This window comes from Salvia miltiorrhiza, chromosome 7 (assembly GCF_028751815.1).
Source record: "Salvia miltiorrhiza cultivar Shanhuang (shh) chromosome 7, IMPLAD_Smil_shh, whole genome shotgun sequence".
NCBI classification, from domain to species: Eukaryota; Viridiplantae; Streptophyta; class Magnoliopsida; order Lamiales; family Lamiaceae; genus Salvia; species Salvia miltiorrhiza.
In genome coordinates this window covers 2,018,106-2,090,194 of record NC_080393.1, presented here as the reverse complement: position 1 = coordinate 2,090,194, position 72,089 = coordinate 2,018,106, and the positions used below count along the sequence as shown (strand labels likewise).

Sequence of the window (72,089 nt, the reverse complement as noted above, 5' to 3'; positions counted from 1 at the left end):
AAATAAAGTTTTAGCGGTTATTTTTTTCATCAGTTATTTATTTTTTTATTTTTTTCATCAGTTATTTAGTCCCTTTTTTTTCCACTGTAACAAGTAAGAACTCCTAATTTTCTATTGACCGATTTTGACTTTCTCTCCTTCAACCAATTAATTTGTCTAAATAACATTTTTCTATTTCTTTTTGTCCTTTTTCTCTTCTTTCTAAAAATTGTATGTTTAGACTAATACATATACATATTAAATTAAAAAAACATGACTAAAGCTTTATTGTGGTATTTATTATGTAAAAATGGATTCAAAATACAAAAGTCAAAAGTTTCAAGCTAAATTTCAATTCGCTTATCATCTCTCTATCTTTTGGATTTAGTATTTTATTTTCTAATTCTTTTTAATATTTAAAATTTTCTCTATTTGTTTTTGGTGTTTCAAAATTTAGTTTCTACATTTCTCTCTCTTTTCTTCACTTTCACCTGAATTTACTATTTTTTAAAATTCGTCAAATTTGATTCATGAAATAATATTCAATATGCATCTTGATAAAAAAAAATTTAATTTGATGTAAAATATATAAAAAATAAATTCAAAATAAATAAGTTATGTTCTAATGTTCATTTAAAATTTCTAAGTAAAACTTTTTTTCCTCCATAAATGCTTATTTTTCTGCCACTCAATTCTTTCTATTATTGCTACATTCAATATTTAGAAGAAGAAAAAAACATGCTACACAAAACCTGCAATCGTAAGAATTAAAAAATATATATATCTCGTGATTGACTAAATAAAAGTTGATTAATTCGACTGGTCAAAGATTTTACCATTTTAAAATCTAAAAATTGATTTATTGCTACGAAGGCAAAGGTTGCTGCGACACGTGCAATTGGTTTTTTGTGAGGATATTAGCGTGGAATCTTCAACATGTGTGGACACGTGACTATATTTTCAAACGTGAAGTCAGCATATATCTCCAAAATGTTTATTTATAAATATAAATATTAATATTGTATATATGCAAATCAATTTTCAATTTTTGTAGTTTTATACACTTTGATATCTTCGATGCACTATTCCTTTAGCACACTTCAGAAATTAAATTCCACAGCCTTACACTGCCAAAACTATTCATGTCATAATATTCTTATTTGTGGCATTTTGCATATAAATGCACGATTTATTTAAAGATATTATAAAGATAAAAAAATAGATACTAAGAAAAAAAAGGGAAATATATTAAATAATCACTCTTATAATTTTACCTTTATTATTATAATAATTTATAATTATGAAAAAATCTATTCGTGAATTTACCATATTTTACTTATAAATCACACCAATGAAACTTCTTGATCGTGAATTAAGGTTAATTAACATGAATTAAGAGCAAAACAAATACTTTATATTATCTTTGGGATTATTTTTATATTGGTTATTAGCGCCCAAATACACCAACTTTGAAGGTAGTTTGCTTTGTACATGAACTTTAATGTCGTAGAAATTTTATCACAAATTTAAATATTAGATATTCAAACTCCATAAAAATCTTACGATTTACGGGTGCATAGATATCTTATATGATATCTTCTAGAGATGTCCTATACGATGTCACAAATTCATATTTTTGCTCAAATTAAAGCTGATATGGCAAGTTGAAATATCGACGTGTATTCATCGTACGTTTTAAAAAATGACATCATATCGTATAGGATATCTCTAAACCTGTAAATCGTAATATTTTTATAGAGTTCGAATACCTAATATTTTAATTTGTGATAAAAATTGTTACAATATTCAAAGTTTATGTGCAAAACTAAATTACCTCCAAAGTTGGTGTATTTAGGTGCCAATAACCCTTTTTATATTAATAATAGCAAGATGGATATGTTGATGTATTAACTCTAATAAATAAGTGATTAAATAATTTAGACTAACTTCCTCATCCATCAAATTAAGGATATTTTCAAGACTATTAGCAAACGTTGGTTACGAAATGCAACTTTTAGACGTTATATTGTTAAAACTTTAAATAAATGTTTGGATATTTTGGACTATAACTCGAAGTTGGACTAATATTTTTGAAAATGAAATACAACAGCATGTCATCATCTAAATAATAAATAAACAGTTATTTTCAGTTAAATGACCCAACACTTTTCATATGCCTAATGAAAAGTGTAGCAAATTAGCAATACTACTTTATTTATTTATTTATTTTTATTTTTTTGAGAGAAAGTGTAGCAATAATACTTGTTCCCGTAACAAATAGTAGTATAATTCGATAGCTACCTTTTTTTATTTTTTATTTTTTTTGTCATTTAGTGTAAATTGATTTGAATAACGAAATTTAATAAACTATTTGAATATTTTTGTCCTTCTTTCTTTAGTTTATTTCATTTTTTGTTTTTTTTGTAGGTAGGATTAATAACTAGCTATGCTTTGTCGGTCAATGTTATGTTTGAATGAGGCAGTGCACAAACTACAATCAAAATTGATCAAATTTGACATTTATTTGCAAATTAATGGTCAAACAAACTTTTATAGGGGCTTCTAAATTGTGAGAAATCAAAAGCAAAAGAGTAACTCCAATTAAGGATTAAAAAAATAGTTTATTTTGTAGGATAAATTTAATTAATGCAATGCTTGAACATTTAATCAGTGGGTATATTTTCAAATACTAGATACTCAAAGTTAGAAGAGAAAATAATACTAATAGATAAGTCCAAATAATAACAATTAAATTTGATCACAGTGATGGGAGGTGGAAAGTCATTCTTAATTAATGATGGATAAGAAAATTAGTAATACCTATTAAATGTCATAAATAAGGAAGATTAGGAATTCTAAGAAGACTTTTCATATACACTAATTAACTATTCAATATTGTTTATTCTTTCGTATACTCAATTTAAAAACTGATTGCGCCGAATTAAAGTAGCTACAAACCCAAATCGGACCATACGAATTATAACTAACAAATAAGGTAACTTCTTTGAAAAATAATTTGGTGAAAATGAGAGTTAATTATTGATGATTAGGATAAAATCTGTATTTTGTGCTCTTAATTATATATTCTTGTGAAAGATATTGATCAATCTTTTATGTTTTATGTAACTTATCTCATGAAATTTAAAGAAAGTGATTTGGATGACTTGGGATTTAAATGGTGGATTCTAATATTTTAGGAGCCATTTTTCACTATTTATTAGCATTCAAAGAGGAAAGACAATATTTTTTTTTATTTATCTCGTGAGTACAGATTTTTAACACTATTTGACAATGTTTTTGTTGAAGCATTTGAAAAGGTAGAAATGATGTTATTTTCAAATGGCTCTGATCAGACGTGAATAAAATTATGGCAGGAATCAAAATTTGATCATAGAAGTGGATTAATTCAATCTTTTTTTATTTTCTTGTTTTATTTATTTAATTTATAACTATTTTCTGTTTGCGTGTACCTGTATATATATCCTCAAATGAGGTGACTTTAAATTTTGATCTGCCGTATAAGGGTTTGAGTATCTCTTGTACTCGTATTTACGAATAATACTTGACATTTAACTTTAATTCAAATTTTTATCCACCCAAATTTTTTTGGGCAAATAAAATCACGATTATGCTATTTCCAAATTAGCAAAATTGAATCAATTACTATTATTTATACAAAATAAATTAAATAAAATGTTAATTTAAAACTTTCTATACTACTGGCACCAGCCCTCTAAACTATCTCAAGTAATAAACAAGTAACAATTATAAATTCAAGATATATATGCCTAAAATAAATGAAGTTATATATAACGTTAACTACTATAGATTATATTTCTGCCGACATCCCCAGATTTAATTATAGAGTAAATACATATCAAGGCCCAGAATAAACAAGATCCAAAATTTATATCAAGACTTTTCCAAAAAATTGCTTGTAATAAATGCCTTATATTTGATTGCCATATACTCCCTCCGTCCACGAAATGAGTACCCATTTGGGGGTGGCACGGGTTTTAAGAAATTGATTAAGTGTGTGTAAGTGGAATAAGGGACCCACTTTTATTGTGAGTGGGATGTGTGGGGTACACTTACCAAAAAAGGAAATGGGTACTCATTTGGTGGACGGACCAAAAAGGAAATATGGGTACTCATTTCGTGGACGGAGGGAGTAATAAATACCAAATGAAGAGTAATAAATTAGTAATATAAAATGGTCCATGTTTTTTTTATTTTTTTATTTGAGTACGTACATGTCAGCCATCATATGTCCAAAACTTCAATAACAGTGACTAATTTACAATGATATGGATCTTGACTAGTGATATTTTTTTTTTTAAATATATAGTAATATTAAGTTTTTGTTTCATAGCACACTTGACGAGTGACATGTATATACCACATAAAATCTAAAAGTTTAGTATATTTAATTTTTTCGAAGCTACTATATCAAGTACACGTATGCATATATTACGCAACCCATTAATGTATTTTTTGTTTTATTAATAGAATACTCACATAGTCACATTCGATAACAGGTAACAAACTCAAAAAATTAGCAATATTTGAATTATCATTGCAAACGCTAAATACTCACAAATGATGCTCATATTGTATGTAGGGTAATATTCATCTACCTATAACTATTTAAAATTTAACTATCTTACATGAAATATTAATTGTTGGGTCCAAACTTAACCACCAACTTTTGGAATATTAATTATTTGGTCAAGAATCAAGCTCACCATATATTTTCGGTCGGCCCCTTAAATTGAGAAATCCATATTATGAAATTATTTTTAGATATATTATACATTTTGTTGATTGTTTAATTATACTTTATTTCTCGTGTTCGCGTGGTATTCTAATCGTACGTATGTAATAAACACACAACATACACTGATAAAAAAAAATAGTAATATAATTCTTAAAAAAGAATAAATTATGGACGTCTAGCTATCCTAGTTGGCTTCTAAATTTGATTCTTCATGATTTAATATAAGCTCCATTTCTTTCTAAAAAAAAAAAGAATAAATTATATAAATATAAAGTAAAAATATTTAAATTGGTCGCATCATTTTATAAGATGACATACTTTTCTTCTTTATACTTTTTCTTATACAAAGGGAATTCAATTCACCCATTTGGTGGGGCCGATTGGGCACTTTTGTAAAGTCACCAAGTTTGATAACTAAGGGTGCCTCCAATGGTGTTTTTCTAGTTTCTTAAACTTGGAACTACCATTGGAAAAATTGAGAACCAGTTTCTACACAGAAATCGAGGAAACTAGGTGCAAATTTGCACCCAGCTTCAAACTGATACATGCGGCCCCTCTTTTACCTTTTCCCATTTTATTTTCTTTTTCCTTTTCTTTTTTGCGACTTCAAACTGATAATAGCGCATAACTCATATTATTATGTTATTCACATCAAATTATGATTAGAAATTCTCCAATGGGACATCAAGCGGTGCGACCTATTTGTATGTGAACAGTGAGGTCTCGGGTTCAAACCCCACTACTCTCCCTCTCCAACTCCCCTAAAAAAAATCGAATATATGCAAGCAAAAAAAGGAGAAGATGAAAAGAAATAAAAGTATTCTCATGTGTTAAAAGAAAAAATTATTAGTGCAATAAAAGAGTTTTAATGTATTTTCAGTGTGACTGATTTGTAATAACCTGATCATTTGGATCTTTTGAAACAATGAAATTTATTTGAGCATTAAAAAAAGAGCTCTAATGTATTTGTGTAATTATATTTTATTATTATTAAAAATGACACACAATTTTAGGAGTTTAGATGGTATTTAGTTCTTTTTAGGGGGAAACTAGTAATAATATTAATTCAAAACTGTATACGTGCGAGATTGAATGTAACTAACTGTAAACAAACCAAGCCGCTCGCGAACTATTCGGAGCTCGGCTCGAAAAAAGTTCGTTCAAGTTCGTTTAGAGAAGCTCGATAAATAAACAAACCAAACTTGAGCTTAGTAGTATTCGGCTCGTTAGCTCGTGAACATGTTCGTCAAATGATTCAGCTTGAAAAATATAAATTATTAGTAGATACAACTTATATTTATCCACTAAAATTAATAATAATTGTATTAAATCTCTAATTAATTTTGAAAATAATTAATATATTTATTATTTTGAATAAAATAATTTATTTTTAAAATAAAATAATCAATATTTTGAATATAAATATAAATTTAGAAAGTTTGTATAGGCTCGTGAGCCTCAAAGTATTCGGCAAGTAAAGTTCGGGATTCGATTCGATACTAAGCAAACCAAACTTGAGCACACTACTATTTGATTCGGCTCGGTTCGATTACACTCCTAAATGTAAGACCTCTCACAAAACTGCAAATGTTAGTTTTTAAGCGCGTCAACTTTATCACTTGAACTAGATTTTATTGGCGCATGCACGAAAACATTAAATAGTTCCATAAAGTATGAAATGAATTTGAATAACGGCAGAATTTAAGTTGTGAGTCTTGTGACGGGCGCCAAATTTGGACCAATTTAAGCAGTCCAAAGCAGGAATATAAAATTAAAAGAAAAAAGCATAATCCATTAATTAATTAATGGATTTGGATAGGATTGGATAAAAAGTTAATTTGAACACAATAATCACGTGCACGCAGCATGATCCATCAGCTAATGCGCTCTTTCCTTTCTCACTTTTTCTTAGACGAAAATTCAAAGATACAGTATTCTACAATTTGTAATTACGATTTACTTTTTCGTTTTAAGCAATAATTATTTAATAGGAAAAAAAATATTAACTACTCTGCTTATAGCTAATAGTAGTGGTAGTTTTTATTTATTTATTTTGTATATATATTACTATTAATCTTGGTATTTCTTTTCAGAAATGAGATTTCAAAATTTAATATTTATTCATAAGTTTTTGTTTTTATCATTTAGAAGTCCCTGATTTTTTATTTTTATTTTTGTACTTCCACGGTTGTCTTACTTTACTAAATAATAAAAAAAATAATGGCCTTAATATTTGGGTTCGACAAAAATATTAATGAAATTAATTGAGCCCATTAAAGAAAATTTACCCATAAGCCCATTTTTGTTTCCTTTCTGGTATTTTTTTCAAAATTTTCTCTCAATTATCTTCTCAACTTAATGTAGGAAGCCAAGTCAAAAAAAAAAAAATGTAGGATGCATCTGTTCTGGTTGATGAATAAGATTTGCATGGAATTAAAATCGACACGATCGACATTTTTGAACATGATCTCTACGGTCTATTCATCAATGTTAGTCAACAATAACGTATCGTTTTTATTTGAAAATGTATCTTGTTTTTTCATTTACTTTTTTTTCATAATTTTAGCATGGGTTGAATTCACAAATTTAAATATTTGAGAGATCAATTAAATAAAAAACCTTGTATAATATCATAAACTTTATTTTCATTTTCTTTAAAACATATTTTAAATGGCATGATATTGGGCTTGCATATGATCATACGGCCCAAATAGGATTCTTCTTAATTAGACACTCTACTTTAACTGGGCCTATTTTTTCTTCAGCATGAACCTAAATAGGGAATATATAGTATGAGGAAAATTGTGATTTACATAACATAGCCATAAGATAATAGCAACTGATCGAATTTAAATTAATCATGAATTGCCATGAAAAATTGGATCAATAGAAAATGTGAAATTCCAATTAAACCTGCAACCTATTTTTCATTTCCCCAAAAATCATGCATATGGTGAATATTAGCGCATTAATTAATAGATTTCCTTAAAATATGTTTAGATAAAATGTCCATTCTTCATTGGCATTACTATGGTTCAGTTCAAAATATTATTTTTACTTATCGATAACTTATTTTAATTGACTCGACTGAACTCAGTCATTTAATTGATCATTTTGTATATGTAGTGATTTAATTAGTACATGAGTGTTATAATTTATTAAGATCGATTTAGCCCTTGCAAGACATTGCTCACATCTTAAATACTTCATCAATATTGGTTGCGGGGATACATCCAACAATCACGGAATACGACGTCGGAGTCGTTATGGACGATGGACATTAGCCATTTAACACATTAAAAATGTTTTAATACATACTCTCTAGCTTACATATACAAGTGAAACAAACTATATCTAAAAAAAATAATATACCAATGATTATTAAGGTTTCGAAACGATCCTTCTACATCTAATGTTTTAATACATACCGACAGAAATATATTAACTCATAATTAAGTCCATTTGCTTTTTACAAATTTCCAATTTAATAAATTATGAACTATTAAAAATAGGAATGGGCTGATGCCTACCAATAAAAAGCCCATTATTAGGAGAAACCTAGACTAGACTCCTCTTTTATTAATTTCACTAATTAAAGAACCCTATATATTTTTCAAATACGTCTGGCCGAATAAATAAATTCTTGGAAACAATAAATATTTGATTAGTATTTTGTCCAAAACCATATAAGCTTGGGATCTGATGACTAAAAAATGCAAAATAATTATGTCTTTATCCCCACCTAATTTTTTTTAATAATAATACGTTACAGCAAGCCTGATTGTCTGGTTCCACTATCAAAGTAATATTATTCTAATCTGGTATTTTAAGTAAGTAAGGTCAAAATGATACAGATTTCAACAGAATCTATAAAATAAAAGCAGATAGTACAATATTATTTAATTGGTATGTGTATTTTAATCAAATAAATAATCAATTTAAGCATTCCCAGATGGAAGTGGAGATGGGACCTAGATCAGTCTAAGGCTAGTGCCCAATTTTTTTATACATAGGATAAATATTGGAATATTAAAACTTAATTTTTGATTAAAATAGTGAAGCTTGGTGTTAAAGTCGCTGTATCACATAACACGCTTGTCGCACTTCATGCCCATTTTTATATTACTATTTGTACACACTTTACAATATGTGAGAGGCGAATATTAATTTAATTATGTATGTGAATATTAATACTATAATATGTCGACTACAATACTAAAATTTCATTCAATCTCGACGTAACAAAAAGGAAGAGCTAAAGACGTGTTACTCTTTCATGTTTGGAGATTTTATAAGATTTGTAACTAGTCATTCTTACTTTAGTGTTTTTTTTTTTTTGTATATTATTCAAATAGTTAATTCAACGCATAATGTTAATAAATTAAAATAGATTATTTGTTAGTGCAGAATCAAATGTGGGTCGTGATTGGTATTGGAGATTAGGGCGACCTTCAATCTTATAAAATATTGAAATCTAGTGCAATTCTTTGTGTACAATGTATAATTATTTTAGTATTTTGTTTGAACAAAAAGTTCTAAAGTTAATGTATTTTTTATTATATTTTAAAGTATGGCCCCTTTTGCCTCAACTCAAGTAGTTTTTAGGTGCTAGTAGTAATACTTACATTTTTACTAATAAATGAAATAATTAAAAAGTTAAGCAAATAAAGTAATCTGATATTTTGAAATAAATATTAATTAAGTGAACGTGACGGGAAAACGTAATGATCCGGACAGCCATAATCCTAATTTATTGTAATGCCATTTTTTTAAATGTATTATTTAATAAGACATAGATTTACATCTTCTAATACTCAAATACAAAAACAAACTATTTATGAGAGTTTATGGTTGTATTTCTTTTAAGGCCATGAATGAAAATATATTTAGGCCTAATAATACATGGCCTAGATGTTTGATTATTCTAATTTGTAATTAAGACAGTAATTATACGTGCAGAAAATTAATAAAATTATGAATTCACTATTTTAATTTAGTCTCAAATATAAGTATATGTTATATGAATCATACACATTTTTCTCAATTATGTATATTTGACTAAAAAGTAAAGGAAATGCAATAGTTGGCAATTTATTAGGTCATGTTTATTCTGAGAATTAAAATTAATTTGTTGATATATAATTAAGTGGAAATTAGGTTTGATATACTAAAATTTATTAATATATCCTATTTATATATACTCTGTTGTACTAAAAAAGAAGTTATGGATTGATCATATTTGGAATCAGAATTGAATAAGATCATATAATATCTTATAGATCGATCTTGATCGAGAAAACATAGCCTTCCCTAATTTTACGATTGTAATTTTATTAGTACTCATCATAATATACATTCAAAACTATTTGATTAGGAATAGTTTCAAATAATTAGTCAATAATCAAACAATCAAACTAATACAAACTACATTAATTATATTGACCGACGTTGAGTTCCACCGTATAAAGGGGTTTTCAGGCTGGATGAATGTCTCAATTTACATCGAGAGTAATATGACTGGTGTTGGGTTTATTGTTCGAGATTATGCCGGAGTGGTGATTGTTGCGGGTGCGTGCCACCACTTTGATGGGAGAGCAAGATATTAGTCTAATTGCGGTATTTTCGAATTCTCTTTTAATGGTGCATGTTGTTAATGAGGAGCAGATAGGGGGCATGGACTCACTTTGCGATGATCTTTTTGAAGCTTTTGTTCATGCAAAGCAACACGTTATTCTTGACTTTTGTCATGTTTGGCAGCCAATCAGGTCACTTTCTTTAGCGAATTTCGTTGTTTGATTAGGAATAGCTATTCCTTTTTAGTTTTCAAAAAAACAAAAACAAAAATTAACTATTTAGTTATATGTAGATTTGGATATGATTAGTGTTTTATAAAAATTGATGTATGAGAGGATTGAACATAATTTGGATCAATCCACCATATCCAACCAAGCCGACAAGGCCTCAAGTGTCACCACCCTTTTTAACGCTAGTTCTTTTATTCAAATAATTAAATTTGATCTTTGAGATTCTGTCCCATTTAAATCCATATCCATTATCCTCTCACTCTTATAAAAGATAATTGGGAAAATCTTAATATATCAAATTATAATGAAATAGTAAAACCTCAATAATTGACCTGTCAAAACAAATTATGAAATGCATTCTAAAAAGATGAACAAGTCAACATGCTAAATAAGATCGAATCTCTCCTACAGAAAACCCATTTATAGAAGAGGTGTAAATTGAATGGAATATAATACTCAATTTGGCATATTGCCCTATTTCATCTCTAAATTAAAAGGCTGTAAATAAAGCCATTGTATTACTATTACCGACATTAACAAAAAGGAGTTAAAAGGTCAACCTCTTCATATTTTTTTTATATAAATTTTATTTTATCTCACCTAATTAATTCATAAATAAAATATGAGATAACTGATCCAAGTATAATTTATTTTTGCGGGTTTCTTGTTACTTAAAATCTCATCCAATATGAAACAATTAATTAAATTTTGTAGTAATTAATTTAATTAATTTGAGGATGACCTATTGGGCGTGTTGATGCACACAAACACCCAATTAAATAATTAATCAAGATGATGAAAGTGATCAAATGATAGAAATAAAATAATATAAAGTCCAACTCCCACAAAAACTTGCTTGCCAGCCATGTATACTGCTTCATGCAAAAAGGGAGCATCATCTCATCTTCTCTAGATTGTTTCCAAACTCCATTAATTAAAAAAAAAAAGGAAATTGGAGTATACAATTATGATCATATTATATTACTCCTTCTCATGAATAAAGTAATGCATCACTTTCAAGATACATTTTTTAATTAGCTAAAGCAAAAGATTGCCAAAGAACCCCACATATTCTTCAATATACTCGAGACAAATTGCACTAGTTTAATAAGTATATTGATCATCATTTTTTAAAGTAATTATGGGGTTGGCTAAGTTTAATCAAACAATTTAATGTGAATGAGGACAATCACCCTCGTTATTCTCGAATTCGAAATAAAATTTGAATGCTTCTCACCACTTTTTTATATAAATTCAAATCTTAATTCTCTTACGTAATTTATTTATTGTGGGAAATGTTGGACATGCATCTGCAGTCAACAAATTGAAATAAAATAAAATAAAGGGTAGTTTAATTTATAATACGAACTTTTAGCTGATTTCAATTTATAGTTTCAATTTTAATTTATTTTTTATATATAATTTAAAATTTAAAAATTATTTAATTATAATCATAATTGCGCCAAATTATGTCACTAATTAACCTATGTGTTTACACGAAAATAAATTATTTAATGATAATTAGCACATCATCACCAGACTAGCAATATAGTCGAAATCATCCATAAAAGTTAGTGCAATTTCAGATGTAATTCCAATTTTACTGGTGGTCCGATGACGATGGGCTATCTATCGTTGATAATTTCTTTTAATGTATAACACATTAGGTTTTGATTTCATGGAATCGGTCAATTTCATTATAATTTCGGTAAAGAATATATTGTCACGATTTCCGTGTAATTGTGACTATAATTAAATAATTTTTCAAATTCTGACTACATAGAAAATAAATTAAAGATGAAATTATAAATAAATTTTTTTAAAAAGTTAAGACTATAAACTATACTCAATAAATGAGACTTTGTGAGTCGTGACACGTATATCGATTTAAAGAGCACAAAGCCATCTACTCTATATCCAACCATCTTGAAATGTTATGTCATGTACTAAATTAGTTTGCTATATCATTATACTCATATTTGTTTTATAAAAAAGTAGTATCATATTTCATCCGTCCCATAAAAAATTATCACTTTCATTTTAAGATATGATTTTACTCTCTATTTTTAATCACAATCACTTATTTCTATATAATATCACAATTAATTCAATCACAATCACTCCTTTCACTCAATAAATTATCCATTATTTTTTTTCTTACTTATGTCATTTTGAAGTGATACATACACTCATGTGGGGGATGAAAGGAGTATTATAGAACTTGTATATGTATATGTATATTTGTATGTGTATGTATATATGTATATGTATATTTGTATGTGTATGTGTTATTTTTAGTTACCTTTTTTGTCTTAATGAAAAGTTAACTTTGATTTTTATTGCAATGCAGGCACACACACGGTTAGAGGAGCTGCCACGTTGGAGGAGACGACGTCACAATTGGTGGACACGTGGCGTATCGCGGGTGATTTTGAGATGATAAAAAGTTTCGCAAGCGACAAAAATAAAAGCATGGTGGGCCCGACAGTTCCGACGTGGCAGAAACAGTCTCATAAATAATGGTATAATTTTTTAAGCGGTTTTATTAATGTGACATGTTCTGCTGTATAAAATTACCTAACTCATATTTAGAAACAGTAGAAAATAGATATGGGTGTGGGCCCCCACAACCCCCAAGAGTTGGCCCCATCATTTCTATAAAGGTAGCTACATCTTTTCAATGGTTAATGAGCCACTTATTATTTTAAAAAAAATTAAATTAAAAGTGAGCCACTTATAATAAAATAAAAGGAAAAAAAAGGAATATATAAGCTTGTGACTAATTAAAATTACTTGTGACTAATTAAAATTAAAATTTGGACTATAAATGCAAAGCACAACTTATTTCATTTAATCTCATATTCGATTTTCGTTAAATGTGTTTAAGAATCATGACAAAATGTAGTTTAATTTCTAAAATAATTATTAGACTACAAAGATAGAGTCATCTAGCATGCATAATTATGCGTGCGTGGATAGAAAAAATATTACAAATGATTTCATTATTTTAATTTCAAAATTAAAAATGATTAAGAAAAATAAAATTTTTGTTGCTCGTGTATTGTGTGCTATAAATCTTGTTATGAAAAAGGGAAACAAATGTCTCGGCCTAGAGGCAGATTGCCAACTATACCCAGAAAAATCAGGTTTAGTGAAGGTTCGAATTTGAGACATTATATTCCAAAACCACCTACTTCACTTATAGGTCATTTCTAACCTCTAAAAAATACAACATGTTCAACAATGATCAATATTAAATAAAAATAATTAAATATACATCAGTATTTTTTTTAGTTATAACTCACATAGACTCAGACTCGTTGGATATTGAATCAAATTCCCAATCTACTTATTGGAGGGAAGCCTCTTATGATGAGTTGCATTTATTTATCCGATTCCTTTTGAGTTAGCATTTACAATTTTCAAACGATTTTTATTTTATTTTATCATTTTCATTTTTGACATGTCCAATATATATGTTACACCTGCAAGAAATTTTAAAAAAATACGCCACAATGTCTTAAAATTATATAAAAATTAACTTCATGAATAACATATTATTTCCAACTATTAGACCACTATTTTTCTACACATACTTTTTTTTTTTGAGGAAAGAAATGAGTTTATAAATTAGAATATGAGGAAACAATATATATCCAGCAGTCAGGCCGGAAAAGCCGACTTCCAGGAGAGTACATCATCAGAGGAAAAAGCAAAGCGAGAGAGCTCGTGAGCCGCAAGATTGGCCTCACGGTGGACATGATAAAAGTCTAAAACGATAAGACGTCTAGCGTGATTGAAAGTTTCCCACAGCTCGTCAGCGAGCGAATCCAACCCTTTGAAAGTGTCGTATATTTTTCTACACATACTTGATAGCTCAACTAAATCATAAAACTGAAACTTAGGCAAAAAAAAATCATAAATTTGAAACAGGAATATTTCTGTATAAACTAGTTGTTCCACACAACTAAACTAAAAATGGCCTTGCACGTGCGCTCTCATTGTCTGTCACGTAATGAGGCGGGTGACACTATCATTTCCCTAGGCAAGGTAAGATATTTCTGGGGCTAAAGATAAGCGGTGAGAGATTCACAAGAAAGAGAAAAAAGTTGCAGCCAATAGCATGATCCAAATGCTATCGAGTAGTACAATACCCTCTTTCTTTCTTTTCTTCTCTTTTCTTTTTTCCAAAAAAAAAAAAGGATTTAAAGCAAATTTAAAAGGGGGGAAAAGAAAGCATAGGATAATAGTGATATCTTGTACACGTGTCTGAGGAGAAAGTGGCCACGTAAGGGAACTGGCCGCGCCACGTAGGATAACATGCACTAAATGCGACGTTGATGGGGCCCACGAGCGGGAGAGAATAAAAGTTTTGGTAAAAAATAGAAATCGGATTTTTCTGTTTTCTTTTTAGTTTCTTACTTTTGCTTTTTAAGGTAATTTTGAATTCCTGAAAAATATGCTCGTGGAAATTAATTTCCCGTCTGTTTTGTTGTTGCGGGTCGTGGCTTGACAAAAATGGGATGTTATTTTTCTTAAATTTAGAAAGTATTTACTATTATTATAATTATAATTATAACTTGTTGGCATATGCTATTAAACATTTTTTTAATTAGCGTTATTAAACATTTTCACATTTTTGCAAAGGTCATCAAATTAGATTGTGTTGTCATATTAATGATGCGGTAATGTTTTTGAACGGATAGATTTTTAGAACATTCAGCCTTCTTTTCGAACATTTAAAGCATATATGAGCAATAAATATGGAAAATAATTGAAGACTTTAGGGGTTGAAGAATCAAGTCACTAAAAACCTATTTATGGTCTCGGTTGATTCTTAAAGGGAAAACTAATTGTAGTTAATTTAATTACTTGTCCTTTTTGATACTAAGTTCGATCAATTAGATTGATTGTAGTATGATAATTTATAATATATATATATATATGTGTGTGTGTGTGTGTAAGCTAGAAAATAAACATTCCCTATATAACATGGATTGTGGCAAGAGAAAGGTAACATTACGTACGTTTGCTGGTCTAGTGGTAGGTGATTAATGCTCCAGGCATGAGGTTTTCTGTTCGAGTTCACTGTCGTGTAATTTTTAAATTTTTTTATTTATTTATGTACAAGAGTTCATGATTTTTCAATACATAAACAATATATTCTTTATCTAAGCAAAAAAATAATAATAATAATCAATTTTTAGTAATTACCATTCATTCCTATATAAATTTATACCTCTCCTTGTTTGAGCTTAAAATTCAACTTTTAGTAATACTTATTACGTATATGTAGTGAGCTTTTTGCGTGGTGGAAAAAGTAAATGATAATACTTTCTACACGAGAAAATTGAATCTGATGGGAGTGCGTTCGATGGTCTGACACGAGTATTTTGTTTTATTTTAAATATATTCATACTATTTTTTTTTTAAAAATGTATCATGCATGGTGGCACCTTTCACTTTATGATGCAAATGTGGAATGATTTAGTATGGTTACTAGTAAAAAGTAGTTATATTATCCGATTGCTTCTTATCTATGGACATGAAAAGGGATAGTATATGTGGGGAAAATGGCAATTATCATGTATAGTTGAATTTTGTCTTGTTAATTGAATAGACATACGAAAGTGGGCAATACCCTAAAGCCTAGTGCTACACTCTAAAATGCACCGAGGTGAGTGTGGGTGTACCCACCACATGTAGACCTCCATTCGCTTAAAGTTCAACATTTTCCAAACTTGGAAATTAATTATAACTATTTAATGCTATACGATTCTTCACTTATTTTAATTATGTATTTAGTAGTGTATTTGTGTTTTATATAGGACTTATGGTCGAAAAAAAGCTAATCTTTGTCAATTTTCCAGTTTATATCACAATCCTTTTTTTTTCTAGAAAATACATGAATTTAAGATTGACTCTGAATCGATTTCACAGACGATAATTTTGCCGAAATCCAATTCGAATAATCCACTGATTAAAGGTTTAAACAATGCCACATACCAATAATAGGGCGGAATAGAGTAATTTCGTCCAAATCCAATCTAAATAGTCTCATGACTTGCAATTTCTCACTACGGCATCAGATTGAATTTGAACGAAATTGTCTATCCTCAAACGATTCAGAATCAATTTTAAGTTCATATATTATGATATAATATTTGATCATGTTTTCGTGAATAGTGGAACAAAAATAAGGTGAATAGTGACGAAATCCGAGAATGACGCAAGAGGGTGTGAACCCAATTCGGTCACTACTTGACACCAAAATTGAGTTATGAATTGAACTCAAATGTCCCCTCAAATTTTAGTTAGACACGTCCTCCAAGCTACACCCACTCCACTTAAAATTTCTCATGGAATCATATTTTACAACATCCTTTTAAAGTGTTTAGAGAGTGTTTGGCTATAAATTATTTAGTTTTGGTATTTTATAAATCTAAGATTAAATAAAATATTAGTAAAGATAATGTTATGTCTTAAAGATGGAGTAGATCAATTTATTTAACAACAAGTCAAGTCTTAACCCACTAGATTGAGACAGAGGGAGTATCAATATGCAAGAATCAATGAAATTGTGTCGAATAGTTTTTAACTTGTATATATAAATAGAGAGTTTCATGCACAGAACGAGGGATGGGGAAATTATCCATTGTTTATTGAGTCAAAATAGAAATATTCTCTTTGCATATTCAATGTTATTCAAATTCTTCATTAAGTTTTTAATTGTTCTTGCTCGATTTTATCCATTTCTAAAAATTTATTGTTGAAATTCAAATTCGACTCAAATGCTTTAATTGAAACACAAAAAAACACTTCTATAGTTCTATGCACCCCTTTCATATATAGTGAACGAAAGATGTTCGCATTAGAGTAACACTTCTCGCTAAATAACATTTCTAAGAACTTTTATATCTACACGGTCCAATATAAATTTACACCCTTAATCATAACTGTTTTTTATTTGATCTGCATTTTCTTTCATTATTCTTCTACACTTCGACTAATCAAAACAAAATATATAACCTCATACAATTGAGTTTATGCTAAAAGTAGCATTATACTTGTGAATAATCACAACATAAAGATTTTATATTTGAGGATTGATAAAGTCGTTTACCTTTTATGAACATCTTTCATACTTAGCATCACTGATTTTTATTTTTTACCTTAAAAAAAATTAATGTATTGATCTGCAAATTACGGATGTCGTAAATAACAAACCAATCAAATCTTATGCGACCGAGAAAAATTATTCAAATATAATTTTGAAAAGCAATTACGTTTCTACAGAATTATATAATTAAATATTTTTGAAAAATAGCAATTTTATTTTATAGAAAAATATGAAGTAGCAGTAGATATGAATTTATAAGACGCAGGAAGCAAGTTCTTAGTACTATTTTATTAGTATTTTTTGAACCCTTTATTTAGTATATTTTATTAGTATTATTTATTATTATTAGTATTACTTAAGAACCTAAATTAAGTATTTGGGCTCTTAATTTTCTCCCTTTGGCGGGTGCATCTCACGTACCCATCAACGGCCTGGATCAGCGCGTATCAAAACTCTCCCTCTTCGCGCGTGGATTAGTAAGAAGGCGGGGTCCTATGTTGCTTTTTCTCTTTCCTTTTATTTTATCTTTTCTTTCGTTCTTTTTTCCTTTCCATTTCGTTTTATTACAATTAAATAGTAGTATAAACTTTTTTCCGTCGAATATCAAATAAACAATAAATAAAAATATTTTATTTTTTCGCTGCCACTATTTCTTTTTTTCTTTTTTTTTTCCTGGTTCCTTTTCTATTCCATTAATACAATTTTAATAGGCCCACGTTTTAAAATAAAAAAAATCAATATAATAATAAATACCGTCATATAACTAATTATTATTATAGTAAAATTTATTATGACTTACAAATATTTTTTTTCTTTTTTACTTAAAAAAATATCTTCATTTATTTCTCATTTTTTTTACAAATATACCGTGAAAAATATATTTTCTCTCTCATGTTAAACAACTTTGATTAATTTTATGAAAGAAACATGTTAATTACTTAATTAATAAGGTGCATATTTAATTATATATGCACAAAATATTAAAAGTAGTGCATTGAAAATTTTTGAAGTTTATTCGATAGCGAAACTATGGATAAGAAGCACTTTCTAAAAAATTGTCCATACAAAATTATCCATGGGTTTCACTATTAAATAATCTTAAATATTTTTTAATGCATGCACTACTTTTAATATTTTTTTTTTGTCATAGGAATTTAGACCATCTGCGTGCTGATAAACGAAAACCATTTCGATTGGATTAGAGTAAACAATAATGTCGAATCAGGCCGTTCGTTACCTTGAAAGAATTCATACGCGGCCGCCAACTTTCCCAAAATAAGGGAAGACCTGGTTGTATTGCAAAATATCATTTAGACCACCTGCGTGCTGATAAACGAAAATCATTTCGATTGGATTAGAGTAAACAACAATGACGAATCAGGCTGTTTGTTACCTTGAAAGAATTCATACGCGACCGCCAATTTTCCCAAAATAAGGGAAGACCTGTTTGTATTGCAAAATATAGTCTCTTACAATTACTTCAAATCAAGTGCAAAAATTATGAATTCAACAATTAGATTGAGCATTATACAGATTGTGCTAAATTACAACAATTCACCCCTTTCTAAATAATTGAAAATTTTCTATGAGCAATAATACAATTTTCTCAACACATTGATGCTGTACTAAATCATTGTAATTCATTAGCAATTTTAAAACGTCGTCTATATAAGTGGATCATCTTTCCCCAACCATTTTGCTCATATTTTCTTATGTGCATAAGACAAATTCACCATTTATAGAAGTTTTTCACAAAATTACAACCATCTCATCTGTCACCTTAATTCCAGATCGATTCCTAATTTCACATTATGATTTGGTTATCATTCGATCACTTTTCCATATAAATATATATAGCATTAATTGTATTAGTTTATTAACACTCACAAATGACCAAACAATGAAGTTATTATTTCATTTTTGTTGTAAAATTAATCTATCTGCAATTTCATTCTCATCCTTACACAAAGTAATCATTTGCATATATATATAAACACATTTTTAAGAGTATGTAATTACATTATACTTGCATAAGATTATATGATATTATTGGATGAATAATTTCAAATTTGTGAAAATCTATTAATTATAACCGTCGAATTAAATGGGACAAAGGTGATTATGAATTCTTGATTATAATTAAAGATATACTATATCACATTTGACCGAGGTCCTATACATGGATGTCTCCATTTCCATTTGAGAGAATTACTTTAATCCACATATATGAACCTTTTTATGCCAATTTATAATTAAATATTTAAATCTATAATTGTTCACTTTCTCCTTCTTCTCATGATCGGAATTCTCTTGTATGAATATATACTTAGATTGCGGGAGAAATCTACATTTCTTCAATTTTTTTTAAAGTTCAAGACAATGGCATTATTTATCTGAGTGGAATAAATATTTTTCACCTCATATCATATGTAAGAATCCAACATATGAACTCGTCAAATATTTTTTGAAAAAAAATCTTAATGACCGAACCAAAATATGGTATTTGGCAATTCAAGTAAAATTTTAATGAGTGGATTTTGAAAATGGCCACTTTCATATTGTAAAATTAAAATCTAGCCTATGAAATAAAAACATAAAAAAATGGCCACTGTTACCAAAATACCCTTCCACATTAAAAATTAAAAAAATGGCCACTTTACATCACCCCTTTAAAAAATCCCGCAATTCACAACCAGTATGAATTCACAACCAAAATTTTTTGGTTGTGAATTCACACTGGTTGTGAATTGAGAATTCACAACCAGTCGAATTCACAACCATAATTTTTTGTTTGTGAATTCACAACTAGTCGAATTCACAGCCAAATTTTAATTCACAACCAGTTGAATTCACAACAAAATTTAATTCACAACCAGATTTATGTTGGTTGTGAATTCATAATTAGTCAAATTCACAACCTTAATTTAATTAACAACTAGAATTTATTTTGGTTGTGAATTCAAGTAGTTGTGAATTTGAGTTTTTAAAGTTTGAATTCACAATTAAAACTGTAATTTATTTTGATTGTGAATTTATAGATATGGTTGTAAATTCAAGAATATTAAGTTGTGAATTCATCGAGCTAGTTGTGAATTCAAGAACATTAAGTTGTGAATTCATCGACCTGGTTGTGAATTCTTAAATCTAGTTGTGAATTATTACGATTGTGAATTCACAACTGAACTGAAACACTAAATTCACAACTGAACTGAAACATTAAATTCACAACTAAACTGAAACCCTAAACCTAAACCCTAGTTGTGAATTGTTACGATTGTGAATTCACAACTGAACTGAAACTTAACTGAAACTGAACTGAATTGAACTGAAACATTAAATTCACAACTGAACTGAAACCCTAAACACTAAACCCTAAACCCTAAACCTAAACCCTAGTTGTGAATTCACAACTGAACTGAAACTGAACTGAACCCTAAACCCTAAAAACTAAACCCTATAAACCCAATCTAAACCCTAAACCTAAACCCTAGTTGTGAATTGTTACGATTGTGAATTCACAACTGAACTGAAACACTAAACTCTAAACTTAAACCCTAGTTGTGAATTCACAACTGAACTGAAACTGAACTGAACTGAACCCTAAACCCTAAAAACTAAACCCTAAACCCTAAAAACTAAACCCTAAACCCTAGTTGTGAATTGTTACGATTGTGAATTCACAACTGAACTGAACTGAAACACTAAACCTAAACCTAAACCCTAGTTGTGAATTCACAACTGAACTGAAATTGAAACTGAAACTGAACCCTAAACCCTAAAAACTAAACCCTAAACTCTAAAACCTAAACCCTAAACCCAAAACCCTAAACAGTCGAATTCACAACAATAATTTTTTGATTGGGAATTCACAACCAGTAAAATTCACAATCAGAATTTAATTCACAACTAGAATTTATTTTGGTTGTGAATTCAAGTAGTTGTGAATTTGAGTTTTTAAAGTTTGAATTCACAATTAAAACTGTAATTTATTTTGATTGTGAATTTATAGATTTGGTTGTGAATTCATAAATGTGGTCGTGAATTCAAGAACATTAAATTGTGAATTCATAAATTTGATCGTGAATTTAAGAACATTAACCAAAATATTTCAATTAATTAATTATCAATTATGTGTGGAGAGAGAGAGAGACTTCAATTCTACACAAACACAAAATTGTGAACTTAAGAGAAGCAAAATTTGGCAAAGCAACTGCGTCACTTCGAATCAATTAATCAACTTCAATGAAGCAAACTTTCAATTATCACATAGAACTTCGAAACAACTATGAAGCAAACTTTCAATCACACAAACAAAAAATGGCAGCTATTTAATTCAAATAATAATATACAGAAACAGAGGAAAATCTATCAATTTTCCATCCAAAACTCAAGTTTGGAATCTAGTAATTAAGTTAAAAACAAAGATGCCTGAAATTGGAAAAATAAAAAGGAGAATTATCACGAACCCCCCCCCCCCCCCCTCGCTCTACCCTATCTCTCCTATCAAATCCAGTACCCCCAGACGGTTACTTATTTTCACCCCAATCATCAGTCTCTTCAGCCCTAGAAGGCTCTAATTCACGACCAGATTCCCGATTGAAGCTCCCCTGACGCACCGGCTGCTCGTCTCTGGAACCGCCGCCGAGCTTATTCCGGTGGAGCTCCTCGGCGGACCGCTCGCGGGGGTCCTGGTTCTCTCTGCGGTGGCGTAGCCGGTGGAGATGCGGAGTGAGCTCCGGAGAGTGCGCGACGAAGAAGATGAACCTTACGTGACGGCGGCAGTGCGCGACGACGATTTGCAACCGGAGGGGCGGCGCGATGAGACGACGACGAAGAAGACGCTGGAGAGAGAGAGAGAGAGAGAGAGAGAGAGTCGAAATCGAAATTGTGAGATTGTGAAGCTTGGGAGAGATAGAGAGGAAAGTGGCTATTTTTTTAAATTTTAATGTAAGAGGCAATTTTGTACTTTTACACAAAAAATGGCCAATTTTTAATATTTTTATTTCATAGGCCAAATTTTAATTTTACTATATGAAAGTGGCCATATTTATATATTAACTCAATTTTAATTCTATAGGTGCTTCAATGATACTAAAATCGTCTCGCGGAGTTAATTTCAATTATTAATATAAAAACTTTAAATGGTAATGGATTATGACTAATCACTTCTTCGAAATTAAAGTCATAACTTTCAATGAACTTTATTTATTAGGTAACGTACACATACTTTAAGATTCAATCGAAAAGTTATCAGCATACAAATATTGCATCGACACAATTCAATAAAATATGTTCGTATACGGGAAATTAATTTGCTTTATATATGAAAGATACATTATTTATTTATTGTATTCTATTACATTTTAAAATATTTGAGTTGTCGTATGTAAAAGTGTCTATAATAATATCTCAAATATCAAAAAATAATATTAAATTTTATTTCATATTGACTAGGTGCAAGGAAGCGGCGGTGGCATGAAAGAGCGTATTTTTAGACTTTAGTGGGACTCAATTACTCTTAAAAAGTTATTTCCAATTTTTCCACCGCAACGTGACAATTAAGCATAAAAGTTAAGTTAAATAAAAAATAAAACGTAAAAAAAAAAAATGAAAAAAATACAAATTAAACAAAGAAAAAAAAAGAAAAAAAGAAAAAAGAAAAAGACAACTCGGCGGGCCCACTCACTTCTCGGAAGTTCCGTGACCGCGACTTCAGTTTTATTTTCCCGGTCTCGAATCTGAGCCGTCGGATCTCCCGAAAGGAAACGGACGGCCCAGATGAGTTCGAGGCCCTCCACTCCCAACTAAATCTGTCCGCATCCATGTGCCAGCTAGGACATATTTAATTGCCGAAACCGCCACGTCGGCGGGGGATCGGACGGCCGAGATAATTCGCACATCCATCCGCCAACCGAATCGCAGCCGTTGAGGATGGGACCCACGTGTCACTTCTGCCAAAAAGTAACTACTAGCTGCTAACATACGCCTGGTCCAACCCCAGCTAATTAATTACACCTAAATATTGAAATCTGAGACAATAACTTAGTATACTATTTACTTGCATTATAAAAATGAGGAATTGCATTATTTTAGTACTTTTTTATTTGGACGAAGTTTTTTGTTTTTTAAATTATTATTATTTACACCTAATCGCTCTGGGCCGTAATTATTGGGACCTTCAATTTGTTTTACTTTTTATTTTTTTTAATGGATAGGGATTTTATATTATATTGAATAAGAAAAAAAAAGATTATATTAATGTGAAACCGAAAAATAATGAAATTTGACCGGGGCTTTAGCGATATTTCTCTGCGGTCACACCTAGATTCCTTATGATCGTCATATTGCTTTTACCAAGGTGTAGTCGCAACCGGATATAGCCGGTCACTCCACCATCCCACTTAAGCATGTATTAAGGCTTTGTTTGGTTTGGTCCATTTGTAAAAAAAAAAGAATAACCTACGCTACTAACTACCATTCTTGGGGTTTGATTTTATCTTGAAGTACATATTTTTAGAATTTGATTCGTTATATACACGTGTTAAATGTAATTAAATTTGTGGAAGGATGACAAATTCATTTCCGTTGGGTTTGATTTTGTATCATTTATTTTTTGATGTAGACAATCTCGTGCGTATTCTTTGTTGGGTTCAGTGGCACAAAGATCAATTATAAAATCGAGACTTAAAAATTTGTTTGGGTCAATGAAGTTTCGTTAATAAGCTATTGATATTAGGCTTAATTGATAGACAATAATATAAGTGATTGACATTATCAAATTTTTGCTTACTCTACAAGCTTTCACTAATTTTTTATGTTCTTAGGTCAATTTGTTCTTGAACCCATTAATTTTTTATGTACTATATAGTCTCTATTATATACGATTGCTACATATATTATTATTTTTTTGTGTAATCCATGAAAAAATTGGTACCAAAATGACATTAAATTCTAGTTACATTCCTATTCATGCGCATTTTCTTAATTTGCTAGAGACGTAAGCAAAATGGCTTTCCAATATATTCAAAATCCGAAAAAAATGGCAGCTTGAATCCAAAGAGAGAAAACCGACACGTAGCGGTGGGATTCCCGATTTCACAGTGGTGTGGATTTGTTCATCTAAGGGCAGAGAATACCGCCACGCTGGCAGCTGGCGATTGTGGGGCGTCCGATCAAACGGATCTCAACGGCTGAGATCGATTCGCGTGACAAAGCAAGCTCATCTGATGTTTCCACGAGGGCTTTTGTAGATGTGAAATACCCCCTCCCAACAAATGAATAGATGATGAGATTGAGACAGCAGGATAAAAAAAAGCTTCATTTATAGGGGTAGAGAGAGAGAGAGAAGTAGAGAAAGAGAGAGAGAGAGAGCTGAATTAGGGGATTTGTGGAAGAGGAGGAGCCCATTTGGAGAGAAAAAGATATTAGGAGAAAAAAGATTGTTGTTTTATCCGCCGAATTCATTCTGAATCTTGATTTTCCGGCGAGACTCATCTCCTTCTCCGGCGAATTATGCTATAGCGACCTCTGATGAGATATCTGATTGGATTTCTTCATCTGGGTCAAGCTGAAATTCTGATTCAAGAGGGGGGAGATTTCAGTGATGGACAGAAACAGAGAAGCCAGAAGAGCTAGTATCGTCGGCTCTAATGGCTTCAACCGCCGCCGCCACCGAACCAACAGTCTCAGAGACTCTCCAGGTTGGGTTTTCTCATTTTTTATCAACAGATCTGTTTTTGCCTCCCCATTTTTTTTCACTAAAGATTCGAGCTTTTTTTTTGGGTGCTGTTTGCAGATGAAGATGGGGGGCCGGAGTTGCAGGAATCCGTGAGGTTAAGAGATAGAGTGAAGAAAGATCGGGATCGAGAAAGGGAGAGGGATAGAGAGAGGGAGCGGGAGAGAGAGAGGGAAAGGGAGAGGGAGAGAGAAAGAGATTTGAGAGAAAGGTCTAGCCGGAGTAAGAGGAGAAGAGGCGGAGACGAAACTTCAGAAGAGAGCGTCAATGATGAAGAAGACGAAGAAGATGAAGAAAACGCCGCCGCCGCCGCCGCCGCCGCAGCCGGAGGCGTGAGGTTGTTGACGCAGGCGGTGGGTTCCGTCCCCAACCACCACCACGGCCACCTCAGCAGCCACCACCACGGCGGCCATAGCAGTAGTTTTAGTCAACCGCAACACAACAGCAATATTAATACTAGTAATACTGTAAGTAGCAATCACCATCTCCAACACAGAAAAAGCTTCCCTCCGACTTCTTCAACGGCGGCGAAGATTTCACGAGCGCCGCCGGTTTGGAAATCCGGCGACGAAATGATCAGCGCCCCCGTTCCCAGAAAGGCTCGTTCCGGTGAGAGACGGAAAGACTCGCCTCATTTATCCGATTTCTAATTCTTGATGATTTTTTTAGGTCAAACTTTTGATTTCTGATGATTTCTTCTTATTTTCTTGAAGCATCCACGAAGAGGTCTCACGATTGGATTTCAATCAGCAGCAACAACAACAGCGGCGGAGTCTCCGGTGGAGAGCCGAATCTTGGGAGCTCTCCGGCGAGACAAGTCGTCGGCGTCGGGGCGGGAGCGACGCCTATGCCGCCGGCGGCTCCGATGTCTCCGTCTTCTTCCAACGTTTCCGTGAGGAAGAAGCTTGTTAGTGTCTGAAATCGGTCATTAATTTTTTCGAAACTTCAAAGATTTCTTCGATTCTTAATTCTCGACTTTTTCAATCTGCAGAAGCAGACTGTGAACAACTCCGGGCTAAAGCTGAAGCCGCCGAAAGTCGCGGCGGCGGCTGCGTCGAAGCCGAGCTCATCGAATCCGGAGGAGTTGGAGATTGAAATCGCGGAGGTGTTGTACGGCTTGATGACTCAGTCGCAAGCCCCTTCATCGAAGAAGGAGGAGTCGAGAGAAATCAACAGATTGGGCAGCGATGCGAAATCGCATAATTCGTCGCCGATTTCGAATTCTCCTTCGGCCAATAATCCCAATTTGGGATCCAATTCTGGGCCCCTTTCAGCTGTCGGTAAGTGTTAAATCACGCTGTGCTCGGTTTCCAGATTTCTCTGATTAAGGGAGCTAAAAATCTTGCTGCTATCGTTTTGCAGCTCCGAAGAGGAAGAGGCCGCGGCAGATACCGGAAAACTCGAGCTACGGCGCTCGGAGCAGCCCCGTTCCGGCGAAGCTTGACGCGGATCAGACGCCGAAGAGCGAGATTCCATCTCCTACAACTGAGAAAATCTCAGGATCCGCAGCTGAAAATGTGTACGAGTTGGCTGCCAATTCGGTCGATCCACAGAGACAAGCGGCGGCGGAGACGCCTGTGCCGACGGCAGCTGGATCAGCGTCGGAGATGAAGCCTGTGGCTGAAGAATTAAGGGAGAGCAGAGATTCGGTCGCGAAGGAAGAGATGAACTCGCCGAAGGAGAAAGAATCTCCGGTGATGAGAGCGGAGGTTAGCCACAACGGAGATTCGCCGGCAGTGGCACCAGCAGCGGCGGCGGCAGCTTCTTTATCGGCTGCGGCGGCTACTAAAAGGTGTGTACAGAAATTTGGGGTTTTTATTGGGGGGGATGATTTTCTCATCATTTGCCCTAATTTTGGTGTTTATGATTTTCTTGAACTTAGCAACTCTACGGCAACAGAGATGGAGAATCGGAAGGAAGAGAAATTGGAAATAGATCTGATGGTGAGCGAGGAAGCACTTTTTTTGAAGTCCGTTTCCTTCTTGGTGAAATGAATTTTTTCTAACCGGAGTTTTATTCCGATTTCAGGCGCCGCCGCCTCAAGCAAAATCTTCGCCGGAAAAAGAAGCAAAGATCGATTTGAGGGATTCGCCGGTGGATCAAAAGCCGGTTGTTCCGGTCTCTGATTCAGTAAGTTGATCGACGAGTCTTTTTTTTTATTCTTTTTTTTTTCTTTCGGATTCTTGGATTTTGATGAGCAGCCTTCTGATGTTTTTATCCGCTGTATTTCTGCAGAATTCGAAGGCGTCGAGAGATCAAGCCTACGAAAATGGCAAAAGTGGAAATGGGAGAGATCAAGAAAGGAAGGTTCTAGAAGAAGCTGAATCAAAGAAGGAGAGGAATGTGGATTTGCATCTTGATTTGGAGAAGTCGGAAAGAGATGGCGGCGATGGAGTTACTGCAGCAAGCAAATCGCAGTCGTTGACTCCGAAGCAGCAGCAGCAGCAGCAGCAGCTCACTGAGAAATCGGGTAGGTTTTCTTTTTTGGTTATTTTAAGGTTTTGGGCCACTGGTGTGGAGATGTATGGCTTGGGATGTTGAGAGGTTTGAATGTTTCTTGAAATTAGGTCATTCAACGAGCTCGTTGCCTTTGCCAATGTCGATGGGAAATTGGCCCGGCGGGCTTCCTCCGATGGGGTATGATTGGGTGTAGTGTTTTGCTCGATTTCTTGGAAATTTTCATGCTGGTTCATTTTTTGATGGTGTCGTTTCGTTGCATTCTGTCAGCAGATATATGGCTCCGTTGCAAGGAGTTGTGTCGATGGAGGGAGGCACAGTTGCACCTGGACATATTCAGGTAAACCATTGCCCTTTTATGGTGAAGTAATGATGCCCTTTGATGATTTGGTGGTGGATTTTTGATGATTGTGTTTGTTCTCGTTCGTCTCTGCAGCCGTTGTTCTCTCAGCCCCGACCAAAACGCTGTGCCACACATTGCCACATTGCTAGGAATATACATTACCTGCAGCAGTTCATAAAGATGAACCCGTTCTGGCCTGGACCGGCTGGCTCGGCTTCTTTGTTTGGGTCGAAGCCTTGCAACCTAAATGTCATACCCGGGCTGGAGTTGCACGGGAATGTTGCTGTTAGGGGCGCTCAGGATAAGGGCCAGAGCGTTGCTAGCGTCCCCAATCATGTCGGGAAGGAGAAGGGTTCTCAACCGGCCAGCACGTCTGATTCTGCTCAGAGAAAGCAACAGATTCTAATCCAGCAAGCGTTGCCACCCGTTGCTCCTAGTAATTTGCTGGTGTGTTTTCTTTCGACTTTAATTTTGCTGCATTTTTGTTTAATCTCGAGTTCCTGAATGTTTGAATGTGTTGAGCAGGGGCCTACTTTCATCTTCCCCTTGAACCAGCAGCAATCGGCTGCCCCACGGCCTAGTGGTGCGAAATCTCCGGCTGCTGGGGTTTCGTCCAACACTTCTGGCTCTGTTGTTACGAATTCCTCTTCAGCAGCTGCAGTGAGCTTCAACTATCCGAATATGCCTTCTAACGAGACATATTTGGCGATCCTACAGAACAACGCGTACCCGTTTCCCATACCGGCTGCTGCTGTAGGGGGACCCCCGAATTACAGGGGTACCCCGGCCCAGGCGCTGCCTTTGTTCAACGGTTCATTCTACTCGTCTCAGATGATTCATCCTTCGCAGCTTCAGCATGCGCAGCCGCCATCTATCCAGTCGCAGTTGCTGCAAGCTCACCAAAACGCAAGCCCGTCTAGCGGTGGTTCCTCGACTTCACAAAAGCATTTGCAGGCCCAGCACCCGAGAATGCAAAGTGGTGGCGGCGTCTCTAGCGGTTCTGGAACTGCTAGCTTGCAAAACATGCCGTCCCAGAAATCGCAGCCTTCCCAGCAGCAGCAGTTGCAATCGAGTCACAGTCAGTACGTGCACCAATCACGGTCAAGACACCTTGAGGGCGAACCGAGCAGGGAAGACAGCCCATCAACGACTGATAGCAGGGGGTCTCGAGCCTCTATGAATATCTATGGCCAGAATTTCACAATGCCGATGCACCCGCAGAATTTCGGGCTGATGACTCATCCAGCCACTTTGGCTGCTGCTGGCGGCGGTGGTGGTGGTGCTGCTGCTAGTGCTACGAGTGCGAGTAGTAATCATGCTGACAAGAAGGGGCAGCAGCAGCAGCAGGGATCGAAGACGGGGCCGGAGTCCTTGCCTGCACATGGCTTCGCGATGAGTTTTGGTACTATCAATGGAACTAGTGGTGGCCCAGGTATTGATATAGCATCCATGGCTCAGAATCATGCTCTGTTTCAGAGCTCCTCGGAAGCTACGCGACAGAATATCCAGATGATGGCTGCTGCTCAGGCTGCACAGAAGAAGAACTTCCGAGTCTCTGATGATGGTAAATCGGGGGATGTCGACTCCTCTGCCACAGAAGACGAGCGCAAGATCTTGACCGGAAAGGCTATGGGTGTTGGTGGTGGGCAGCAATCCATTGCTTTCACAAGGCCGGACTTGGGTGATGGGCATGTTTCGTCCATTCAGGCGAACAACGTGATTGAGAGCTCGACACGGTCTCTAAATGCTGCAGCTGCCTCTGGTGCACCTCGCAGCTCCCGTTCCAACGCTGCGGGGGCTATGAATGTTCAGAGCATTCAAGCTCAATTTCAGCAACAGCAAATGATGCAGATTAAGCAGCAACAACAGCAACAGCAGCAACAACAACAACAGCAGCAGCAGCAACAGCAACAACAGCAGCAGCAAGCACAGCAGCAACAACAGCAGCAGCAACTACAGCAGCAAATACATCAACACATGGCAGGAAATTCGCCTAGTCTGCAGCAGCAGCAGCAACTGCATCAACACATGGCAGGAAATTCAGTTAGTCTGCAGCAGCAGCAGCAGCAACTGCATCAACATATGGCAGGAAATTCAGGTAGTCTGCAGCAGCACATGACAGCGAACGCAGTTAGTCGACAGCAGCATTTCAATACATCTTCAGCTATGGGGGGTTTGAAGTTTCCAAGTGGACTCTCTGGCTTCCCAACAAATCTTGTCAAGAGCAACAGCAGCAGCCCGTCTCAGTCCCCGCAATGGAAAGGCTCTGGTAGAACTCCGACTCCCCAAACCTCTTCTGCAACCACGACGGCGCTAAAAAACCTTCCCCAGCAGCATTCTCGGACTCAAGCCCCGATGCACGCTCAAATATCCTTTGGAGGGAATCAGAAGCCGTCAACAGCATCACAAGGGCAAGCACATCCCAGCAACAACCAGACTTCATCTTCCCCTATGATGGTGGGCTCTCCCACGACCTCTTCCGTCTCCAAAGGAGCCAGTGGAAGCCCGAGAACAACTTCATCTGCTTCTACAAACAACAAAGCGGGCCAAGCTTCGTCCTTGTCGGCACAGCCAGCCAAGAACCCGCCATCCGTTTCTAACCAGAAGTCTCCATCAATTCTCGGAAACCTTCATGTTGCTTCTGCCTCGTCTGGCAGCGTACAGAAAACTCAAATGCAACAGCAGTCTCAGCAACAGATGCCTAAAACAATGCAGCAACAACTGTTCTTCTCAAATCCGTATGCCCAATCCCAGTCTCCGCACTCAGCCAGCAAAAACTCGTCCACACCCGGGGCCAGCGGATATTATATGCAGCGAAGACAGGCAGACCAACACCAGCAGTCACCGGGTGCACCGGTGACATCAGCTGGGGGTTTATCTTTATGCCCCCCTCCTGTCACATCGGGCGGTGCAAACACGAACGATCCAGCTACAGCAATTGCAGCAGCCACTGCTAACGCAAAGGGCGGTGGATTGCCTTCACAGAGTATAATCCATGGACCACCTTTCGCTGCGCAGGCTGCCGGAACCCTGCTGCCAGCTGGTTTTCCTTATGCACATCCCGTTCCAGCTGCTGTTCAGGTGAAGCCTACAGAGCAGAAACAACCTGCTGGTAAGTATCTACGAAAAACTATGAATAGGTTTTGCAACCCCATTGTAGGTTGAGAAATGCGACTCTTTTACTACATGTTTTAGAATGAATGGGAGTTGTGAATTTATGGTTCAATTTGTACGATTTCTTGACCAGGAAATGACAATTTGAATCCATGGCAGCCTGAGAAAAAATGAAAGATGATGGTGATGCTGTGGGTCTCAGGAGAGAGGGAAAGTTGGGACAAGGCACATGTTGGAAGAATGAGGAGGAGGTGTGAAGAATGAAGAGGATGGATGGAGCTCCTACTGCGTGCGCACGCCTATCATTCGACAGGTAAACATGCTAATGAAACCGCGAAGTGTTTTCATGCTTTGGAACGTCATCGGTGGGGTTTGAAAAGGGGGAGAATTGATCAATTTTTTGGTGATGGACAAGAACAAAGTTTAGATGTTAGAAGACTGAGGAGCTTCTTGTTTTTGGTTAGAATAGTGGAGGTTCTTTGATCATATTTGTATCTTCCTCAACTCCTCTCCTGTTTGGAAATATATTTTCCCAGAAAATGGAAAGGAAAAAAACAAAAGAAATATTATTCTGAAAACCAAAAAGCAAAAAAAGAAGAAGGAAAGATTCGAGTTTTGGACATATATGTATGTAATGGAGGGCTTGCATATGTATATGTGGTAGCTGTGTAAGATTAGCCCCTCACTTCTTTTCTGTTCTTGAATTAAAATTTATTAATCTCTGTTCTACACTTTCTTGGATTCTTTTCTACATGGTGATGGTGATGCTTTAATCTTTTCTACATGGTGGAGAATTATGTATAAGATTATGTTAGGCCTTGCCTTAATTAATTTGCTCCACATGTGCTTTACTATTTAGGGTCTTGGTATTTATTTATTTATTTATTTTATTTTATTGAGAAATTTCTTTTTGTTGATATGGTCTTGTGGGCCCACTCTAATAAACACCACAGGCCACACATGTTTTATTATTGCATTTGAATCTATAGAGAGAGAGGTTGTTGAAAAGGGTGGCTCACTATTTTGTAGTGTTTTTGAGTATTACACGTTGCGCATGATCTTTTGTAAATTAATTGGTGGATATGATGTGATGTAGTATTGTATGAATTATTTGTTATGCTATTAATTCACAACTTTCAATAGTATGGTATTAAATTTTTTACACACAAAAATCGTACGCGTTAGGTATTTATTTGTGTATTCAATTGGGAATGTACTTTGCTAATAATGGAGATTTTCAGTTAGTTGGCATTAATCACAATTTTGAGAGAAATTTGTGAAATAATCATATCTCATTAATAACCCAACTAACGAAGAGATCTTGGCGAAATTGCCACATATGAAATTGAGCACAATTTTGCAAAGAAATAGCCCACTTTTTTCTCGAGAGGAGATGAGAAACATGATCAATATCATTTGATTGAATAGTTGACCCAGTCCTTTGTTGTTTGAAGAAACCCTCCACTCCAATTGGTATTTTTTCACGAACGTATCAAGAGAGAATTGGATTTGGTTAGACAGTGTGTGGTTGGTAAACAAGGATCGATTTTTTAGCAAGGTACGGAATATATCGTCAAATATTCAATATGATTTCACAAGATCCAGTTTCGTTCAAGTAACGGATTCTAGCCAACTGAAAGGATCTTCTGATCAATCCAGAGATCATTTGGATTCCATTAGTAATGAGGATTCGGAATATCACACATTGATCAATCAAAGAGAGATTCAACCACTAAAAGAAAGATCGATTCTTTATATTAAAATAATGGGATTAAACGGCCAAACTAAAACAGTTTCTCCACGTTTCTTTAATGAATTGACATAGCAGCCATTTTGCATAGAAATTTAATCATTTTTACCTACACCAGAAAAGACAATGACACCATAAATAAAAATAAATAAAAATATATGAAGACAATGACAGAATGGATATTCTTACATAAAAGTATAAGAGAAAATTCATTCACTTTATTTGATTTGAAGTTTCTGATTTATTTGTTTGTGAAACCACTGCCTCTAAAAAAGGACATATGCTAGAGAGAGATAGAGATAGGGAGATTTTAATATTGATATTTTTATAACGAATATGAACCAATTATTTCCACGAGTGAGTGCGAAATTATGTTTGAATATTAATCACAGTTAAAATTTAATTAGGGAGACACATTGTGCTATAAAAAAAAGCTCAACTCAAACAAAATTTAATTAACAAATCCAATATAACCTCAACAATTTAATTAATTATAATTAAAATCCTTCATTCAATCAGCAGCCTCCCCCATTTGAAGATTTACTTGTTAAATTCATCAAAAGAATGCCAATTTCAGTCATCATCAGAAATTTAAGTTCCAAACCTATTTATCCACTTTGATTTTCTCACAAAAAGATATACATTTCTGAGCAGTTGTGCCTGAAGAGGAAAGTTGTAATTTCTCCTATCTCAAGACAAACATATGCTTGTAACCTAATAAAGTTAGGAACAATTATAACACAAGGAGAAAAATTTATTGAAAAAAGGGGGCATGATTTTTTATTATTATTTTTTTTGTGGGCCATGCATGATTAAATTTTCAGACAGCAAAATCAGCAGACAAGATAGCAACCTGGACATGAGGGAAATTGTGGGGTTTATTTAAGACTGTTTTGGTGTCAGTTTGAGTCCCAAAATTCCACATTTTGGTAAATCAGTGTGTGAGATGTTATGACACGTGGCATGATTTATTTATTTTTATATATATTTTTTTCATTTTTGTAAAATTTGTGAATGAATTAAATTTTTTCTAACCATGGTTAGTTGTATGATATCAAACCTCTTATTTCATGCGTAATTTTTCAATTTACAAATCGGTATTCTAAAAAGACGATGTTGATTCGATTTAATGTCGAGACACTTGTACAATTTTAGATCGACAAGATGAGATATTTTGCTTCTGAATGTACACTTAAACGACATTATAAGTCGATGAACTTTTTTTTTTAACCATAAGTCTTGATGTAAAATAATTCAATAACTAATAATCAACAAACAACACATTATCAAATAGTATCACACCAAGAAGAGTCTAATGAAAAAGATTTCTAAAAAAAAATTGAAAAATTGGAAGTTAGGCCACGTGTCAGTACATTGTGGTGGGTGCCCACTGCATTATAACCTAGAGTGGAACTATCATTTTCTTTAGTAATGAATTTTTCTTCCATGGAGACACAAAACAATAGGTGTGGGCCCACTGCAATTATAAAGTTTTGGCCATCATTTTTTATTTTATTTTTCATAAACCTTTCACATAGCAAGAAAAATGGATGGAGATAAAGAAAAAAGAAAAAGATGGGCATAATGTTGAACTTAATTATTCCTTAAGTCATATTGGAGAAAGAGAAATTATCCAATTCCATGCTTATTACGTTTTAATCATTTTCATTATTAAATACAATACAACACATGTGGTTTTTATTCTCCAAAACAAATAATATATTGTCATCTCTTTTTCTTAATCTTCTAATCTTGTCCCATTAGATACTTCTCCTTTAGTTATTATGTTATTCAAATATCATAAATTAATTTAATGATAATTTTAGCGTTATATAAAAAAAAATGTGGGAGATTCCAACCTCGAAACTTTATTATGTAAGTGCGACGTAGATAAATGGCATATATCATTAATTTTATACATCGTATCATTAAACAATTCATAGTAATTAAATAGTTATGAATTGAATTGTTAATTTAGTCTACAAAGTTGAGATTTGCCTTTAGTTGGTCCCATCATGTGTCAAGTATGTCCAAATCTAATGTTTGAAAATGGGTAGAAAATTTAAAATAAAGTTATGCGCCCCTAAAGTTTGAATCATAAATAACATTAAATTCAAATTAATTATTCTTTGTCCATTTAGACCAATATTCTATTGCTTAGACTACTACAATTTTCTTCAAAATAGTCGTCGCTAAAGTTAGGAGCACTCATGCACTCTTAGACCATACATATATATGAACATTCTTTTTTTTTTTGCATAAACTTACAAATTAATTATTTTATATTGAGTTGTATTTTGTGCATAATATATATAGTTGAATTTCAGTACGAGCCTCTTTTAGTTACGCTTTTTTGGAATTGGATCTAAGACCATGAAAGTGTATATATGTATTTTATAAATCAAGTATATATACTTAATTTATAAAATAAGTACAAATGATTCATAATTTGTACGTTAATAATAATTTTTATTTGATTCCATCCCTATACACACGCATACATGAAGTTACAAACAAACCCATCTTTCCAAAAGAAAAGAAAATAATTTAAAGACGCAAATAATAATCAAATCAGTTCAGATTTTGGTTTTTCTTTTATTTGTCTACTTTTTTTGGGCGTATTTAGTTATCTTGTAATTAAAAAAAATAAAAAAGATCTTCACAACTTTAATAAGCGTCTTTTTCTTATAAAACAATTAAATTGCCTATCAATATAATACAAGAAGTAACTTTTGTGAAGTTATGAGCATAAAGTGACACGTGTGGGGCTCGAACAAATAATTAAATATATCGAGTCAATTATTTGAACGTAAATCCCATGTCTCTCAAATTTGAATATTAATATATTATGCATGTAAATAGCTTTTAGGTGAAGAAAGAATAATTTCGTCACAGAAAAGGAGAATAATTTCGTTAATATAGTAATTAATTATTAAGAAACCGAGGGCTTTAGGTTTAGGGTGGAATTGAATTTAATTGAGTGAAATATCAAATACGATCGGTAACTCGTATTAGCATTTAATTAAAATTAATGCACAATTAAGATATGTAGCATTGTAGCTTTCGCCATACTTATCGTATTTCATCATTTCATTTATTCAAATGAAGTTTTTTTTTTTTTTTTTTTTGCTTCTAAATATATCACACTTTTAACTTTCATTTTCAGCAATAACATAAAAGTCATTATCTTTGACTAACATGAATGATGTGTCACGTGTTCAGTGGGACATACACGTGTACAAGATAAAACAATTTTGTTTTGTAAAATATATTATTTTATTACAAATATATACACATATTTTTAATATATTTTACAAAATGCTAAAAACAGACCTTCTACAATAGTTATATAGTATGCAATAGTGCTTCCAAATTCAGAGCCTATGAAAGCAAGACCATATAGGTTATTTAATTTTTCATTTAATACTTATAAATAAACAGAAGAAGTTATTCCTCTAGACAACAACTTCAAACCAACTCAGAAATTATTGAAGTCCTACATAATAATTAATAAATGGACACGACATTTCATGCATGATTCACAGACCTAGCTCATTAAAATATTCTCATGTAACAATAGTAAAATAAAATCTCTTAAAAATGCTATATTTAATGACATGCATTGACTGTAACAGCTAATGTACTTGTGACTAGATGGGTTATATAATTAAAACTAAATTCGATGAATTTTTAATTTTTAAATTTTACATAGGGTATTATCATTTAAAGTATTATCACTCACAAACTAATAGTCCTAAATCGGAATTAGGGATTAACTTGATTAATTAGTAGAAGAACTTGATTAAGCAATCGTACATAGCTTAAAGAATTAGGGATTAACTTGGGCTTATAAACTATATTAATTTAATTGGAAACAAGATACATAGAATCTATTTCTTAGATCAAGACGATGAGTGATGACACCTAAATCTGAATAAATTGGCATTGTTGTATAAAATATTATATTTTCAGATCCTCAGTTACAACTTGACATTTTTTTTTGAAAGGGGTTGAGTTACAACTTGACTTTTGATCTCAAATTTCAAGATATTCTCTAACAACTATAAGAGATCAATACATTTTTTTTTTATTTTACAAAATTTAATAGAATTGACTATCAAACTCCTACTTTTAATTAAAATGGTCACTATTCTATTAGTATTTACATCTTTAAATCAAAGGCTAAAAACTATTTATGTAGGAGGATCTTAAAGTAGACCTGATTTCCTCTCAAATCAAATAAAACAAAATAAAATAGTAAAGACCTGATTTTGACCAATTTAAGCACAAGAACATAGATTTTTCATCTTAGCTAAATGATGATATTTTTCTTTTTTTTTTTTAAAAAAAAGAAGTTTCTTTACATAAATTCAAGTAAACAGCAAAACACCAGAAGAAGTAGAAGCAAAAATACTATTTTGCATTACCCAAAAAGAATAGGTCTAACTAAGCCCCTAAAATTTAATGTTAAAACAGCCAAAAAAATGGCTTCTAATAGAATTCCCTCATACTAAAAATCCTGCAATTTCTGTACAATTTCTTCAGAGGGCTCTGCATTCTGCAACATGCTTTAATCAGGGGGGCTTCAATGGTGACTCTGTGTATAAATATCACCCAAAAATCCTAACCTATAAACCTAATTATTGGAGTCGCGAGAGAACCACGAAAAAAAATAAAAATAGCACAAAAAATCACGGAAAATATGAATAATCAGTTATCAGAAGGCTCGGACGACTTGTTCTTCAATGCAGCAATCTCATGATCTTGCTCTTTCTTTAGATACCTCTGCGCAGTTGAATTCACAATCTTCACGAAAAAGTTCATTAGCATTATCCACACCACGGTGTTCCAAATAGACGTGAGCGAGAAATCCCATTTTGCCGGCTGATTCAAACAAATGTCAAGGCAAGTTCTCAAAGTGTACCAAGAACAAAACACAATGTAGCTATGAGAGAGAGAGAGAGAGAGAGGTGCATTTTACCTTGATAGTTTCAGGAGGCTGAGGTTTGGTGGACAAGTACTTGTCTTTCACTGAGTGAAGATTGGCGATAAGCTTAGGCATAACAGAGCTGAAACCGGGTGCGAAGCTAGACAGCCATAGCAGTTCATTTTCCATCCAATGAAGCAGTTGGTTGTTGCATACAGATATGATAAACACTGTCTGCAATTTTCATATAGGTAAAGTAAAGAATGTCAATTTTCAGAGGGAAGACAGACGTAAACAGGTCTTATTTATTTGTCGGAGGGAAGGCAGACGAATGATATCTGCTACCCACCTGAATGTGAGTCTTGATAATTGCTTTGCCTATCACCGTTGCCAAGAAAAATTCCCAGAAAGGAATTCCGAACTGTCCACACATTATTCCCGCAAGATCAAATAAAGGATTCGGCACCTACAAAATATTCCCATATATCTTAACTCTTAAGTCACAGTTGCAGTTGTACAGAAATGAATATCAAGAAAAGTCCATCAATGGAGTAAGGCAAAACCTAAGGATTCTGAGACAAGAACAATATTGATGATTCCGGAACTTACAAAAGAATAGTATCAATGTAGGTGAAAAAACTGCAAGTTATACAAAGAAAGGAGTTAAAGCAACTAACCGAAGCAAGAATGAGGATTGTGAAGAAGTTCAGATATTGAGCCTGTGACAGGAACCAGCGTTTTATTTGATTCAGACGAGTTGATAAAAAACCCTCATCTTCTGCCGAGGAAGCATCCAATTCTTCCATGGCATCCACTGTGTCACCTGACAAGCGAGCTGCACAAATAATGCTTATAAGGTTAAATTGAATCAACAACTAATCAAGAAGCACAAACACTCTTTCTATAAGTTTGACGGGAAAGTTGGAATCTCAAGGTTACAAAAGCAGTTTGCATCATTTGAAGAAACGAAAACATTTAACCAACACTCGTACCTGCCCTTGAAATGAAGTATGGGGGGAGTTCACCAAGTGCAGTCCCGAGACCCCACAGAATGGCCTCCAACTGGACATGGGGCAATATGCTACTGAGTGGAATACGTACACCATCCGATGATGGAAACAATGGGGGCCCAAAGTCGTCACAATTCTTTCCAAGCCATGAAGGGCCTCTTTTTAATTGAATTGTATCATATGAAGCACTTTTGATGTCTACTCGGCCACATTTTATTGCTTTTATAGTGAAGAATGCAATATGAGGTCCCAAATAGAGAACAAAAGTGTGTAATCCAGATCCTATACAAGTAGCGCAGTGAAACAGGATCAGAAATTAATAGATATGATCATAGAAAAGATTGTTGGGATGTATTTGTACTCTGGATTCTCGCTCTCGACTGGACCAGGCAGTATAATTATAAAGTTGATTAACAAGTTTGTTCACCTCGAGAACATTCTTAATTTTTGAAATCGCCAGAGGGGCTTGTCCCAGAGGCTATTCCATCATTTATACCAACAGCATAAGAAATAACAATACACGCCCTAACTTTGTAAGTCTTAGCTTACCAAGTCCAATGGAAGATGCGACTCCAAGAGCCACCCACCACAGTACAAACTCCATATAATGCTGAATTTCCTCAACATGCTGCATCACAGATTACAAGGTAGATGGAGTTAGAGGAAAAAGTCAAAGTGTGTCAATCAGTAACCAGAAGCACCTAATTTTTATTGCGAGAATGATCCTTTGGTCAAGAGAGATCTTAATGTCAATCAACAAGACAATGCAACGAAAAGGATAGCCAAATATGGTACTTGGATTACCTTCCCATGAGGACCCTCAACAATCACGAGTAGTATGCCGATGGCAGCGACAATAGCACTCAACAGGATTAACCAACCGCCATGTGATAACATATATGCTACGGATTTTCTTATATACTGTCTAACAGCTAGAATAAAGAGCTTTAATGTCTTGAAGGGCTGTGAGGTCAGAGTCAAATTTTCTAAATCTTGTTGGTGCTTTTCACGAAGTCCTGAAAATCAGAAATTAGCCGATCAAAGGAACTTGTGATTGGAAGGAACTGTGAAGATCTCAATAAAGCACGCTACTTTCCAAAATATTGAATTACATAATACTCATTCCATGATAGATCAGCTGCTCCATAATAGCTTTTGAAACTATAAACTCACATCCATACTAGCACTCACTTCGCTTACTAACTATGCAAATGAGTATTTAGAAAATCCGGCTTACACGCTGATGTAGCAGATGCTATTTCTCATAACCAATCAACCATCAAATTCCCAATACCCTTAAATCATGCTGTACATATATGACAACTATGCTGCACTTGAGGACATGGCTATAAAACAAGTCATCTTATTTCTGAATGGTTTCACTTGTGATGCTAAAAGAAAAGTTTTCAACTTTATTTCAAATCTGAAGGAGCCCTAAGGTTCATTGGCCAATATACCACAGCTCGAGAAAAGCCAAATTTTCTCTGCTTCACGTAACCATATAAGAGAATATGAAGTTGCATAATGAGTTTTGACGATTAGTGTTGTACTGTTGCTACGATCATATGTGGAAAAGATCATATCATTTTCTTCCTACTACAATCCATGTAGATCAACCGAAAGATTCGACAAGCCATTAGACCTAATTGGATAACATATCCTGAAATAATTTGCAACACATTGCACTAATTTAAATGCAGCTGGCTATAATATCACGTGGCATCAATGCAAATACAATGTGATGAATTCTATGTCCCTAAACAAAGTAATCAGTAATCCTGATAAGCATTCAACGATATTTACAAATCCAACTCAAACTGTATAAATGGTTAAAATAAATTCACAACTGCTCCATATTTAACATATGCATCTGCAAACATGGATTTTCCAATCACATCAACAACAAGGCGCTAAAATAACATAAAAATCCGAACATAAACAATGATACATCAGATTTAAATCAAGAATCCACATCTAAAAATAAAAAAGTACCAATCTTTACATCTTTTCCACCATTCACAAGCACGCGTCTACATAATTGAAATCCCAAAATCAAAATCATACGCAAAAATCCATTCAAAGGTGATCAGCTCACCTGAGATCGACATCGCTCTATCACCAGAATTACTGTCGGAATTTAATATCTCGTTGGAGCCCATTTACCTATATTCTTTCACACACCATCCGTCACAAACTCGCTCAAATTGAATTAAGCTAAATTTCTTTAATCTTGATTGCAATTTGCAAGGCAATCGAAAAAATAATTACGAAAATACGAAAACAAAAAAAAGCGGGGTTTATTGAGAGAGAGAGAGAGAGATCTGGGCGTTGTGTGAAGCGAATGTTTGCGAGGTAAAACAACAACCAAATTCAGGTGGGCGTGAGAAAAATCTCCCTGCTCGAGCTTTCTCTCTCTTCTCTTTTCCCTCACGCACTGCACGCAGTGACGATGTTATAGTTGGGAATCGTTTTAACCTATATTTTGTGACATCAAAAAAACGTGGAAATATTAAAATGCTAGTATTATTTTATGGGGATCAAATTGCTATTGGCGAAATTGTTTGCTTTTATTAGATAAAAACAAAAGGAAATTTAAAGATTTTATCTTTTTCTGTATGTACCATTTTTATTTATTTATTATATTTTCTTTTTTTGAGGCAAACTGTATGGAGTTGTTAGGATTGCAATTTGCAACCAACGGTATTTTATTTAATACTTCATTATGTCGATTGATACACCTTACTTGCATAATTTTAATACTATCAATTTGAAATATTATGAATAATAATAATAAAAAAAAATCATCTTTGAGATTTGAACTTTAGCATGAATTTATTCAACAATACCATGAATTCACTATAAATCTTCTAAATTTACCAGTTGAAGCATTAAGTTTTCTTTATGATATTATATACATTGCATTTGAAAATAGTTAGTGCAAATAGTTTGTGTCAATTATTTATCTGATTTTCGCAGCTTAAATGTGCACTTATCATTTTCGTAGCTCAAATCTGCACTTATCATTTTCTTGTACCGGTTGAAATCAAAGCTATGATTGAATGGAAAGTGACAAAAATTAATGTGACGACATCCAAGGCATAGCATTGGTTGAAAGAAATAATAATAATACTCAATCTATTCACAAAAAATAGTCTTAAAAGAGGAAGACACAAATTTTAATAATAATAGTTGAATGTATTATTAGCAGAAAATGGGTTCCACCGTGAGTGAAGAAAATGAACCATATATAATAGAAAGTTTGTAAAAAAAGAAAGAGAATAAGTTTTGTGAACATATCAAAATAGCAAAAATGAATTATTTTTTATCGATAGAGTAAGTAATAAATAAAAAACAATTATAGTCAAAATATATCGAAAATGACAAACGTGACGTGGGCTTTGGCCCAAAATATGGATGGGCCTACGCAGATTTGCTTCTGTCAGTCTATATACATATGATTGGGCCAAATGCTTTGTTGAAGGTGCTAATTCGATTCTTTTAGTTTATGTATTTCTCACTACAGCCTCAAATTATAGTAAAGTAGATCTATAATTAGAATATTCCATTTTTCATTATCACCTTTTGGTTAGGTTCCCACTATTTTTCTTCAAATTCGTGAAACTCTAAATTTAGAAATGCAAAATTTTGTAATGGGGCAAAATTTCTCCAACGAGAATGTCAACGTCACATAGGGTATGGCCCAAAAACAAATGGCCCAGCCCAAGCAATTTAGTAAATGAATAAAGTTACATTATTGAATGTATTTATGGTTGGCTTTGCAACATACTCTCCCCGTCCTATTATTGTTGACCTATTTTTTTTGGACACGAGTATTTTAGAAAAATAAGATTATAATGTAATTATTTGTAATATAAAATGATTACTAAAAATAGAAACATATCAATATTAATGGGAGTATGAGACACTCCAAAAAGGAAAACGGGTCAACAATAATGGGATGAAGGGAGTATTAAACATATAATAGTCCACCAGCCGAAAAAAAAAAGGTATTAAAATTTTATTTAATTTTATGAAAAATCTGGTTTTGTATTTAAGCAAAGTCTTGTTTATGAATAAAACATCTTAAAGTCTTATTTGTTCTAAAGGAAAAGTCTTATTATCTCTTAAAAAAAGTTTTATTTATGAAAAGCCTCCATTACATATAAGCTGTAATAGGACTGTTGAGTTCAGTAATTTCATCATTTGATTATGGGTAAGGTGATTCACCTGCAGTGTGTTGATGAATCGATAGAGAGGGAACGAGAATAATCGAAGCAAGAGAAAAGAGAGTTGTATTATAATTTTAGATAGCCCCTCCTACAATGACCAATGTTCCCTCTATTTATAGACGCCTGATACAAGGGTAAATAGTAATTATACAACCGAAAGTGACCCCGACGGTAAAAGAGAATCTTTCTGAAGTCATTGTCAGCCGGCGGAGCTGTTGACAATCCCCAGCGCTGGAATCCCATCCTTGATTGCTCTTGTTCTGTCCAATCCCCAACGCTGCTCATTCTTTCTTCTATTCAGCCCTGTCACCCGCCCGTAGTGTCTGAGTCCTCCCAAAATAGCCCTGATGCCTTCATCCCTTATTCTTTCCTCGAAGCGCGCTATTCAGACCCTTCGCTCCGCCTTTATCCCCAGCGCTGACTACTCGGATGCTGTTAGATCTGTATTACGCATATTTTACTCCTCATCAAGGACATTCTTAAATATCCTATCGACTACGTGACAGACGCACCTAAATTTTCGCCTAGTGATAAAATCCTATCAAATTATTTTTTAGTTAATGCTTAATCATATAATTGATGCTAGTGAAACCAACAAACAGACAACATAAGGAATGATACGTGTGCCGAGTTTAAACAACTAATTAATTAATGCTTTATATCAAACAAAAATGTCACAATCAATGGGGCCATTATAAATTATCGCATATAGTATCAACTACTGATCCAACGGCTAGTAATGATTTATTCATGTGGACAAGTACATAAATTATTTATAACTGAAATTTACAATTTATTTGAAGTCGTATGATGGCATTAATTAAGTACTTAATATATTTATGATGGTAGTTAAATAAGCAAAGCCACGTTTTTTTCATGGGTAAGTCAAAAATTATCCAGAAAAGGCGAAAACTCCGACAACCAAATCATTACATTATGAGAAGAAAAATGATAAAACGAGAAAATTAAGGTGTGGGCTGCTTTGTTAGCTTCCCATCATGCATGGCAAAACTCAAAAACAACTTTCTTTTCAACGAGAGGAAATGCTTTCAATAGATCACCACTCAACGATACAGTTTCTCCATAAATCTCTTGCGAACATGAATGGCCAGCAACGAGTCCGTGTAAAATACCCGAATCGTGCTATATACAGAACATGAAATGGCCAACAACGAGTCCGTGCAACGCCACGTTTTAATTTATAATTATTTTGATAAAGATATGTGTATCTTATAAACGGTTTAGTGAGTAATGATTAATTAATCAGTATTTGGAGTACCTAATACTAATTGTTTTCACGGCTGATTATTTTATTTTTTAGTCAAATCTGTCTTATTCCAAATATGGATATCTGCATAAATCCATCCAATGTAGCGTTTCTTAATTAAGTTTAATTCAACAAATAAAATATGCAAAGTCGCAGCGGTTATGAATACGACAAATTTCAATAGTTTGGAGAAAGAAGAAATAATAATATTTTGTTCCAATATATACCTGGTCATCAATTATTAGGAGAAGACTTTATACTCGTATAATTAATTATAAGAAAAATATTGAAATTAATTATGAATTACCAAAAGATTATAATGATGATGACGATGATAATGCTAATGACAACAACGATAATAACTAGAACTAGCTAGATCCATCTACAAGAATAAGAATAATGCTTTTTCTTATATTTTTTCTGAAATCTACTCGACTTTATTCCTTCCTTTTGTTTTTATTAAGTTTTAAGTAATATGTAAATCAACTTTATCATTCATTATTATCAACATCTTTCTTTTTGGAGATGACTAGTCCTCTTTTACATGCAATTCTCTTCTGCTTTTCATCTTAATTTACATCACTTGGATTGTCAATTAATTATAGTTTTAAAAGTAAGTTAAATACTTTAATCCTTTTATTGAACATTCTTTGCCAAAACAAAAAAATTGAAGCGACATTCTTTGTAGTTGTTTTTTTGAGAAGGAAGACGAGCTATATTCATGAGATATCATCTAAAATAATACTATCCCTTAACCAAGCCGAGAAATCACTCGTACAATAAATAAATCGAGAAAACTGAGCTAAACAATGCGCAGTCGTTCTATAAGCATGAGAGACCTCGACCATTGATTAAACCCTAAATTGTATTGAAGGATTAAAGATTGATATTGAGTTAAGGTAGATTTTTAACATTTAATTTCCACATTCAATAATTTAATATACTATACATAGAAGTAAATTAGATTTTCAGTCATGTTCCCATTCAACTACCTCAACCATATATTTTTAATAAATTTGTGCGTTGGAAATGGTTCTTTACATGGCCTACAAGAAAAGTAAAGAACAACACGTTCTACAATTTGGCTTTAGGCTATCAATGTTACATTTTGCAAAATCCATTTTTTTTTTGTGAAGGCAAAATCCATTTTTGTTAATTATCTTAATATTTATTACAGTGGAATGCACTATATATACAATATATGAAATTATGAAAATATTTAAATCTTGTCCCGCTATCCAAGGTGCAAATATAAGTAACATGTGTAAATACATAGTTTTTATATATAATGATATAAATGATCAATTTGTAAATAAGAAGTATGATAATATTAAATTTGAAAGATTGAATTTCATTTGTAACAAATAGTTGAGCTCGTTGAGAATCATAATTAAGAGGATATATATAAGGCGATGGACCAGTGTTTGGTTTGCCATATCGAATGACTATTTAATTATTTGCACAACTTTTTTTTTAGTAATTTTGCACAACTTTATCAAAGTTATATATACGAAGAGGGTACATGAAATGTGTGGAACATACGATCTCTTCCTTCAATTAGTACTTGTTCTAGTTTATGTTTTTCCTTTATTTACAAAAATGTTTTACAAAATTAATTATACTTTATGGTGTGAGCCAAGCACGACTTAAACGATGAATTGAGATATAGTATAAGTGTGGCAAATTTTGTGGATGTGTTTTGTCATGTAAAACGTGCGTGATGACAATTTCTTGTTGTGACAATTGCCCTAAATAAAGATGGAGATCATGAGTTTAATAGTTAAATACTCTCTCCTCCCTCCCATTACAAATTTCCAACTACTTTTAAAAATTTAAATATATGTCTAATTTATACTAGTTTGAATGATCCAATTCTATTATCAAATCTTATATATTATTATTATTATTATTATTATTATTTGATGACTGTACAATGATGGGCAATTCTAAACTGACAAAAAATCTACAGTATTATTATTTTTTGACTTGGGGGAGTTGGGGAGGGGGAACAGTGGAGTTTGAATCCGGGATCTCACTGTTCACATAGGTCGTACCGCTTGGTGTCCCCTTGTGAACAAAAATATACAGTATTATTAATATTTGCAACTCGAGTTTTGCCAGATATTTTAGTCATAATAGCATCCGCAATGGGCTTACTTGATAGTTTACTTGATAAGGGAGGATCACATTGAGTAAGTAGTGCTGCATTGGGGTTACTTGATTGCCTACTTGATTTTTTTAGTTTTTAAAGAGGAGAGATAGATTTTTAAAGAGGAAAAGAAAATTAAAAAAAATAAAAATTAAATTACTCGTGCATACTCGAAGGATCGAGTAAGGCCCCCCTGCAACGCCTTACTCGAGTGCAACGCTCTACTCGAATAGGCGCTTGAGTAAATGCGTTGCAGATGCTCTAAGTCCAGTCGTGTATCACAATCTGTCCAAATAAAGTTTAATTTAATAGCCAGCTGGTTTCACGCTCGGAAATATTAATTCTTCTGAGTTGGAATATAGTGACTACAGTCTAAATAGTACTATTATTTGTACAAAAAATTATCGGTTGTGTAAATCAATATGCAAAAATCCAACATCACCAAATTAAATCGTATAAAAATTGTCATCTCAAAATATCAAATTCAAAAATTACAAACTACACCCCTACCATGTATATATATTGCATCCATGCACCCTATACATTTATTTTTATCTAATACTCCCTTCTCCTCCGAATCATCTCCGATCATGAAAAAAGTTTCTACTTTTCCTTTTTAAAATGTTGACAAAAAAATTACTCCGATCATGAAAAAAGTTTCTACTTTTTCACACTCTGAATACTAATTACAATACGTTTGACAACTTTTTCTCTACTTTCAATATTAATTACAATATTTTTTTTAAAACTTGTATCACTTCCTATGGAAAAAAAAAATTCATGAACGAATGGAGTAATGGTTAAATATATAAAATAAAATTATGGAAATGTGAGTGTACACATTATATAAACATGGTTGACTGAGACCTCATTTTAAGTCTTCTAAGTTACTTCCTAGTTTAACGAGCAATGGAATTACCAGCGTGGATTAAACATAAATGAATCATAAATATTGTGTAACACAAAAAAAATGAAAAAGAAAATGTTTATATATAATACTCCCTCCGTCCCAATTTTTAGTATTCAACTTTCATTTTTTGGTCGTTCCATATTTTAGTATCCATTTCTATTTTAAGTAAATGTAGGTGACACCCTTACTTCACTTTAATTATTTTAACACTCGCATAAAAAGTGAGACCCTCATTCCACTCACAACACACACAATCACTTTATTAAAACTCGTGTCACTCTCAATTGCATACTAAAAGTCGGGAAGGGGGAGTAATAGTTTGTAGTACAACGTGTAATAAAAAATGATGGCCTATAATAATAGTAATAAATTGTACTAATAGATAATAGTAATTGTATTATTCCTAGGTGGACCACATTTATAAGGTCATTTTCTTTATACCGAGTGAGTGTCGCATTCATTAGTTCACATACTTTTGTTCTTTTGTTGTGAGAATCAAGCAATCATGTAAAATTCTAATGTCATCGATATACTTACATTCTTTTATATATATATATATATATATATATATATATATAAATTAAAATGTTTTTGGCTTCTTTGCCTCCTATCCTTTTCAGATTTCATATTTTGTTAAGACATGTAACAATAGTTCTTGTAAAAAAAAGGCATGATCATTTCCTCAAAAAAAAAAAAAAAAAAAAAAAGGCATGATCTTGAGTAGGAACTGCAAGAATGATATCATTATTCGTTACTATAAATGTAGCCTATAGATTCAAAACCTTAATAACATCATAATTTTTTAAATTAATTATAGTTTGTATCCACTTTTCACACATTAAAAATTTCATCTAAGTATACTCCCTGCATTCCCTAAATAACTTCTTAAAAAGAAGGGACACATATTTTTAGCGAGAAGGTGAAAATGAGAAAATAAAGGTAAAAAAGGTATTAAAGTTGATGAAAATATCTCTTCTAAAAAAAGAAACTGATGAAAATATAAAAAGTAAGGGTAAATGAAGAATTAATTACTCCCTCATCCCGGCTTTTTGTATCCATATTTCTATTTTAGTTCGTCCCATAATTAATTTCTATTTTTAGTAAAAATTGGTGGGATCCTTACTCCACTTTGATTACTTTAACACTCATATAAAAGATGAAACATTTATTCCACTCATAATACACTCAACTACTTTATCAAAATTTATGTCACTCTCAAATGAATATTAAAAATTAGAAGTGTCCAAAATTATAAAGACATATTTTTTTTTGGAGACATACCGAAAATGAAAGTTTTACTTGGAAAGGAATGGAGTAATTCATAATTTATGGGACCAAAAAGGGAGATTATATATAAGATATTGTCTTTGAAAAATGAACTAGTCCAATAGAGTGGTTACACGTGTCCTAGAGATAAAAAAAAGTTACAAAAAAAAATTATAAACAAATAACTACAATGTACATAATACAATAAAATAACTAAATCTTATTTTTATTTTATGAAATAAGTTAAATAAATTAATCTTCTTTCTATTTAAGTGATTTGTGAATGACCACAATTTGATTCCTATTTTTAGTAAAAATTGGTGGGATCCTTACTCCACTTTGATTACTTTAACACTCATATAAAATGTGAAACATTTATTCCAGTTATAATACACTCAACTACTTTATCAAAATTTATGTCACTCTCAAATGAATATTAAAAATTAGAAGTGTCCAAAATTATAAAGACATATTTTTTTTTGGAGACATACCGAAAATGAAAGTTTTACTTGGAAAGGAATGGAGTAATTCATAATTTATGGGACCAAAAAGGGAGATTATATATAAGATATTGTCTTTGAAAAATGAACTAGTCCAATAGAGTGGTTACACGTGTCCTAGAGATAAAAAAAAGTTACAAAAAAAATTATAAACAAATAACTACAATGTACATAATACAATAAAATAACTAAATCTTATTTTTATTTTATGAAATAAGTTAAATAAATTAATCTTCTTTCTATTTAAGTGATTTGTGAATGACCACAATTTGATTCCTATTTTTAGTAAAAATTGGTGGGATCCTTACTCCACTTTGATTACTTTAACACTCATATAAAATGTGAAACATTTATTCCAGTTATAATACACTCAACTACTTTATCAAAATTTATGTCACTCTCAAATGAATATTAAAAATTAGAAGTGTCCAAAATTATAAAGATATATTTTTTTTGGAGACATACCGAAAATGAAAGTTTTACTTGGAAAGGAATGGAGTAATTCATAATTTATGGGACCAAAAAGGGAGATTATATATAAGATATTGTCTTTGAAAAATGAACTAGTCCAATAGAGTGGTTACACGTGTCCTAGAGATAAAAAAAAGTTACAAAAAAAATTATAAACAAATAACTACAATGTACATAATACAATAAAATAACTAAATCTTATTTTTATTTTATGAAATAAGTTAAATAAATTAATCTTCTTTCTATTTAAGTGATTTGTGAATGACCACAATTTGATTCCTATTTTTAGTAAAAATTGGTGGGATCCTTACTCCACTTTGATTACTTTAACACTCATATAAAATGTGAAACATTTATTCCAGTTATAATACACTCAACTACTTTATCAAAATTTATGTCACTCTCAAATGAATATTAAAAATTAGAAGTGTCCAAAATTATAAAGATATATTTTTTTTTGGAGACATACCGAAAATGAAAGTTTTACTTGGAAAGGAATGGAGTAATTCATAATTTATGGGACCAAAAAGGGAGATTATATATAAGATATTGTCTTTGAAAAATGAACTAGTCCAATAGAGTGGTTACACGTGTCCTAGAGATAAAAAAAAGTTACAAAAAAAATTATAAACAAATAACTACAATGTACATAATACAATAAAATAACTAAATCTTATTTTTATTTTATGAAATAAGTTAAATAAATTAATCTTCTTTCTATTTAAGTGATTTGTGAATGACCACAATTTGATTCCTATTTTTAGTAAAAATTGGTGGGATCCTTACTCCACTTTGATTACTTTAACACTCATATAAAATGTGAAACATTTATTCCAGTTATAATACACTCAACTACTTTATCAAAATTTATGTCACTCTCAAATGAATATTAAAAATTAGAAGTGTCCAAAATTATAAAGATATATTTTTTTTTGGAGACATACCGAAAATGAAAGTTTTACTTGGAAAGGAATGGAGTAATTCATAATTTATGGGACCAAAAAGGGAGATTATATATAAGATATTGTCTTTGAAAAATGAACTAGTCCAATAGAGTGGTTACACGTGTCCTAGAGATAAAAAAAAAGTTACAAAAAAAATTATAAACAAATAACTACAATGTACATAATACAATAAAATAACTAAATCTTATTTTTATTTTATGAAATAAGTTAAATAAATTAATCTTCTTTCTATTTAAGTGATTTGTGAATGACCACAATTTGATTCCTATTTTTAGTAAAAATTGGTGGGATCCTTACTCCACTTTGATTACTTTAACACTCATATAAAATGTGAAACATTTATTCCAGTTATAATACACTCAACTACTTTATCAAAATTTATGTCACTCTCAAATGAATATTAAAAATTAGAAGTGTCCAAAATTATAAAGATATATTTTTTTTTGGAGACATACCGAAAATGAAAGTTTTACTTGGAAAGGAATGGAGTAATTCATAATTTATGGGACCAAAAAGGGAGATTATATATAAGATATTGTCTTTGAAAAATGAACTAGTCCAATAGAGTGGTTACACGTGTCCTAGAGATAAAAAAAAGTTACAAAAAAAATTATAAACAAATAACTACAATGTACATAATACAATAAAATAACTAAATCTTATTTTTATTTTATGAAATAAGTTAAATAAATTAATCTTCTTTCTATTTAAGTGATTTGTGAATGACCACAATTTGATTCCTATTTTTAGTAAAAATTGGTGGGATCCTTACTCCACTTTGATTACTTTAACACTCATATAAAATGTGAAACATTTATTCCAGTTATAATACACTCAACTACTTTATCAAAATTTATGTCACTCTCAAATGAATATTAAAAATTAGAAGTGTCCAAAATTATAAAGATATATTTTTTTTTGGAGACATACCGAAAATGAAAGTTTTACTTGGAAAGGAATGGAGTAATTCATAATTTATGGGACCAAAAAGGGAGATTATATATAAGATATTGTCTTTGAAAAATGAACTAGTCCAATAGAGTGGTTACACGTGTCCTAGAGATAAAAAAAAGTTACAAAAAAAATTATAAACAAATAACTACAATGTACATAATACAATAAAATAACTAAATCTTATTTTTATTTTATGAAATAAGTTAAATAAATTAATCTTCTTTCTATTTAAGTGATTTGTGAATGACCACAATTTGATTCCTATTTTTAGTAAAAATTGGTGGGATCCTTACTCCACTTTGATTACTTTAACACTCATATAAAATGTGAAACATTTATTCCAGTTATAATACACTCAACTACTTTATCAAAATTTATGTCACTCTCAAATGAATATTAAAAATTAGAAGTGTCCAAAATTATAAAGATATATTTTTTTTTGGAGACATACCGAAAATGAAAGTTTTACTTGGAAAGGAATGGAGTAATTCATAATTTATGGGACCAAAAAGGGAGATTATATATAAGATATTGTCTTTGAAAAATGAACTAGTCCAATAGAGTGGTTACACGTGTCCTAGAGATAAAAAAAAGTTACAAAAAAAATTATAAACAAATAACTACAATGTACATAATACAATAAAATAACTAAATCTTATTTTTATTTTATGAAATAAGTTAAATAAATTAATCTTCTTTCTATTTAAGTGATTTGTGAATGACCACAATTTGATTCCTATTTTTAGTAAAAATTGGTGGGATCCTTACTCCACTTTGATTACTTTAACACTCATATAAAATGTGAAACATTTATTCCAGTTATAATACACTCAACTACTTTATCAAAATTTATGTCACTCTCAAATGAATATTAAAAATTAGAAGTGTCCAAAATTATAAAGATATATTTTTTTTTGGAGACATACCGAAAATGAAAGTTTTACTTGGAAAGGAATGGAGTAATTCATAATTTATGGGACCAAAAAGGGAGATTATATATAAGATATTGTCTTTGAAAAATGAACTAGTCCAATAGAGTGGTTACACGTGTCCTAGAGATAAAAAAAAGTTACAAAAAAAATTATAAACAAATAACTACAATGTACATAATACAATAAAATAACTAAATCTTATTTTTATTTTATGAAATAAGTTAAATAAATTAATCTTCTTTCTATTTAAGTGATTTGTGAATGACCACAATTTGACTATTTAGCATCACTCAGGCAAAAAAAAGTGAAATCAAGCAAATCTAAAAAAAATAAAAAGGAAAAAAGAAGAGGTAAAAAAAAAAGTGAAATCAAGGAAATCTCAAACTATATACTCTCTCCGATCCCACGAATCTTGACACATTTCCAAATAAGGTAATAATTATTACATTCTCTCTCCTACTGTATCACTTTTATTACCTTTTCTCTCATACTTTATCACAGTACTTTATTAACTACACACTTAAAACATCAATCTACAACTCCTTAATTCAGGTGCCGAAACCAAATGTGTCAAGATTCGTGGGATGGAAGGAGTATATATATATATATATATAAAAAAAAGGAAAAAAGAAGAGGGTTGAAGAAGAGAACATGGCCAATGTTAAAAAAGAAAAAGAAGAAATTCAAATAAAAGAAAAAAAGAAATTCAACCCACGAGGAGAAAAGTGGGTAGGCTCAATAATCAAAGCTATAATAACATCCAATCCAAGTTATCCAACAGCAAACAGCAGCTGCTTCTCCACACACACAGATTTCCCCACTTTTTCTCACATTCTACTATCATAATACATATACCCACTAATCTAAACACGTAATTAGCATTAATTACATCGAATCTTCTCACACTTTACTTAACCCCCCCATCATAATCACCCACTCAAGCAAGGCATAATTTCCAACTGAAAATCCCCCATCGTCAACTAATTTCTTCCTATTCCACTTTCCCCCCCTTTTTCGCAATGTCGTGTAATTGCTCAGAGATGTGGGAGAATTTACTGGGCTGCTTGTGCGGAGAGATCAAAGATTCGCCCAAAATCGAGCAGCAGCAGCAGCAGAAGAAGAAGATCAAAGGCATTGTCGTGTTGAAGAAGAAGAATGTGATGGACGTCACCGACGTCGGCGCCTCCTTGCTCGACCGCATCCACGAGCTCTTCGGCAAAGGCGTTTCTCTGCAGCTCGTCAGCTCTCATTCCGCTGAGCCAGGTTTAATCAATTTCATCTCTCTCACAAATTGAATTCCAATTTTTTTTTGAATTTAATTGAATTTGTGGCTGGCAATGTTGAAGGAAACTCGAGAAAGGGGAAGGTAGGGAAAGAGGCATATTTGGAGGATTGGTTGCCGAAGCTGACTTCTCTCAATGCAGAGGATCACGCCTCTTTTAACGTCACCTTTGATTGGGATGTTGAATCTCTCGGATTTCCCGGCGCTTTGATCGTCAAAAACCAACACCATAGCCAGCTATACCTCAAGTCCGTCGCCTTGGAAAACGTCTGCGGTTACGGCCGCGTCGATTTCGTCTGCGACTCGTGGGTTTACCCCGTGCGTCGCTATAAATACGACCGCGTCTTTTTCGCGAGCAAGACGTACCTCCCGGGGGAGACGCCGGAGCCCCTGCTCTTTTACAGAGAGCAGGAGCTCCGGAGCCTTCGAGGCGAAGACCGCCTCGAAGGCTCTGGGATGCTCAAGGAGTGGGATAGAGTGTATGATTATGCGTACTATAACGACCTAGGCGCCCCCGAGAAGGGCGAGGAATATGCTCGCCCCGTGCTCGGGGGCCCCGACTATCCGTACCCCCGTCGAGCGAGGACGGGGCGTCCGCCGAATAAAAAAGGTAAAATCCGTCTGTGGTGCAGATTTTTAAATTTACTTATTTAATTGTTAATTTATCGGGAAAAGAAAAAAAGTGCAGATCCCACCAATGAGAGCAGGCTGTTTCTGTTGAGCTTGAACACGTACGTGCCGAGTGATGAGAGGTTCAGTCAGGTGAAATTCTCGGATTTCATAGGTTATGCTCTGAAGTCTCTGGGGCAGGTGATCGTGCCGGAGATCAAGGCGTTGTTCGACAAGACTATAAACGAGTTCGACACGTTTGAAGACGTTCTCCGCCTCTACGAAGGCGGAGTTAGGGTCCCGGATGACGGCCACTCCCTGAGTAAACTCAGGAAGTGCGTCCCGTGGGAGTTGATCAGGGAACTCCTTCGTTCCGATGGCGAACGCTTTCTTAAGTTCCCCGTGCCCGATGTTATTAAAGGTCAACTTTTTCTTCTTTTTCTTGTGACTTTTACTTTGCGTGATAGATAAGATTGATAATATGAGCTCCGTGCAGTGGACAAGACTGCATGGAGAACAGATGAAGAATTTGGAAGGGAAATGCTAGCAGGAGTCAACCCTGTTGTCATTCGACGTCTCCAGGTAAACTACCTCAATCGAATCCATGTATTCAAAATCCTCATTTTTGTTAGAAATTTAGTTCAAATTCCTGCATCCCACCCAGTCTCGGCCTCTCGGGTATTCACTAGTTCGCTTGGAACATGGACAAATGCTGTTGACCGCGAGTCCAACTCTTCACTCGGCTCGTTATTTAATACTCCCTCCGTCCCGGATGCTACATTTGCTTTTCGGCACGGGATTTAAGGAGTTGTAGATAAATGTTTTAAGTGTGTAATAATAAAGTGATAAAGTATGATAGAGAAAGTAATAAAGTGATAAAGTAGGAGAGGGAAAGTAATAAAGAAATATTTAATTAGTGTTAATTAAATGTTTAAAATTTCTTATTTTTGCCAAATATAGAAATGTAGCATCTTCGTTGGGACTACCTAAAAAGGAATATGTAGCATCTTGGGCGGGACGGAGGGAGTACTTCCTTTGCCCCGACTTTTAATATTCAATTGAGAGTGACACGAGTTTTAATAAAGTGATTGAGTGTATTGTGAGTGAAATAAGGGTCCGACCTTTAATGTGAGTGTTAAAATAATTAAAGTGGAGTAAGGGTCCCACCTAGTTTTTACTAAAAATATAAACGGATACCAAAATATGAGACGACGACCAAAAAAAGGAAAGATAAATACTAAAAGTCGTGACGGAAAGAGTATAAAAAAGGGTTAATAGTGTTTTATGTCGTGAGCTTTCAACGTTTTCCACAAAATGTCCCAAACTTTTATTTTTTCCTAAAAATCCCGAACTTTCAGTTTTTTCCATAGAATGTCCCGCTATATAAAAAATTTATTATTTCATTTTCGTCTTAGTTATTTTATTTCTATCAACACTGATCGTCTCCGACATCACAGGAGTTTCCACCGAAAAGCAGACTAGATCGGCGACAATACGGCGATCAAGATAGCCGCATCACGCGAGCGCACCTCGAAGAAAACATGAATGGACTCACCATAGAAGAAGTGATATACACACACATCCCTTCTCTTCAATTACTTTGATTCAATTCCCTCACGATAGTCCAAGAACTTGATTTACAATGCTATATATATACATGATTAGGCCATAGAGAGGAACAAGATGTTCATACTAGATCACCACGACGCATTGATGCCGTACCTGAGAAGGATCAACACAACATCAACAAAGACCTACGCGAGCCGAACGATCCTCCTCCTTCGAGACGACGGCACTCTGAGGCCACTCGCCATCGAGCTCAGCTTGCCGCACGAGGACGGGGACGCCCTCGGGGCCACGAGCTGGGTGTTCGCCCCGTGCGAGCACGGGGTGGGGAACGCCATCTGGCAGCTGGCGAAGGCCTACGTGGCGGTCAACGACTCGGGCTATCACCAGCTCATAAGCCACTGGCTCAACACTCACGCGGTGATGGAGCCGTTCGTGATCGCGACGAACAGGCAGCTGAGCTCGATCCACCCCGTGCACGGGCTTCTGAAGCCGCACTTCCGCGACACGATCCACATCAATGCCCTGGCTCGGCAGATCCTCATCAACGCCGGCGGGGTGCTCGAGACCACCGTGTTCCCGGCGAGATACGCCATGGAAATGTCCAGCTTCGTTTATAGAGACTGGAACTTCACTGAGCAAGCACTCCCCGTAGATCTCATCAAAAGGTAACTGCAGCTTTCAAATTTTTGAGTTTTTTTATTTTTAATTTTTTTTATATTAGTTCGTTAAATTATTTTATCTCAGGTTCTTTAAGGTGGAAAATATAGTTTATCACATTAATACCCCAATGAATTTATTATCACATTTCCTCTATATAATACTCCCTCCGTCCACCAATTAAAGCCCCATTTGAGTGTCGGCGCGGAAACTAAGAAAGCTGAAAAAGGTGGTGTAAAAGTGGTGTAAAAGACTAAAAGGGTAGTGTTATTTTATAAGCTATTTCCTTCTTTCTTTTTTTACTCTTTAATTAAATAAACTGAAAACTGGAAATAAATAAATAAATAAACTGAAATTCAGAAAATAAATAAACTGGAATTAAATAAATAAATAAACTGAAAATTCGAAAATAAATAAATTAATTAATTAAAATCTGGAAAATTATTTTTTTTAGAAAATAAATAAACTGGAATTAAATAAATAAATAAACTGAAAATTCGAAAATAAATAAATAAATAAATTAAAATCTGGAAAATTATTATTTTTAGAAAATAAATAAACTGGAAATAAATAAATAAATAAACTGAAAATTCGAAAATAAATGAATAAACAAACTGAAAATTCAGAAAATAAATAAACTGGAAATAAATAAATAAATAAACTGAAATTCGAAAATAAATAAATTAATTAATTAAAAACTGGAAAATAATTTTTTTAGAAAATAAATAAACTTAAAGTTCGAAAATAAATAAATAAACTGAAAATTCAGAAAATAAATAACTGGAAATAAATAAATAAATAAATAAACTGGAATTAAATAAATAAATAAACTGAAAATTCGAAAATAAATAAATAAATTAATTAAAATCTGGAAAATTATTATTTTTAGAAAATAAATAAACTGGAATTAAATAAATAAATAAACTGAAAATTCGAAAATAAATAAATAAATAAATTAAAATCTGGAAAATTATTTTTTTTAGAAAATAAATAAACTGGAAATAAATAAATAAATAAACTGAAAATTCGAAAATAAATGAATAAACAAACTGAAAATTTGGAAAATAAATAAACTGGAAATAAATAAATAAATAAACTAAAAATTCAGAAAATAAATAAAATGAAATTAAATAAATAAATAAACTGAAAATTCAGAAAATAAATAAACTGAAAATAAATAAATGAATAAATAAACTGGAATTAAAATTTTCAGAAAATAAATAAATAAATAAACTGAAAATTGAAAAATAAATAAACTGAAAATTCGAAAATAAATAAACTAAAAATTCAGAAAATAAATAAACTGGAATTAAAATTTTCAGAAAATAAATAAATAAACTTAAAACTGGAAAATAAATTTTTTAGACAAAGAGTAGTAATTTAAAGTAAAGAGAGAGGGTAAAAGGGTACAAAAAGCACAATAGGGCTTTAATTGGTGGACAAAAATTTAAGGGCAAGTAGGGCTTTAATTGGTGGACGGAGGGAGTATTATCTTGAATTGTGAAAATGAGGGAAAATGGATTGCCGAATTTTTCATTATCCTTCCTACAAATATGTGAAAATGGTGGAAAAATAATGAAAATATAGTTTTCCATCATTTTTCATTAAAGAAAACGCACCTACACTGAGTTTGAATCAATCCTCTAGTTATAATAATACTCCATCCATCCGCAAAAACTTGTCATAATATGTCATTTTTTTAACCTTTTTTTGAAAATAATCTCACTAACTATTATACTTAATATTCTCACAAATTTACACATTTTCCCCTTAATTTGTGGCGTGTTTCTTCACTCACTAAATATACAACTAATTTTTTCTTAAAATTCGTGTCGACCATCGCTAAGACTGATTTTCGTGGACAGAGGAAGTATTATGAACTATTAGTAATAATTACTTCCTTATCCATAACCAAATTTGTCACATTAAGGGTCTCAATTTAAAGGAGTGTGAAATTGTGTTGATACTACTATTATAAAGTGAAAGTGATAAACTTTTTGTAAACGGTTCAAAAAGAATATTGTGACAAGTTTTTTGTGGACGAATGAATTAATTTACTTTCGTAGAAAATGAAACAATATATCAAAAAAAAATTGGCTCGGGAACTACCGACCCTGCATTGACATATATCTCTTTGGATGCAGGGGAGTGGCGGTTGCCGACGAAAGCCAGCAGCCCCACGGCCTCAAACTCCTAATACCAGACTACCCTTTCGCCGTCGACGGCTTGGAAATCTGGTCCGCAATCCAAGCCTGGGTCACCGAATACTGCTGCATCTACTACCCCACCGACGACGCCGTTTCCGGCGACGCCGAGCTCCAATCATGGTGGAAGGAGCTCCGCGAGGTCGGCCACGGCGACTTAAAGGAGAAGCCGTGGTGGCCGAGAATGGAGACGCGGCGCGAGCTCATCGAGTCCTGCACGATCATCATATGGGTGGCGTCGGCCCTCCACGCCGCCGTCAACTTCGGGCAGTACCCTTACGCCGGGTATCTCCCGAACCGCCCCACCGTGAGCCGCCGGTTCATGCCCGAGCCGGGCAGCGCCGAGTTCGCCGAGATGGAGAGGGAGCCCGAGCTGGCCTACCTGAAGACCATCACGGCGCAGCTGCAGACGCTGCTCGGGATCTCTCTGATCGAGATACTGTCGAGGCACTCGACGGACGAGGTGTATCTCGGTCAGAGAGACGGCGGGTGGAGCGGCGAGGAGGCGGCGGCGGCGTTTGAGAGATTTGGGGCGGCGCTGGTTGATGTGGAGAGGAGGATAAGGGAGAGGAATGGGAACCGGGCGTTGAAGAACCGGCATGGGCCGGTGGAGGTGCAGTACACCTTGCTGTACCCGAACACCTCTGATTATAGTAGAGAGGGAGGCCTTACTGGGAAGGGAATTCCCAACAGCATCTCTATATGAACTTGATCAATTTTTTTTTTTTGGATTGTGTCACAGCTTTGATTTCACCACGAGATAGAATGAGTATTCTTTTATTACATTATAGTTGTTATGGTTTTTGTCATGCTAGGTAACTGGGGTTGTAATCGAATCGAAGTGAATATTGTCATGTTCGATTTACATTCGTAAAAATATTCTAATATTCGAATCAGTATTTAGTTTGATTTCGAATAGTAAATTTGATTGATGCGACGTCATTTTCAAATTATTCAATTTGATTTGTTTTCCATGTTATTCGATTCAGTTCATTTTTCTAAAAAGAAAAAAAAAATACTCTTTCTGTCTCACAAAAACATGAACATTTGTGAGTGAAAAATGAGTCATACTTTATAAAAAGTAGAGATAAAAAGTAAATGGGTTGTAGTGTACAAAAATAAAAATATTCATGTTTTTATGAGACGCCCCAAAATTGAAAAATGTTCATGTTTTTGTGAGACGAAGGGAGTATGTAAAAACACCTCATAAAATTATGATCTAAGCGTGAGCAGGATATATATAAAATTATAAACACAAAAACTTGTGTACAATCGGTTGTACCGTAATCGGGTTGACCCGTACCCATAACAATGTTATGTATACGATTCGGGTCAGATTATAAGTTCAAATCAAAGTGCGGATCAGGATTTAGGTGTAGGTGTAACCCCGTTGCATGGTAAGGCCTCCTCAATTATAAATAGCAGCCAATGTTATTGTTTCACCCTCATTATTTTACATGATTTATACAATATATTTTGTAACACAAAATCGTGTAACAGTTTAGTTGATATTGTTACATGAATTATACGATTCATGTAATCGTATCAAGGAATATAAATCGTTATAATTCGTGTGCGATGAAGTTTTTCTAAGGGTAATAAAGTCATTTTAACACAACAAATGACTAGTATTTCTACATTTTTATTCATATGACTATAATTTTCTGTTATTATATGTCGTTGGTTATGATAGGGTGCTATTCTAATTATAATCACTGTTCTTTTATTTAACTTAATTGATAAAATAATTACAATTTATGTAATCGAATTGATCAGCTAATCATAATTGATTTTCGACATCATAAACCTTTTGAACAATTGTAGATATTTGGGCTTGTCAATAATAGAATTGGGCCTACCTGTCCAAAATCAACTAAGCCCAAATAAAAAATATATCGAGCCTAAAAAATGTTGGTCCAACTTGAAACTATCTCTCTTTCTATCTCTCTCTCTCTCTCTAATTTTGATGTGTCTAGATTTGATTTGATTTTACTCATGTGATATATACTATAACACAACATTTATAAAAACTAAGTTATTAACATACATACACATTAATTTGTATAGAGAAATAAAATACTAAATTATACAATATTCAATATCTCAATATATATATATGGTCCACTCCATATCATATCACATTGATTGTGGGTCATGCGAAAATAATGTGTTTTGACTTATTATTGATTCTTTTTAAAGTAGTATTATAAAGAGAGCCATATCTCAATTATAGTTCTTCTAAATATTAATTCAATATATAACATTTTATTTCCATTAAAAACTATACTTAGAAGGCTCCATATTAATTTTCTAGGTGTCTAAATTTAACTTGATTTTTTTCTTGTAGTGATACTTAATTAGCGATCACATTAACTTGAGCATCTTCGAAAGTAGTGCTAAGACTTGCCAATAAGATAATATATTTTGTCTTGTTTTTTCATTTCTGTGCAGTGTAGAGGTCCCACCTGCGTGCGAATTGTTGATTTAATTATATATTAGATGTCTCTTGTAATCTTTAATATATATATATATATATATATATTATTTATTAGTACAAATATTATTTAAAACAAAAAACAAGATAACATACTTTACGAAGATGCCTTTGCAAGTTGGGCTAGTGTTTAGCTTGTTGCTAATATGTCCACTTACATTTATCATAATTTTCTTGTTAGATCTCACAATCATGCAAAAGAAAAATATCAAATGATGCCAACGTTATCTCTAAAGTTGGAGCAGTTGAGTATTTCAGAAACCAACTTGACATCAATACATTAAAAAATTAATTAATTTTGATACACCCTCAATAATTAGTGATTAATTAGTAGGTAGAGATAGTAGTTAATGTGCAACTTGTAGAAATGTAGTAAGTATATTTTAATTTGACCATTAATTTATGCTGTTTGACTAAACTTTTTGAAAAATGAAGAGAGTAAGAAGCTTCTTGAGGTATTTAAAATACAATATAATATATATCTAGACCAATCAAAACTAAAATGAATTTATTAGACACTTTTTTTTTTAATATATAAAGACCTGCACGATTATATTATTTTGTATATGAAAGTCTCCCCCTAATCCATGAAAGCTTTTCTAAAGCTAATTAAAAATTATAAGCAAACCAAAAAAATAATTAAAAAAGCATATCATTGTTAATTGTTCAATGATTCTAATTTCTAACAATCACATAAATTCTCTCAAAAAAAAAAAACAATCACATAAATGACATAAAGTAAACGCTTTCACACTGAGGTTTGTGAGATCGGATCATTGGGTCGGTTCGGTAAAACAGAGGTTTACTTTAATAATTAAAATAATTATGTATTTAATTCAAGTAATTAAATATTAAATACTATATAATTAAAAGTCATAACGTACATCGGTATTAAGCCAATAATAAAAGTACACTTGTACCAAAAAATTCTTTTGAGAGTTTATTTGTAGCTTTGCGTATCGATATCATTTTTTTTAATATGATATCATATTTTATTTGATTAATGTATATAAGGTATTGTGCAATTTGAATTTGAGATATTTAAGAAAAATTATTCTACGACTAAACCTATCCCAATAGGACATAGTATAATTTAGAATTAATAGTGTTTTATGTCCCGAAATTTCAACGTTTTTTCATAAAATATTCTGAAATTTAATTTTCTCCTAAAAAACTCAGAACTTCCAGCTTTTTCTATAAAATGTCCTGCTATACAAAATTCAGTGACGGAAAGATGACTTATTGTGCCGGATGAAATATTTTTGGAACCATCCATATTAGAAATCACTACTGTTGGAAAACACTGAAAGTTCGGGGTTTTTGTCATTTTTCCATCACCAGATTTTGTATAACAGGATATTATATGGAAAATGTGGAAACTTCGGAGTTATTTACGAGAAAATGAAAATTTGAGACATTTTATGTAAAACGTTGAAAGTTCAGGACATAAAATAAAACATTGTTAACCTTATAATTTATATACACCATTCTTGTGAATAGTGGCAAGATAATATATAAACATATAATCCTAAAAAATAATTTCTAACAAGAAGTTGGGTAGACTAAAGAACTATACACTATACAATCTTATACCTACCCAGATCAGCACACTCCAATGGCAACGACCAGGCTGGAAATTACTAATCAATTTCCACTTCAACAAAGACAAAAATCATTCAAATTATTATATTTCCCACTTTCAAAAAATGTCATGTTTCCTATTTGATTACCCACGTGAAAACAGCATGTAATATTAATTAATTCTGAAAAAGGCCCAAAGCATATATCAGACGACTCATCTACCTTCCAAGAAAACACACCATAAATGTTGCTACAGACTACAGTTGCATTCTTTCTATAATAAAACCACCCATTTTTCCCAATCAAACTCATTGCATCTTCATTTCAAAAAAAAAAACAAAAAAAGTTTGTGACACAATTTTCATCTCAAAATGGGGATTTTCCCACCATGCGATTCTTCGGAGGTGATGGAGAAGCTTCTCGGATCCGTGTGCGGGAAAACCCGAGACGATCCGGCGACTGAAAGATCATCGAAGATCAAAGGCTCCGTCGTCTTGATGAAGAAGAACGCGATGGACAGCACCGATTTTGGCGCGTCCTTGGTCGACCGGGTTTACGAGATCTTCGGTAGAGGCATCATCTTGCAGCTCGTCAGTGCTCAACACTTCGACCCGGGTTAGTAAACTCAGATGAGATCCTCTGTCCCAGAATAACGCGAATATAATTAGTAAGAGTACTAATGAATATTTTCTAATTGTGTTTATTTGGCAGCTAATCCGAAGAGAGGGAAGCTAGGAAAGGAAGCTTACTTGGTGGACTGGATCACCAAGTTGACTTCACTTAAGGCCGAAGACGAGGCGTCGTACGACGTCGAATTCGACTGGGACGAGGGCCTCGGGATTCCCGGGGCTTTTATTATCAGGAATCAACACCGTAACCAAATCTACCTCAAGTCCGTCACACTGGAAAATGTCCCGGGACACGGTCCGGTCCGTTTTATATGCGACTCGTGGGTTTATCCTACGCGTCGCTACGACTGCGACCGTGTCTTTTTCTCAAACAAGGTACTTTTTTTTAAACTTTGATCAACTATATATCCATATCTCAAATTCTAAAGTATTGAAGACACCTAGCTAGATATCAAGTAGTAAAACCATTATGTGGAGTATAATATTCCCTTTGTCTCAATATTTACGTCTTACTTGCCGTTTTAAATTGTCCCCTATTACTGTCTCATTTTCATAAAAGATAATATTTAACTCTTCAAAATATACGAATTCTGTCACTTTTAATCAATTTACATTTTGTCCTTAATTTTCGTACCCAATTTACATAGAAGGAAATATTTTTGTTCCTGTTTGATCAGGCGTACCTACCATCGGAAACGCCGCCACCTCTAATCTTTTATAGAGAGCAAGAGCTACACAACCTTCGTGGAAAAGGCACCGGCGAGCTCAAGGAGTGGGACAGAGTGTACGACTACGCGTACTACAACGACCTAGGAAGCCCCGAAAAAGGCGAAGATCATGCCCGCCCGGTGCTTGGTGGGTCGGCCTATCCATACCCTCGTAGGGCACGGACAGGCCGCCCACCAAACAAAAAAGGTAATCACAATCCACGTGACCTACATTAGTACCAATGGGGAATTTTTTTCACTCACTCAGACCATGATGACTGCAGATCCCAACACCGAGAGCAGACTGTTTCTGCTAGACCTAAACATCTACGTCCCACGAGACGAACAATTCGCCCAAGTGAAATTCTCCGATTTCATCGCGTACGCGATAAAATCAGTAGGGCAAGTTCTAGTCCCGGAGATCAAAGCCGTGTTCGACAAAACATTCAACGAATTCGACACGTTCAAGGATGTCTTGGACCTCTACGAGACGAGGACTCAGGTGCCCGACGATAAATCCTTAGCCAAAATCAAAGACTGTGTTCCATGGGAGCTGCTTAGAGAGCTCATTCGCTCCGATGGTGAGAGGTTCCTCAACTTCCCAGTCCCTCAAGTTATAGAAGGTAAATTAATAAATTTTAGACTATAGTATTAGTTTGGTATGCGACATTTTAATTGATTGTGAGATTGATTCGAATGAGTTTGGTGATGGACCTGTGCAGCGGATAACACTGCGTGGAGAACGGATGAGGAGTTCGGACGTGAAATGTTGGCCGGAGTCAACCCTGTTATCATTCGAATTCTGGAGGTAGCGAAACCGATGCTTTCTTTTTAGAGTTAATTGTCTATAAATAAACGAAATGTATTAAAAATTTGATTTTTAAACAACTCTGTTTTTTCTTGTAAGAATATACATTAATTTTTTTTTTTTGGAATTTAATCTTAGCCCAAAGTTCGTTTACTAAGAACTTGATTGTCTGGAGTTCGATGGGTAATCCAAACATATCCTTGAAAAGCCCTTGACGTTATCTTTCTAACGGTACTTGTATTTTTGAATTTTGGTCTCACTAAATGGTCAAAAAATCATGACATTAAAGTTGATGTCATGAACCCTGTATTTTTTCTTTTTTCCGACCAATTTTGATGATCAATACACAACATTATGTATATCATTAGAGAGCTGTCATCAAGAGGTTTCCAACGGTACTTTTGAATTGCCCATCAGACTCTAGATTATCAAATTATTAGCCAGCGAACTTTTGGACTCATCCAAACTTCAAATTTGAGGAGAATCTCTGTATTTTATACACAATTAACCTTTCTTTTTATGACTATATATATAAGATTATGAGAAGATCAACAATCCAAATTTGTTTAGATGCTGATTTTTAGCTCACATCACAGGAGTTTCCACCAAGAAGCAAACTAGACTCTCAAGAATATGGCAATCAGGATAGTAGCATCACAAGAGAGCACATCGAGAAAAACATGAACGGCCTCACCGTCGAAGAGGTAAGACCGCTTCTCAGATCGTGCCACGGTGAATTCGAACACAAGACCTTTGATCTCAGACATCAATTTCACGATAACTAGACCAACACACGCACACATAAAAATTTGGTGTGTTTAACCATTGATGCAAAATGCAGGCAATAGAGAAGAAGAAGCTGTTCATACTCGATCACCACGACGCGCTGATGCCGTACCTGCGGCGGATCAACACGACGGCGACGAAGACCTACGCCACCCGAACCCTCCTTCTCCTCCAAGACGACGGCACGTTGAAGCCACTCGCCATCGAGCTCAGCTTGCCGCACGACGACGGGGACTCGTGCGGAGCCGTGAACAGAGTGTTCACTCCGTGCCACGGAGACGGCGCCGAGGCCATGATTTGGCAGCTGGCGAAAGCCTACGCCGCCGTCAACGATTCCGGCTACCACCAACTCATTAGCCACTGGTAAATCTATCACTCCTCCCTTCATCATCAACACATAATCAAGTCCAAATTTGAAAAAAAAAATTAAAAAAAAATTAAAAAAACATTGTAGGTTGAACACGCACGCCGTGATAGAGCCATTCGCGATAGCAACCAACCGGCAGCTGAGCGGGCTCCACCCGATCTACAAGCTCCTGAAGCCGCACTTCCGCGACACGATCCACATCAACGCCTTGGCCCGCCACACGCTCATCAACGCCGGTGGAATACTCGAGACGACGGTCTTCCCGGGAAGATACGCCTTGGAAATGTCCTCCGCCGTCTACAAGAACTGGAATTTCCCCGACCAGGCGCTCCCCCGGGACCTCATCAAAAGGTACTAAATAGATAAAAATAGTAAGATTAATCTGTTGTTTAAATCGATGCATTTTAATTTTGTTACTCCTTCCGTGCACCAAAATATTTTTCTAAGGGGAGTGGATACGGATTTTAAGAAAAATAAATTGTGCATTTTAATTGTGCTTGGAGAAGGGTCGCACAAATTAGAAAAGTATGATGTTCAATTAGTGGCAAATAGGCAATGTGTGTAAATATATGAAAATTGTAAGGATGATAGTTATTAGTGTTATTTTAGAAAATGGATTAAAAAGATGTTTTATGAACGAACGAAAATGAAAAATTAAGAAGTTGTTTCTTAGACGAATGGAGTATATTATCGGGGTATAATAGGAAGTCAAAAGGAGTTTAACGACATGGATGAAGAAGAATGGTTACCGAGAAAGTTAAAGTGGGGAAGAAAGAGAGAAGAGAGGGAAAACACTTTTGCTTGCTAGGAAACTAGCCACGTGTGATGTGGTATACAGTGGAAAAACATCACGTTCTAACGCGATAATTTTTATCATTTGAGTTATTTTTGTTTAATTTAAATTTTATTGAAAAATAGGAGAGTTTCTACTAATAAGAATAAAATACTCAATCATGAAAAATAAACGCTTCATCATCGACATTTTTTTGCAGAGGGGTGGCGGTTCCCGATGCGAGCCAGCCGCATGGCCTCCGGCTCGTGATAGAAGACTACCCCTATGCAGTGGACGGCCTAGAAATATGGTCCGCGATCGAGCATTGGGTGACGGAGTACTGCTCTTTGTACTACCCGATCGACGATAAGGTGACCGGAGACGCGGAGCTTCAGTCCTGGTGGAAGGAGCTCCGCGAGGTCGGCCACGGCGACTTAAAGGAGAAGCCGTGGTGGCCGAAAATGGAGACCCGGCTCGAGCTCATCGAGTGCTGCACCATAATCATATGGGTGGCGTCGGCCCTCCACGCCGCGGTAAACTTCGGCCAGTACGCCTATGCCGGTTATCTCCCGAACCGGCCCACTGTGAGCCGGCGGTTCATGCCTGAACCGGGTAGCCCGGAGTACGCCGAGCTAGAGGAGGATCAAGAGGCTGCGTTTCTGAAAACGATCACGGCTCAGTTCCAAACGCTGCTTGGGGTGTCACTGATCGAGATGCTGTCGAGGCATTCGTCCGACGAGATTTATCTTGGACAGAGGGAGACGCCGTATTGGACCGGGGACGAAGAACCGGTTCGGGCGTTCGAGTGGTTCAGCGCGGCATTGGTTGGGATTGGGGATAGAATAAAGGAGATGAACCGGAACACGGAATTGAAGAACCGAACCGGGCCGGTTAAGATGGATTACATGCTGCTGTATCCCAACACTTCGGATTATTCCAAAAAAGGAGGACTTATTGTGAAAGGAATTCCAAATAGTGTATCTATTTGAATAGAAAAGATGTATGCATCGAGTATTGAGATTGTAGTTATTTTTGTGATATGATTTTCTTGTAATGAGTCGATTATCGAGTAGAAGATTGAGATTGTAGTTATTTTTGTGATATGATTTTCTTGTAATGAGTCGATTTTGAATATTATTGAGATATATAAATGTACAAACAGTCACCTCGACTTTTTTTTTTACTTGGGGGAACGGTGAGATTTGAACCCTAGACCTCACTGTTCGCATACAAGAATTCGCACCGTTTGGTGTCCCCTTAGGGACGTTACCTCGACTATTCAATTGTGTGTTTATTGCCCCTTATTTATTACTCCCTCCGTCCACGAAATGAGTACCCATTTGTGGACGGCACGGGTTTTAAGAAATGTATTGAGTGTAGTGTGAATAGAATAGAGGTCCCACCTTTTTTAGTGTATTAATTAAAGTGTTGTGTGGGGTACACTTGCCAAAAAGGGAAATGGGTACTCATTTCGTGGACGGACGAAAATGGAAATATGGGTACTCATTTCGTGGACGGAGGGAGTACTTAGATTCTATACTTTTTAGTGTTTCATTCATATCGATTTTTTTTATAATTGTATTCGTTAATTTTAATCTCTTGTGTTTTAGTTAATAATTAGTTATTAGGATTGATTATTTGATAATAAGGAATAACTATATTAAAGCTCAAATTTTAGCAACAAATTTGAATATAAGTTTATTATATTATATATACTTAATGTTGAGTTGAGTTTTAAGCTCAACATCTAATTCTTTTTCTTTTTTGAAGGGAAAATGGAGCTTAATATTAACAATGATCAGAAAGAGAAATATCTAGAAGCTAGGTTAGAAAATCCGTATTTTAGATCATTACGTCCGACAAAAACAAAGCATAAGAAACCAACTCGTGAGCGGCCCTACTAACCTCCCGACGAGCATGAAAAAACTCCAAAACCACATTATTTCTAGCATGAATAAAAGCTTCCCAGAAATCATCGCATAGAGAGTCGGAGCCAACTCAACATCTAATATAATTCTTGTTACGCTAAATTTCACCCTCATCAGATGACTATGTTTTTAAAGTATTATTAGTACATTAGATCTTCTATTTATTCATGCACATAACGTGCATTAAAGATATCATAATTTTCTAAACAATCATTTATTAACAATAATAATAGAAGGAGATGTAATGTATTATGGTTAATTATATGAAGAATTAAGTGGAGATATTTTCGAAATGGCATATCGAACTTATTAGTTACAAGAAGGTCAAACAAGACCAAATATGAAGTGTGAGATATTACAAAAAAAAATAAAAATAGGAAATCCAAATAAATACAGATGGCACCACAAAGCAAGGGGTAAGGGTAAGGCTTGGTATCAAAATCACACAATCTAATTGGTCTCACCCATATCACCTTATCCCAATATCCAAATCTCCCAAACATTATTTCTCATCAAATATTATTCCACCCTCCAATTCCAATTCCATTTCCACCACCCAAAAGAGAATCCATGGCAATGGCAACGCAAGCCTCCCTCTTCTCCGCCGCCGCCGTCCCGAAATCCGCCGTGGCGGCCCCGTGGAAGCAGTCCCTCGCCCACTTCCCATCCCTCAAGCCCTCCAAAACCCTAGCTCGGGGCCCCATCCGCGCGATGGCGGAGGAGGCCCCGACCAAGGAGGCGCCCGCGGCCCCGGCGGGGTTCACCCCGCCGGAGCTGGACCCGAACACGCCGTCCCCGATCTTCGGGGGCAGCACGGGCGGGCTCCTGCGCAAGGCGCAGGTGGAGGAGTTCTACGTGATCACGTGGGACTCCCCCAAGGAGCAGGTGTTCGAGATGCCGACGGGCGGCGCCGCCATCATGCGGCAGGGCCCGAACCTGCTGAAGCTGGCCCGGAAGGAGCAGTGCCTCGCCCTCGGCACCCGCCTCCGGTCCAAGTACAAGATCAAGTACCAGTTCTACCGGGTATTCCCCAACGGCGAGGTGCAGTATCTGCACCCCAAAGATGGGGTATACCCGGAGAAGGTCAACGCCGGGCGCACCGGCGTTGGCCTGAACCTCCGGTCCATCGGGAAGAACGCCAGCCCCATCGAGGTCAAGTTCACCGGCAAGCAGGTCTACGATTTGTAATTTCTCATTGATGCCATGCTTCTCGATCTAATGCTGTATTTATTTTTTTTGTTTTTTTTTTGTTTTTTTGTTTTTGGTTTCATGAAAGATACTGTCTTAAATATGGTCAAGGAATTCATCTCCTGTCTTATTTCATACGATTCAGTGACCATAATTTAGTCGAAATTAACCGAGACCATATAAACTCGTGATTAAACTGAGATTGATATATCCGGCGTTGGCTGTTTATTTTGAGAAAATTTAATCCATGTATCTAGAGGTTGTTTACTGCATGATTAAGTATTTTTATCATAAATTTCTTTAATCTCTCTCTTTTAAGGAATATGAATTAAAAAACTAGCTTAAGTGAGTAGAATTTATCAAGAGTTTAGAGATATATATATAGATGTATCATATGTAAAGGGATGCATGTGCTAAAATAAAAAAATTATTTTGAAATATAAAATAGGAATAATTTCATCCTTGATCATCAAGATTTGTAGTTGCTTTATCATTTTGTTGGATGAATTTAAATAATCAAGATTTATGGTTAATTCATCAGTTTGTTGGATGAATTCAAAGTATTGGATTTGAATCCTATATAGATCGAAAATTTTAATTTCGAAATTCAGACATTTATACAACAACTTCAGACGTATTTTATATAGAATTAATATATTTACATATGACTTTTGAAAGGTTAAATCTCAATCGTTAGACTATGGTAAATTAATGGTGTAAATTTGTTCATATTTTATACTCTCAATCGTTAGATTATGGTAGATTAATGGTGTAAATTTGTCCATATTTTATACTCTCAATCGTTAGATTAAGGTATATTAATGATATAAATTTGTTCACATTTTATAATCTAAGAGTGGTTTAGAACCTAAACACTTCTATTTTAATTTTATTTTTGATAAATTACATAAATAAATAAACAAATTATTAAAGATCGCTCGACAGAGGACTCGAATCTAGGACCTTAGGTCTTGGATATTAATCTCTTATTGCTAGGCCAAATTACACAAATAACCTAACAACTTCTTATACTCCATATAAGAAGAGGTTCAAATGAAAACCTTTAAATAAAATGAAAATGGAGAACTATTTTGAACTCTTCAATTATGAAAATATTTACCATATAGAATATGTAAATTGATTATAAAAAGTGTAAAAATGCATGTTTCCACCCTTTTCCGCAAAAAAGAAAATAGAATAAATGCGTAGATGATTTTGACTTATATATTACGCGCTTTGACTTAACCAATAGGATCCAAGAACTTTGTAATTCAATGGGCCTAAATAGGGTCCAACCCGTTAATATTGGATCTGGGTCGGGTTGGAATTCTGAATCATTGAAGCCCAATATTTGGAGAAGGGCATGTTAGAGTCTTAGAGAGAGAGAATTTCATTTTTGTAGAGGCATCTTCACTCAAGGGTGATTCCTGTCATAGCCCTCATTTTATTCTTTGTAATCCGTTATAATTGTATTTAAAATAAAATATAGGTAAAATTTTAATTATTATTTTAAATAATAGCTATAGAGAATAAAATGGGAGCTATGAATAGAATCCCCCTTCGCTCAATAGTGTAACCTCTTATTTGATTTCAATACCCAAATTCGCCTCAAATAAATAAATACTAGGAGTATAAATATTCAATACCCAACATTCATTGCTGTCGATAATCAAATCAATTATAGCCACGATGATTGAATTATCACGTTATTGTGTAACTAACAAAACCTCCGACTTATAAAATACTCCCTCCGTCCCAGTTTTTAGTATCCAACTTTCCTTTTTTGGTCGTCCCGCATTTTGGTATCCATTTCTTTTTTTGGTAAAAGTAGGTGGGACCCTTACTCCAC

The 72,089-nt window shown here is 33.8% G+C and overlaps 5 protein-coding genes across 8 annotated transcripts; 4 read left to right on the top strand and 1 right to left on the bottom strand.

Moving 5' to 3' along the window:
• Positions 1-24,961: 24,961 nt before the first annotated feature.
• Positions 24,962-32,060, top strand: LOC130991505 (protein TIME FOR COFFEE). Of its 4 annotated transcripts, none has more exons than XM_057915762.1 (13): positions 24,962-25,380; positions 25,476-26,024; positions 26,129-26,322; positions 26,407-26,695; positions 26,778-27,207; positions 27,298-27,358; positions 27,444-27,545; positions 27,651-27,885; positions 27,983-28,052; positions 28,146-28,212; positions 28,309-28,662; positions 28,741-31,327; positions 31,489-32,060. In XM_057915762.1, exons 1-13 carry the CDS (start codon positions 25,284-25,286, stop codon positions 31,491-31,493), a joined length of 5,040 nt encoding a protein of 1,679 aa, XP_057771745.1. In that variant the 5' UTR covers positions 24,962-25,283; the 3' UTR covers positions 31,494-32,060. The 4 variants fall into 4 exon arrangements, with proteins under 4 accessions (XP_057771745.1, XP_057771742.1, XP_057771744.1 ...); XM_057915759.1 differs by having other exon boundaries at positions 31,463-32,060; XM_057915761.1 differs by having other exon boundaries at positions 28,143-28,212.
• A 5,318-nt stretch (positions 32,061-37,378) lies between these two features.
• On the bottom strand, positions 37,379-41,572 carry LOC130991506 (vacuole membrane protein KMS1-like). Its single transcript, XM_057915763.1, has 8 exons — positions 41,112-41,572; positions 39,821-40,032; positions 39,566-39,644; positions 38,999-39,298; positions 38,684-38,841; positions 38,356-38,472; positions 38,061-38,240; positions 37,379-37,963 (listed from the first exon to the last, which is right to left on the bottom strand). The coding sequence occupies exons 1-8, from the start codon at positions 41,173-41,175 to the stop codon at positions 37,790-37,792; spliced, it is 1,284 nt and encodes a 427-aa protein (XP_057771746.1). The 5' UTR covers positions 41,176-41,572; the 3' UTR covers positions 37,379-37,789.
• An 11,871-nt stretch (positions 41,573-53,443) lies between these two features.
• On the top strand, positions 53,444-59,883 carry LOC130991504 (probable linoleate 9S-lipoxygenase 5). Its single transcript, XM_057915757.1, has 7 exons — positions 53,444-53,922; positions 54,006-54,551; positions 54,630-54,971; positions 55,047-55,132; positions 56,008-56,115; positions 56,216-56,784; positions 58,921-59,883. The coding sequence occupies exons 1-7, from the start codon at positions 53,679-53,681 to the stop codon at positions 59,684-59,686; spliced, it is 2,661 nt and encodes an 886-aa protein (XP_057771740.1). The 5' UTR covers positions 53,444-53,678; the 3' UTR covers positions 59,687-59,883.
• A 3,377-nt stretch (positions 59,884-63,260) lies between these two features.
• On the top strand, positions 63,261-68,305 carry LOC130991503 (probable linoleate 9S-lipoxygenase 5). Its single transcript, XM_057915756.1, has 9 exons — positions 63,261-63,670; positions 63,767-64,059; positions 64,362-64,599; positions 64,676-65,014; positions 65,114-65,199; positions 65,796-65,903; positions 66,041-66,348; positions 66,440-66,703; positions 67,345-68,305. The coding sequence occupies exons 1-9, from the start codon at positions 63,427-63,429 to the stop codon at positions 68,111-68,113; spliced, it is 2,649 nt and encodes an 882-aa protein (XP_057771739.1). The 5' UTR covers positions 63,261-63,426; the 3' UTR covers positions 68,114-68,305.
• Positions 68,306-69,413: 1,108 nt separating this feature from the next.
• LOC130991501 (photosystem I reaction center subunit II, chloroplastic-like) lies at positions 69,414-70,375 on the top strand. Its single transcript, XM_057915755.1, has one exon. It carries the CDS (start codon positions 69,623-69,625, stop codon positions 70,238-70,240), a length of 618 nt encoding a protein of 205 aa, XP_057771738.1. The 5' UTR covers positions 69,414-69,622; the 3' UTR covers positions 70,241-70,375.
• The last annotated feature ends 1,714 nt before the right edge of the window (positions 70,376-72,089 follow it).

Excerpts from the sequence above, each read along its gene's own strand:
- LOC130991503 (XM_057915756.1), top strand. The coding sequence starts at position 63,427 with ATGGGGATTTTCCCACCATGCGATTCTTCGGAGGTGATGGAGAAGCTT. Across the intron at positions 64,600-64,675 it reads CCGCCCACCAAACAAAAAAG|ATCCCAACACCGAGAGCAGA; the intron begins GTAATCACAATC and ends TGATGACTGCAG. Across the intron at positions 65,200-65,795 it reads TTATCATTCGAATTCTGGAG|GAGTTTCCACCAAGAAGCAA; the intron begins GTAGCGAAACCG and ends CTCACATCACAG.
- LOC130991506 (XM_057915763.1), bottom strand. The coding sequence starts at position 41,175 with ATGGGCTCCAACGAGATATTAAATTCCGACAGTAATTCTGGTGATAGA. Across the intron at positions 40,033-41,111 it reads TAGAGCGATGTCGATCTCAG|GACTTCGTGAAAAGCACCAA; the intron begins GTGAGCTGATCA and ends TCTGATTTTCAG. Across the intron at positions 39,645-39,820 it reads TTGAGGGTCCTCATGGGAAG|CATGTTGAGGAAATTCAGCA; the intron begins GTAATCCAAGTA and ends TCTGTGATGCAG.
- LOC130991501 (XM_057915755.1), top strand. The coding sequence starts at position 69,623 with ATGGCAATGGCAACGCAAGCCTCCCTCTTCTCCGCCGCCGCCGTCCCG.
- LOC130991505 (XM_057915758.1), top strand. The coding sequence starts at position 25,284 with ATGGACAGAAACAGAGAAGCCAGAAGAGCTAGTATCGTCGGCTCTAAT. Across the intron at positions 26,323-26,406 it reads TTTCCGTGAGGAAGAAGCTT|AAGCAGACTGTGAACAACTC; the intron begins GTTAGTGTCTGA and ends TTCAATCTGCAG. Across the intron at positions 27,359-27,443 it reads AATTGGAAATAGATCTGATG|GCGCCGCCGCCTCAAGCAAA; the intron begins GTGAGCGAGGAA and ends TTCCGATTTCAG.
- LOC130991504 (XM_057915757.1), top strand. The coding sequence starts at position 53,679 with ATGTCGTGTAATTGCTCAGAGATGTGGGAGAATTTACTGGGCTGCTTG. Across the intron at positions 53,923-54,005 it reads CTCTCATTCCGCTGAGCCAG|GAAACTCGAGAAAGGGGAAG; the intron begins GTTTAATCAATT and ends GCAATGTTGAAG. Across the intron at positions 56,785-58,920 it reads CCCGTAGATCTCATCAAAAG|GGGAGTGGCGGTTGCCGACG; the intron begins GTAACTGCAGCT and ends CTTTGGATGCAG.